The sequence below is a fragment of the Solanum pennellii genome, chromosome 3 (genome assembly GCF_001406875.1).
Source record: "Solanum pennellii chromosome 3, SPENNV200".
Taxonomy (NCBI): Eukaryota; Viridiplantae; Streptophyta; class Magnoliopsida; order Solanales; family Solanaceae; genus Solanum; species Solanum pennellii.
The window spans coordinates 69995806-70066241 of NC_028639.1; the positions used below are offsets into that span (position 1 = coordinate 69995806).

The 70436-nt window shown below is 32.2% G+C and overlaps 12 protein-coding genes and 1 long non-coding RNA gene across 13 annotated transcripts; 5 read left to right on the plus strand and 8 right to left on the minus strand.

The window, feature by feature from the left end:
- The first annotated feature begins 7225 nt into the window (after positions 1-7225).
- On the plus strand, positions 7226-8020 carry LOC107013716. The gene is made up of 3 exons (XR_001456147.2): positions 7226-7387; positions 7495-7565; positions 7653-8020. It is a non-coding gene; the product is annotated as an uncharacterized LOC107013716 (long non-coding RNA).
- Positions 8021-8805: 785 nt separating this feature from the next.
- On the minus strand, positions 8806-10870 carry LOC107013807 (GDSL esterase/lipase At1g74460). The gene is made up of 5 exons (XM_015213682.2): positions 10625-10870; positions 10161-10291; positions 9851-10090; positions 9469-9718; positions 8806-9385 (listed from the first exon to the last, which is right to left on the minus strand). Exons 1-5 carry the CDS (start codon positions 10848-10850, stop codon positions 9132-9134), a joined length of 1101 nt encoding a protein of 366 aa, XP_015069168.1. The 5' UTR covers positions 10851-10870; the 3' UTR covers positions 8806-9131.
- Positions 10871-11481: 611 nt separating this feature from the next.
- On the plus strand, positions 11482-12644 carry LOC107014088. The gene is made up of 5 exons (XM_015213954.2): positions 11482-11625; positions 11714-11751; positions 11812-11923; positions 12006-12058; positions 12149-12644. The coding sequence occupies exons 1-5, from the start codon at positions 11545-11547 to the stop codon at positions 12399-12401; spliced, it is 537 nt and encodes a 178-aa protein (XP_015069440.1). The 5' UTR covers positions 11482-11544; the 3' UTR covers positions 12402-12644.
- Positions 12645-16625: 3981 nt separating this feature from the next.
- On the plus strand, positions 16626-18283 carry LOC107014180 (geranylgeranyl diphosphate reductase, chloroplastic). The gene has a single exon (XM_015214033.2). The coding sequence runs from the start codon at positions 16662-16664 to the stop codon at positions 18054-18056; it is 1395 nt and encodes a 464-aa protein (XP_015069519.1). The 5' UTR covers positions 16626-16661; the 3' UTR covers positions 18057-18283.
- A 1075-nt stretch (positions 18284-19358) lies between these two features.
- On the plus strand, positions 19359-23706 carry LOC107014182 (malate dehydrogenase, chloroplastic-like). Its single transcript, XM_015214035.2, has 2 exons — positions 19359-19514; positions 22148-23706. The coding sequence occupies exon 2, from the start codon at positions 22156-22158 to the stop codon at positions 23392-23394; it is 1239 nt and encodes a 412-aa protein (XP_015069521.1). The 5' UTR covers positions 19359-19514; positions 22148-22155; the 3' UTR covers positions 23395-23706.
- On the minus strand, positions 23597-26457 carry LOC107014181 (pentatricopeptide repeat-containing protein At3g47530). Its single transcript, XM_015214034.2, has one exon. It carries the CDS (start codon positions 26305-26307, stop codon positions 24442-24444), a length of 1866 nt encoding a protein of 621 aa, XP_015069520.1. The 5' UTR covers positions 26308-26457; the 3' UTR covers positions 23597-24441.
- Positions 26458-27743: 1286 nt separating this feature from the next.
- LOC114076522 (protein RKD2-like) lies at positions 27744-28672 on the minus strand. The gene is made up of 2 exons (XM_027915645.1): positions 28298-28672; positions 27744-28079 (listed from the first exon to the last, which is right to left on the minus strand). Exons 1-2 carry the CDS (start codon positions 28670-28672, stop codon positions 27744-27746), a joined length of 711 nt encoding a protein of 236 aa, XP_027771446.1.
- A 2274-nt stretch (positions 28673-30946) lies between these two features.
- LOC107012532 (protein EMBRYO DEFECTIVE 514) lies at positions 30947-32592 on the minus strand. Its single transcript, XM_015212398.2, has 2 exons — positions 32153-32592; positions 30947-31385 (listed from the first exon to the last, which is right to left on the minus strand). Exons 1-2 carry the CDS (start codon positions 32480-32482, stop codon positions 31095-31097), a joined length of 621 nt encoding a protein of 206 aa, XP_015067884.1. The 5' UTR covers positions 32483-32592; the 3' UTR covers positions 30947-31094.
- A 3309-nt stretch (positions 32593-35901) lies between these two features.
- On the plus strand, positions 35902-42205 carry LOC107012365. Its single transcript, XM_015212190.2, has 8 exons — positions 35902-36045; positions 36796-37091; positions 37495-37566; positions 37913-37980; positions 39173-39329; positions 40130-40213; positions 40323-40412; positions 41704-42205. Exons 2-8 carry the CDS (start codon positions 36816-36818, stop codon positions 41890-41892), a joined length of 936 nt encoding a protein of 311 aa, XP_015067676.1. The 5' UTR covers positions 35902-36045; positions 36796-36815; the 3' UTR covers positions 41893-42205.
- A 2197-nt stretch (positions 42206-44402) lies between these two features.
- On the minus strand, positions 44403-48230 carry LOC107012252 (probable arabinosyltransferase ARAD1). The gene is made up of 3 exons (XM_015212042.2): positions 47928-48230; positions 46355-47516; positions 44403-45109 (listed from the first exon to the last, which is right to left on the minus strand). The coding sequence occupies exons 2-3, from the start codon at positions 47318-47320 to the stop codon at positions 44582-44584; spliced, it is 1494 nt and encodes a 497-aa protein (XP_015067528.1). The 5' UTR covers positions 47321-47516; positions 47928-48230; the 3' UTR covers positions 44403-44581.
- Positions 48231-49050: 820 nt separating this feature from the next.
- LOC107013725 (pre-mRNA-splicing factor CWC22 homolog) lies at positions 49051-51423 on the minus strand. Its single transcript, XM_027915647.1, has 4 exons — positions 50876-51423; positions 50529-50736; positions 50275-50394; positions 49051-50082 (listed from the first exon to the last, which is right to left on the minus strand). Exons 1-4 carry the CDS (start codon positions 51374-51376, stop codon positions 49127-49129), a joined length of 1785 nt encoding a protein of 594 aa, XP_027771448.1. The 5' UTR covers positions 51377-51423; the 3' UTR covers positions 49051-49126.
- Positions 51424-52049: 626 nt separating this feature from the next.
- LOC107012662 (gibberellin-regulated protein 6) lies at positions 52050-53702 on the minus strand. Its single transcript, XM_015212566.2, has 3 exons — positions 53518-53702; positions 53321-53354; positions 52050-52493 (listed from the first exon to the last, which is right to left on the minus strand). Exons 1-3 carry the CDS (start codon positions 53614-53616, stop codon positions 52312-52314), a joined length of 315 nt encoding a protein of 104 aa, XP_015068052.1. The 5' UTR covers positions 53617-53702; the 3' UTR covers positions 52050-52311.
- Positions 53703-64558: 10856 nt separating this feature from the next.
- Positions 64559-65069, minus strand: LOC107013980 (mini zinc finger protein 3). Its single transcript, XM_015213855.2, has one exon. It carries the CDS (start codon positions 64976-64978, stop codon positions 64727-64729), a length of 252 nt encoding a protein of 83 aa, XP_015069341.1. The 5' UTR covers positions 64979-65069; the 3' UTR covers positions 64559-64726.
- Positions 65070-70436: the final 5367 nt, after the last annotated feature.

Consider the following 70436-nt stretch of genomic DNA (forward strand, 5'->3'; position numbering starts at 1 on the left):
ACCACATCTATCATCACAATTATCATCGATATTAAACACTATTGTCAAATCGCTATAACATTTATCAATTGTTATTGTGATAATTATATTTACTGCCCCATCGTACCATTGCCATCACCACCGTCATCGTGCGTATCCATTACTATTATATGGTGAATTTCTACTACAGACCACATTCATTATCACGACTAAAAATTTCATCAACTACTATTATCACCATCAACACAACCAAATACTATTTACATTGATCAACTTTAATTCACCATCTCAATCATCACCACCATTGTAGATTGCCACACCATCAGGTCAATCACTATTAATACACCAACTAACCCTCCTATCACAACTATTATGATCATCACCAAAACCACAAAACATTTTCACGTTTCACCATCACCAGCTAACATAAATATTATTTTTATCAGAACAGTATTTTTAATTTTTTTTTCCTTTTCTGATACTTAATTATTGTTTTATTTGAATTGTATGTTTATTATGTATATAAATAAATAAATAGTCCATATTCATGTATATATTGAAAAAAAAAGATCTCAATCATTCAAATAAATGCCTTTATAGTAAATAAAAGAATAACTACCTGAGACAAATTATACGAAATAATCACTAGTATAATTAGATTAAAATGTTCAAATTATTTTACTTCACATGTAGAAGTTGAAACAATATGACATGTTTGATAAAGAACAACATGATAAAAGCCAAGAGCTTATCCAACAAAATGAATTTTATTTTTGCGCAGAAACCTCTCCAACACTCAATTTTTCTGATAATATTATTTATATCACTACAAATCTACAACATTTTACAATGTGAAGGTTTCAAATTTTTATTATTATTACTATCTAATTATTAACTTTTGTTATGAAGTATTATATAAAATGAATTTCAACCGTTTTTACATTGTTTTTGTAATCTGACATGTAAAAAGAAAAAGGTACTAATTTTCTTCAAAAAAGTTATACCAACTGATAAGTCTCAAAAAAGTTATTTTTTCATATGTAATTCTATCAAACGGAATATTAAATTTATAATTTTCTCATCCACCAATATATTAAGACTTATATCTGAAGGAATTTGTTTTCAAAATCTACCAATCAAAATTATTTTAACTTTGGTCACCTTTTTTTTAAGAACACTTTGGTCAATTTTCATTGGTCTGCTATTTCCATCACATCAGCAGATAATTGATACACACGAATGAAATTATTTCATGTTTAATTGGGAAAAAAAAAATCCTCTCAAAACTTGTTTCAGAACTATGGTAATTATTTTATCCTACATTGAAGTTTGAATAATAATCTCGAAAAAATTAATTTTGAGATAATTAATTAGGCGATATCAAATCAAAACGTGCCCTAAAAGTCCAGCATTATTCTCAAGCAAGTTTGCTTATGTTTGGACAAAAGAAAAGGTTGTTAAACACGTTAGTCTCTTAATCCATTTTATTAAGCAATAGTCAAGTGGGCATGACACTTGTTAATCATCCTGTAAACTAAAACTTGACTTTACTAATCACGACATTTTTTATGCTTATCAAATAGGAGTGGAGAAACCAACATCTGTCCTTTTGTCTCTCTCCAAAAAATAAAATAAAAATACCCCAATAAAAAGGGCACTTTCACACATAAAGTTTTTTTTTTTTTTGGTAAACCACACATAAAGATATTAAAGTGGCTGCCATATCTTTTTCTCTTTCGGTGTAAAGCCTTGCTGATTTGTCTTTAAAATAAAACATTTTTCTACTCTTTTTATTCATACATAAATATTTAGATTTGACTTTGATACATCTCATAAAATAAAATAAACAAAATAATAATTTTATCGTACTATGAGTCATTAAATATAAAAAAATATTTAATAATATAACTAAAACAATAAATTATTCTACTAATTATTAAATTAAATATCATATTCACATAAATATTTATTTTTAATAAAATAAATGAATAAAGTATTTAAGTTTGGCTTAGACCCCAAAAGCATGGAATTTAAATTTTGGGGGATGGTTGATATAATGAAGATTTATTGTAATATAAGTCTTCTAGAAAAGGACCTTTTTTTTGAAAAAAAATTAATTACCTTTTCCTTTAATTAAAAAATAAATAGGACGGCCATGTGGGACCTGTACACCTGGGGTTAATAAATTGGTCATTACTTAAAAGTTAAAAGACAAATTGTGATTAAGACATGTTGGGATTAAAATGGAAAAATTAGGAAGTAGTCACTAATCATCTTTCTCTCTCGTGTTTTGCCTTTAACATGGATTTATCAATTATCTTAAATCTGATAATGAATTGAGCCAAATGAATTAGTACTCTTTTATTTGAAAGATGCAATAAATTACAAAATTCATTATAAATGGTAGAGCGGTATTTTAAGTGTTTAAATTAACTAAAAATAACGATTATTTTCTTTCAATTAGTTTATTACAATTTTCTGACGAAAATCAAATACATAACATGAAATGGAAGACTTCTTTTTTGCCTTTTTGGGTGATATTAATGATTAATCAATTAGATAATTTTTAGAAAATTAAGAAATCTTATTTATGTTAATTAAGTAAAAATGCTCAATGATTTATGCATAAGTTATATGAAGTAAATATAAAAAGTTCTCACCGTATGCAAGACATTTTTAACCATTTTTAAAGTATAAATGACAACTTAACAATATTTTTTTAAGCAATTATTGTCACTTTTTTTCTCTTTTTTAAATTGTCAGATTAGTACTTCCCACAAAGATTTAAAGCACAATATTTAATTTTTTTAATCACATTCATCTAATATAATCTTCTAGACTATTTAACTTTTGTAATCATATTCATCTAATATAATCTTCCAGACTAATTAATTATTTTTTAACTTTATTGTATCACAAAATGATGTATACTTCATTAGTTTAAAAATCCTTAATATAAGGTCAATTTAAAGTAAGAATTTGAACCAAACACTTGTTTTCCTATGTATTTCGTGATATGTTAGTGAAATTTTTTAAACTCTCTAGTTTGATTAAGTTATTAATATTGTTGGTGTGGAAGATATGAAGTATGATCTCATTAATTTTATATGAGGATGTAATAATTTTTTTTATTGTTCTTATTAGTTATAACCGGTGAAAGTGGCATCTTCTTCGTGACATTATGATTTTCATAATAATCCAAAGTTCACTTCATCCTAAGTTTGTTTTCGTCGACTTCGTCTCAAATGTCACTTATAATTATTTTTTAAAAATGCATGTTTAGAGTTATATTTAGAGTTAGACATTCTTACAAACTTAAATTTTAATATATGAATATAAATATAGTATATTTAGAGAATTTGAGATTTACGATTTTGGACATTTTGATTTAATTAATCATTTTAGATCTATTATTAAAAAACTATAGGTAAGGATATATTTTTATAAGATATGTTTTGTGAATCAAAGTTGGGGCCCTTTGAAAGAAAGGACCGTAGCCCATGCCTAAGTTCCTTACCGTAGGCTCGATGAACAAAGGGCAAAATTGGCCTAAATTCAAACTCGACTTTTTATTTTATTTTTCTTTGTACTACATTACTCATTAGTCAATGCTATGCTAGTTTAGGATGCAGTTATTATATTTCAAATTGAACCAAACTAATCATAGCTCCAAGTATTATTATAAAGGGAATTGTCTATTGGAAAAAAGGCATCTCTACCACACGAATCTTAATTGTGAAATTAGAATTGAATATGTTGTTGTTGATGCAGAATTCACACAAGCAAATGAAGGTTTGTGAATCAAAGAATATTACTTTGTTTGAGACGTTGAGTTGAACATGGGCCTTTGGATTGTGATAGATCGGGATCCGACAATTCCCCAATTTGGACTCAAAAGTCCATGATAGCCCAAGTTGATTTGACCATGTTCAAAGTTGCTTTAAACACCATGCATGTTAGCCAAAAAATTGCTGATATTTTTACTTTTCGGGAACTTTCACATATAGCCATTCAAAAATATCCTAATTATTTTTTATAGCTATAGTTTGGTAATTATAATTTGTAGCTACATTTTATAGGGGAGAGAGGCGAGCGAGACTGGTAAAGAGAGAGAGGAGAGAGGCAAGAGAGAGGGCAAAAAGTGGGAGAAAGGTGAATTGTGTATGTATATCGATTAGATAATTGTATATTATACATATATATTTGTATATATGGCAAGCGAGATTGGGAGAGGGAGGAGTGAGGCGAGCAAGAGAGGGCAAAGAGGTGAATTGTATATGCATATCGATTAGATAATTGTATATTATACATGTGTATTTATATATTATGGCGAATTATACATATACAAAATGTGTCTAATTATACAAACTCAAAGTGCCCACGTAATTAATATATTTAGCCGTGAGTGATAATTATAGCAAACTATAGCTATAATGAGTAATTAAATAGTATAAGTTTGTTTAACCGCGTAATATTCCATTACCTTTATAAATTAATATTTGGTTTCAAAACCAACTCAATTCGGTTTGGGTTTTGGAAGCCCAATATTAGAGCTTTCCAATCGGACCCAAGTTCAATCTTAACGTGTATAGACTTCAACAGCCCAATTCAGTCTTTCGTTTGAAAGGGGTTAAGTGATAGTGTTAGCATACTTCCCCGTTCCCTATCCACTTTGCAACCACATATGAGAATGGAAAAATGGAATATTTTATTATCGGTGGATGAAGAATCGCAAACATAATAATTTCTAGTTGATCATATTTCCAGAAAAAAGATACTTATAAGAAAGGAGTAGCACGACTGAAGTGGCTATACATACAAATCTATTTACGAGAAAGCGCTCTTAGTGTCAGTAAAATGTTAATCCAGCTGATCAGTTCGAATTTTTGAATCTGCAAACTCAAAAAATGTAAGAATTTAAAGAGGATTTTGGCCCCTCAAATATACGAAAAGACGTAAAGCCATAAAAATCGAGTAACTTAGGGTGTGTTTGGTTCGAAGGAAAATGTTTTCCATGGAAAATGTTTTCCTAGAAAATGTTTTTCTGAATAACAAGTAGATTTTGGACATATTTTCTCATGTTTGGTTGGTGAGTAGAAAATATTTTCCGGAAATGAATTTTAGTGTTTGATTTATGAATAAAAATGTTTTTGAGAACATCTTTTTATTTTTACAAGAGTAAAAAATAATTTATGAAATTGAAAATATTTTTTAAAATCAAAATTATTATTTTGGGGGGGTGGGGTGGGGGGTAGTGGGTTAATTTTTTGGGGAGGGGTTGGGGTTCGGGTGGGGGGTGTGAGGGTCAGGGATCGGATGAAAAAATAAAATATTGAAATTGAATTTTTTTTAAAAAAAAATCGATGTTCCCCTCCCCCCCCCAAAAAAATGTAACTTGAAATTGGAGGAGAGTTTTGGAAAATGTTTTCCTTAATTTTTGAATGGAAGTCATTTTCATTAATTTTGAGGAAAATGAGTTGAGTTGGAAAAACATTTTCCATAACTTTTGTCCCAACCAAACACGGGAAAATTGGAAAATATTTTCCTTCATACCAAACACACTCTTAGTTCCAAGCAAGGACCTCCGACAAAATATGATTATTTTTTCACGTAAACGAAACGTTCACTCGATATATATATATATATATATGATCCAAAACTAAAGTAAATCAGTTCGAATATGCCATGAAGTAATATAATTGAGAATGTTTTGGTTATAAAGCATTATAAGGAATAGTGGATTCTTACCAGAAATATATGAGAACTCAAAGTAGCATATATTTTGTCAATTTATAAGCCTAACATCTGGCTAGTGGAGTTATAACAAATACTGTGTGATTTTATTTTATTCTTAACAATGAATATAATAAGTAAAAATAATGAAACCTGGAAAGTTTTACTTGTTAGATAATGTTCATGCATGTTGCATGGGTTCTGTAGTGGAAGTCCTAGCTATTCATAAACAATATACACAACTAAAAATTGTTTATATTTTTGTTGATTGTGTGAATCTTTTCTTTCTATTATGTATATGTCAAATGGGCCTTATTCAATACTTTGATAATGGTAGAGTACCAATTGGCTTTGTGTGCACCTTGACAAATTTGAAGAGATATCTGTTATTTTTTATCAGTACAAATATCAAATTTAATTTCATAGAATACTTGTTATCTCAGTTATATCTATGAAATTTCGTCATATATTATAAATATGTTCCACTAAGGCCTCACAAAGCACATCATTATTTTGTCACCCTCCACTAGCACAGTGTACTCATATATATTTTGTTCCCCATTTTGACTTTATATAAAATTTTCTTCATCATTATAGTGTCCACTGAAACCCCAAAAAGTCAAGTGCCCTAATTTTTTGGCTTTTTAAGTTTCATATCAACGGTTCACATGCAAAAAGGAAATTGGGAGGAAGATATGGACCAACATCCTAACCGCGTTATGTGTATTATTTTACTAATTATTATGTAATGTTGCATGCCTTACATGAAATTCTTTTTGTCATTTATACTTTTTGACTTTGTGCGACTTGATAAATGCAGATCTAAATTTTCTATGCACCACTAGAAAAAAAGATAAAAATTGTATGGACTGCGTTAGAGTTTCATGTTTAGTTAAAAATGAATTGGTGGTTTGCTTATATGATTTGAGCAGTTCTCCCTTTTTGAGCTAATTTTTGGATTGAATTAGACCCATGTGTTATATCCTTACATGATGCAGAGTCAGTCCTTCATTGTTTGGGCTCTCAATTCATGTTCCAGTTAGACTTGAACGTGAAGGGGATGCTAGAGTAGGTTACATTAGTGGGGGAATGACTCGAAGGCTTGAACGTGAAGGAAATGTTTGAGTGAGTTACATTAGTTGGGGAATGAATCAATGATTTGTTTATGGACTTGGACAATCCTATCCTGATTGTCTAGCTTTTAAAATTGAGTTAGGTTACATGTCATATCTTTACGTAGTGAGAATTGATTCCCCTTCCTTCGATATAACTTAGCGTTCAACCAAATACACCATTCAACCTTTTTTAGATCATGAACACTAGCAAATAATATTAAAATATCTAATTTATCAGAAAGATCATGAATTCACGTGCACCAATAAACTGGCGGATGAGTTGATTGCCTGGACCAAAAGAAGCTCACAGAATTACCTGCTTTTTTCTTTTCCTTTTTTTGCCATAATAATGTGTTAGTGGTCCATATGTCCTTAATAAGCATGTATAAAATGGAGCACTACACACTTCTGTTGCAGCAAATTAAATCTTAGCAAATTATTATAAACATAGTAAGAGTAATTTATAATAGCCATGGCTGCCCCTTTCTTTCGCTTGTTTATTTCTTTTCTTTGCTTTTCTTATACTATCAACAGCTTCATTAATGCCGTCCCAGTCACAAGTAAGTTTATATTTCAGCTCTCTTAGTTAATTTAATTTATTTTTCCTTCTGTTATCGATCGATGATCGATAACTCATAAATATATATACCATGATATATATTGACAGGAAGCAGAAGTTTGGTACTACTAGACATATCTCAAGAACATAATGTACTGTCAGAGAATATAATTCTTATGGTATGTACGTATATACTTCTTCAATCTTTAATTATATTTTTTCGTCCGAATTTGTCTGATGGTAATTTTTGAAACTGTATTTTTTAGGATAAAACAAGAAGAGAAGTACTGGAGGCTGAAGAGATCATAAACGATTATCCAGGTTCGGGAGCGAATAATCGCCATACTCCAAGGCCACAATTAGGGAGAGGCTGTGTTGAATGCTAGATAATATATCTATATATGTTTTTAAGATAATTAACTGCGTTAAGTACCATTTGAATCATAATTGGCTCATATTTTGGATAGCTAATTAAGAAAGTTGATGATCGTGTGGATAATCTCTGTGAGATTTAGCTAGTTAAGAAGTTGATGAATTGGCTGAGGAGTACTTATTAATTAGCAGTATTATGTTCTATATGTAGTGTACTAATTTATGTTATGATTAATATTAATTTTATGAACTTTGTTTGGTATCATAACAAAAATGCAAAGCAGATTAAGGTTTTCAATTTAGAAATTTAAAGATATGATGAAGTTGGAATTTTTTTTTTTCTTTTCCTAAAGTATTCACTACCTCACATGATCCATTCGAGAATCTTACATCTGACCCAATAATTCGAACTCGGATATCATGATAAAAATAAATTATGGGATTAATTCACATCCTAAAATTAGCCGTAAAATAGAGATAAAATGTCCGAATTATATAAGGAGTCTCGACGTTTCTTTCAACCACTACCCCTTTCAAATGCTGGACAACCAGAGATATGGTGATGTTAAAATATGTCAATTAGCTAGGTAAACTAATCTCATGCACTTTTTAAATAATATGTTTAATTTGATCAATTTGGCAAATCAAGAGTACATGCTAGATGGATATGGTGGGTTTTGAGGTGGTAACCATTCACTTTGGTTGCATGGTCCCACGAAAATTTGGTAAAAGATCATATTATCTCTTATTTTATTTTAGAGGCTTGAAGGAAGCATGTCTTATTTAGTTTTAGAAAATAGAATCTTTCTACTACCAATTTTATATTTATATATGTATAATATTATGGGATTGAAATCATGATGAGTGCAGAAACACATATCAACCAGATTGGATAAGAAATATTTGTTTCTTTAAACCTAGTGTCTACTTTGGACACCAATAGTTAAATGTGGCCATATAAATTAGTGATACGGTAAACCATATAAACCTAGTGTTTACTTTTAACAACCATAAATGTTTCTAGTTTTCCAGTAAGATACTGTAATATAACAAGAAAATATAGATTGGAAGTGAGAAAAAGAAGTCATAATACATGAACAACCTATAACTTCGTCTCAGCTGATATCTATATATGTCCTCCAATTCGGTTGTGCATGAGTTAACATACAAACTATCATCATTAAAGTTGAATGAGTAGAAACACATACATCCTACATAGCAAATTTCACGAAATTTTTCATGTAAGTGAATTTTCTTGTTCAACTTTAAGTATAGTTTCATTGTCAAACTGTACACACTCAAAGTCAAAAGACATAGATGTGAACTGTGACCAAGTTAATTGAGACACGTTTGTGTATTATGTCAAAGAAAACCTATTGTCCATCATCATCGGATGAAGGACCCAAAGCTGGTGTAGGAGGAGAAGCATCGGTTTGGTTAGGCTTCAAAAATCCGAGTTTTTTGATAAGCTCTTTAGCAATTAACTGATTAGCACTATCAGAAGGGTGATATTCATCCCAAAACACATATTTGCTTCTATCGCTGCACAATGTCGATGCTGGATTACATGTCAATGCTGGCCTAATTTTTCCAAAGGAGCAGCATGGTGAATCCGAGTTACTAAAACCTGCAATGTTTACTTTGATCAATTTAACTCATGCACGATATTGAAAATATAAATATTTTTCCTAAGATAACAAAAATTTGTACCGTAATTGCCGGGATTAGTAATGACATCGTTGACAACATCATAAGCATCTCCAAATTTGTAGCTAGCATTTGGAAGTGTGTTTGCCAATTCCACGACAAGTTCGTTTGTTGCTTTGTTGAAAGCAAGTGCCAGCTGGTTAGTCTTGTCTTGACACTGACCATCTCTACTTAGAACCCTTTGAAGTGGAATACAACCCATTGGCCCTAATCCAAACACCATCAACTCCCTTGCCCCCAAACTATGCAACAACTGAAAAAAAATAACATACTCCTATCATTAGTTAAATAAATATCGCAACAACAAACTCCACAAGGTTTGGGTAAGGTGGAGGTAGAGATTGTATTTTAATAGATAGATCCTCGGTTCAAACAAATGACTTACAGTAAGCTGTGACCTTTGAGTGTCGACCAAGTACTGGATGAAAGATTTATCATTGTACGTCCATGAATCTCTATAAACTGGCATTAAGTAATTGTTGATGAAATCATTACTTCCTAAAGCTACCACATATCTTGCTTGTTGGAAAAATTTATTAGCTTCTTTGTTTCCAATTTTCTCTCTAATTAAGTCTTGTATGCCTTGAAACAACTCTATTTGCTTGTATAAGGAGAATCTCTGTATCTGTACATACAATTCAATCAATTTAAACTTTTTTTTAAATAATAACGTTGGAAAAAGAATTACTACTTACAAATAAAGTGCCAGTCTCGTTTAGAATGCCACCACCACCAGAGGCAAAATTTACTCCGTTAGATAGTATAACATCCTCTGTTAACGATTGATCAAGATATGCGGGTGGCCTTGGAAGCCCCATTTCATCACCTGCACAATAGGTAAGGTTAATATGATTTATTACAGGCAAAGCTATACACATTTTTGGGAAATTAAACAATATGATTATGTTTGGGCTGACTTACGTTAATTATTACTCCTTCTGTCCCTATTTAGTTGTCCACTTTAGAAATGACACACATATTAAGATAACAATAATTAACATAGTGAAATTATAATATTACGATTTAAAAAATGATGGATTAAAACTTGGAAATTTCAAAGAAGTTTAAACGAGAGTATAATAGGAAAACTTTTTTTGTCCGTAAATAGGGACAACTAAAAGAGAAAATATGGACAAGTAGATAGAGACAAAGGAAAAACCTATTATATCAGCAACAGTACGGCCATTGCAAAATCTACCATTAGGCAATCCACTTGCAAAATCAATGCCATACCATGGCAAATTGGCGCGAGCAAGGCTTTTGGAGAGGAAATTGTTGTTGCCAACATCTGAAAGAGAGTCTCCAAAGATGAATTGCACAATCTTGCAATTGCAACCTCCAATTACAACAGCAAACAAAATTGTTAAAGTCAGAGTGAACTTCATGTTAAAGGTACTCTGTTTTAAAAAGATTTTGTCATAGGATTAATGAATCCTAAATTCTTGACTTATAAAGGTCCACAAAGAAAAGTATATGTGGGGAAGTTGGACTGAAAAAAGAAGGTAGCAAGAGTTTGATAAACCAACTGTCTAAGAAACTCAAACCTACCATATCTACTTTCACTTCTGTTACAACCATTCAACTCCAACAAACATAAGTTGCGTATCCGTATTTAATTTATATTTAATATTCTTAATTTCAATTTTAAACTTTTATATATATATTGACAGTACATAAATACACTACTAACATAACTTGAATATGTCATAGCAGGTAGTTTTGTTTCAGTTACAATATGAGAAAACTAGTGACTTTTGAGAAAGTTATCCGTAGTTGAGTAACCATTGGAGATATTATCGTAATGAGTCTTTTCTCAAACATTGATTTTTCATGCATTAATAAAATGGGGAGTAATTTTTTGAAATAACAATGACATTTGTTGAAATACAGTTGCTCTGTTTGTTATGCAAAACTGAAATACAGCTGTATTTCCTAGTGAGCAAAAGAAAGAAAAAGAAGCAAGAATCGCAACGATATTTTATATATATTAGTAATATTACCTGATCTCATCAGGATTGAAAAATCACATTTCTGAATCTAACATTCTCTTCTCTCAAAATTTTCGATTTGATATTCAGAATGCCGCCTTCTTCTGATTACTGCCATTGCAGATGCGGAACTCGAGTTGCATTCCTCAAAGATTACATTTCAACGAATGATGTATGGATTCTATTTTCATCTTTCTTGAATTTTTGTGAATTTCACTCTGTTATATTTCTCGACTAACCACACAATAACTTATTTGCAGGAGCTAAACTTCGAGAACAAAGGGATCTTTACTGATATGTAAGTCTCATGATTTCACGCTATTTTTAAAATAATCTGCAGTCTGATTTGTGCATGCAGGTTTAATGTTGAAGTACCAGAGAATGATGAGTCATATCATCAAGTAGTAGATGGCAAAACCCTAGTCGATACTTTCTGTTGCAACTGTAGGAACCGGCTCGGGAGGAAATTTGTAAGATACTAATATGAAAGACGATTTGCATTTTCCTTGATGTTGTTGTTGTTGCTTATACATAATTTTTCCTTTCGTCCAGATTGCAGTTCCACAAGGCTGTCGTTTTGAACAAGGACAATTCTTGGTGATATTGTAAGTTTAATTGCAAAATGAGACTATGCATATGCAATATGCTGCGCGTGTTGTAACGTGTTACTAATACAAATGATTGTTTTGTGGCAGGAATAAGCTTAGTTACACTAATGGCCACGACTTAGATCCTTATGAGGAAGATCTTGATCAAGATGGAGAGGTAAATGTTGATCAAGCTGGAGGCCCTAATGATGATAATCAAGATGGAGGCCCTAATGTTGATAATCAAGATGGAGGCCGTAATGATGATAATCAAGACGAAGGCGCTAATGAGGAAAATGCAGCTGATAATCAACTCTTAGTTCCTAATAATGGGCATATTGGTCGAAATGGAAACATTTGAACCAATTACTGATGAAAATGCAGGGATGAATAGCTTGATGATTTACGAAAATATACACTTGCACTGAGTGCAGTCACTAGATCAGTTCATAACTATGTGATATTCAGCTTTCTGTTTTGGTTTTGGGATTACAGTAGTACATATTATTACTACTTCGAAAAGCAATTGAGACTCTTAACATTTTACATATTAGAGCTCAGGTACTTCCATTCTGTATATGCTGCTGCTTAGTTTGTCTTTAATTTCTTGATACAAGTCATTTTTCTTAATAAAATGGCTTTTATCCAATGCTAGTGTGAATCCTAGTTATATATGTGTTTTTTTTTGGATACTTGACTGATAGAAGTAAGAAGAAAACAATCATCTCCGTCTATTTTAAATTTATTTTCACAAAATTACTACTCTATTAAATATTTGTCATGTAAATTCAAAGTTGAATTAAGGATATATAGGAGCAGTCTCACCAATTATAGGAAATAGAAATAAAGTTTGTATTGCTTTATTGGAATAAATCAAATTGAAATTAGAAAGTGAAACAATGAAAAATATAAAGGAAATTGGTATATAGGTGGAATGATGGAATTGAAGAGGAAGTAAATGCATTTAGTTTATTAATTTAATGAGAGAGAAATTTTATCATTATTTACGTACTCTCATGCAATGTTTTAGAAGGCCAGAGTGTGAGATAAAACGTTTGATTCCTCACATTGATTTTTTTTTTTTAAAAATATGATCTAAAATAATATTTTGATGGATGCTTAAATTGACTTATTTTTAGTAATCGTTTTTGGTGGATATTGTGACTAGGTAATTTTAATTAGCTTTGCAGTTTCGATGTATAAAATTCGGAAATGTGGCCCAATTATTCTCAATCGAGTCAAAAAATCAGTAAAGGCAAACCTAACAATCTAGTTAGAATTACTGGTGATCCAAATAATATTAACATTAGGATCAAAATTACCTTTAAACTATTCGAAATAGTTTATATATATCCTTAAACTTTATTTTGGCTCAAAACTACCCTTCCCGTCATACTATTGGGTCAAAAGTACTCTTTCTTATTAATGGAATTTGATAAATGCCACGTGGATGCCACATTGCATGCCAATAGGATTCCACTGCCACGTAGACTAAATAGAAAGGGTCAAAAATACCCTTAAACTATTCGAAATAGCTCATATTTACCCTTAAACTATATTTCGCCTCAAAACTACCCTTCCCGTCAAACTATTGGATCAAAAGTACCCTTCTTATCAATAGAAGTTGTTAAATGCCATGTGGATGCCACATTGCATGCCAATAAGGTTCCGCTGCCACATAGACTAAACCCCTAAATCCTAATTACTTCCCCCCTAATTTCATTGTTTCAGAAATGATATATTCACCCGTTTTTTCATACTTTTCTTTGTGGCTGAGTTTCAAAGTGGATATTCATGGTTGTAGGTTAGTAAATATTTTTCTTATTTTATTGCGTTTATGATTTCAAAGTATGATAGTTAGAATTTCACAACTTTCTCGTCATTTCGCGGCCAAGGTTTCATAACTTTTTTCAGAGTTGAGTTTCAAAGTGGATTTTCGTGGTTGTAAACACAATAAAATAAGAAAAAAGTTTACTAACCTATAACCATGAATATCCACTTTGAAACCCAGCGACGAAGAAAATCGTGAAACCTTAGCCGCGAAATGAGGGAGAAGGGGTGAAATCGTTTCTGAAAAATAATGAAATGAGGGGAAAATGAGTAGTTAAGATTTAGGGATTTAGTCAATGTGACACATGTGGAATTTAACAACTTCCGCTAATAAGAAGGTCACTTTTGACCCAACAGTTTGACGGGAAGGGTAGTTTTGAGCCGAAATATAGTTTAAGGGTTTATATGAGCTATTTCGGATAGTTTAAGGGTACTTTTTTGACCCTTTTTCTTTTAGTCTATGTGGCAGTGGAAATCTATTGGGGTGCCATGTGGCATCCACATGGCATTTAACAATTTCCGTTAACTAGAAGGGCACTTTTGACCCAATAGTTTGACGGGAAGGATAGTTTTGAGCCAAAATATAGTTTAAGAGTATATATGAGCTATTTCAGATAGTTTAAGGGTATTTTGACCCTTTTCCGTTAACATTAAGGTCCAGCTTGCTCAGTGCTTCTTTAAACAAAAATGTTACTTTCTCCGTCTGGTATTGTTTGTCATAGTTTCTATTTTTAGAGTCAAATTATAAAAACTTTGACAAACATTTTAAGATGTATTTTTTCATCATATTAATATGCAAAAAATTATAATTTGTAGTACTTTTCATATAGTTTTAGAATTTTTTTTTGTTTAAAATATCGAATTAATGTGATTCAATTTACCTTCATGACAAATAATTCCGGACGGAAAGAGTAGATACTATGACTTGGGCTAAACAAATTGGTGCCCCACCAACGGTGAGTTAATATAGTTTCAGTTTCATACATTTATTTTCCTGAGAAGCAAATAGCTTATTTATTTGACCCAATTTCAATGAGGCTCTAAAGTGAAACTTAAGAGAGGATCTTAATATGTATATATTTTTATCATATATACATTTATTTAAAATCTATTTTTCTAAGTGTTTCAGATACAAAGTCATTAGTTGTTATTTTAATAATTTCTTTTCAATTGATTATATAGCTAGTTCATCAATCTCTTTTGACTTTTGAGACATTGTTAATCTTAAATAAGAATTAATCAATTTAGTTTCAGAAAACTTCTTTCTGCTAAGTCAACTGTTGCCAGAATTTTAACCAGTATCTATAAGTAATACGTGTATTTAGAAAAGGATCAAGTCTTTTTATTTGATTGAGTACTTTCATATGATATATTATTTCTCTTAATACTTTTAATTCAAAAAATAATTCAAAACTATCATATCAGAATAACTATATTGTGTTAAAATTTTTATAGTTAAGACTATTTTTTTATATTCTCAACATTTCGTGATTTCAATTACCACTAAATAAGAAATCAAAAATATTTTTATATGCTTCCATTAGTTCAAATCTATTTTAAAGTGAAAAAACACGTAAAGTAATCAACTCTAATTTCAAGAAATTTTATGATTTCGTTATCAATATTTTCATCAAATTATTTCTTATGAATACAAAATCTATATTATCTCACATATAAAATTCATAATAGAAATTACAGCACTCATAGTATATATAATTTTTTTTAAAAAAAATAACATTTATAAATAATTTTTTCTGTTTTAAAAAAAATAGGTGACTTGAAAATATGAGCCCAAGCAATGACATAAGGGTTGAGATGACTTTGCTCAAGTTACTGTTGGTTTCATTGAGGACATAAGTTATGCTTTTGAGGATATCCCGAATAAACTTATACTCCCTCTGTTTAACAATAGTTGTCCAATATCGTCTTAGCATATTCTTTAAAAATTATATAATTTTACTATATTATCCTTTAAATATAATAAATATAATATCTTAAAAAATGTAATAGAAAATGATAAGAGTAAATTAGAAATTAAGTGTAAATTATCCATGAATTTTATAAATTGAACAAATATTGTTGGACGGGGGAAGTATACAACGATACAATAGCTAATGTATTACTCCTCTTTCCCTAATTACTTGTCCATTTTTTAATTATTCCCAATTATTTATCCATTTTGATAAATTAAGAAATACCAAATTTTATTAATCTTTATATCCTTAATTAATTACTTTGGAAATGATAGAACTCTTTGAAAATAAGTTCTAATTAATCAACTTTATAATTAACACTAATAAAATAATAAACTAACTATATAAATTATTATTTTTTAATAAATATATTAATTTAAAAATGATCAAATAATTAAAGACGGACCATACTAAGATTAGTCTGCATAAAATTCTCAAAATTATATATGAAACTGTAGCGATTATTTCTCCAAAAAATTTCCTTCAAAGAGATATTTGAGCAAAATTGAGCATAAGAGCACGGTGAGCCACAATCGAAAACTGTAGCTACGTGGCAGAATGTGAGCCACTTGGACATCATGCAAAATTAAAGACCCGATACTATGATAAACCAAAAAATAAATAAAAAAAAACGTAACCAAAAACAAACAACAAATCAAGAATCTACACACCATTATCCAAATCAAATCTTAGCCCTCCATCCCTTTTCATCAACGGCAGTCATCTCCTTAATATCTCTAACCATATCCATCAAAATCATACAAAAATTTCATAAAATCTCCGCACTCACTCTCTCAGTTCTCACACACTACACAACCATGGCTTCAATTGCTCTCAAAACTTTCATCGGCCTCCGTCAATCCTCGCCGGAAAACAACTCTATTAATTTCTCTAAATCCCTCCCTACCAACCAAACCCACCGTAGGCTACGTATCAATGCTTCTAAGTCCAGCCCAAGAGTCACCGGCAGAAACCTTCGCGTTGCGGTGATTGGTGGTGGTCCTGCTGGTGGCGCCGCTGCAGAGACGCTCGCTAAGGGTGGAATTGAGACCTTTTTGATAGAACGCAAGATGGACAACTGCAAACCCTGCGGTGGTGCCATCCCACTCTGCATGGTGGGCGAATTCGATCTACCTCTCGATATCATCGATCGGAAAGTTACCAAGATGAAGATGATTTCCCCATCCAACGTCGCCGTCGATATCGGACAGACTCTGAAGCCTCACGAGTATATCGGTATGGTGCGCCGCGAAGTACTCGATGCCTACCTCCGTGACCGTGCTGCTGAAGCCGGAGCCTCTGTTCTCAACGGCTTGTTTCTCAGAATGGACATGCCAAAAGCCCCAAATTCACCATACGTCCTACACTACACATCTTACGATTCCAAAACTAACGGCGCCGGCGAGAAGTGCACCCTGGAAGTTGACGCCGTTATCGGCGCAGACGGCGCAAATTCCCGTGTCGCAAAATCCATCAACGCTGGGGACTACGAGTACGCCATTGCCTTCCAGGAACGAATTAGAATTTCCGATGATAAAATGAAGTACTACGAGAATTTAGCTGAAATGTACGTCGGCGATGACGTTTCCCCTGATTTTTACGGTTGGGTTTTCCCCAAATGTGACCACGTTGCCGTCGGCACAGGCACCGTTACTCACAAAGCAGACATTAAGAAATTCCAGCTAGCGACAAGACTGAGAGCCGATTCCAAAATCACCGGCGGAAAAATCATCCGAGTTGAGGCTCATCCAATTCCAGAACACCCAAGGCCAAAAAGATTGCAAGACAGAGTCGCATTAGTTGGGGATGCAGCAGGATACGTGACGAAATGTTCAGGCGAAGGGATCTACTTCGCGGCGAAGAGTGGACGTATGTGTGCTGAAGCAATTGTTGAAGGATCAGAAAATGGGAAGAGAATGGTGGACGAGAGTGATTTGAGGAAGTACTTGGAGAAATGGGACAAGACTTACTGGCCAACATACAAGGTGCTTGATATCTTGCAGAAGGTATTTTACAGGTCGAATCCAGCAAGAGAAGCTTTCGTGGAGATGTGCGCTGATGAGTATGTGCAGAAGATGACATTCGACAGCTATTTGTACAAGAAAGTTGCACCAGGAAACCCCATTGAAGACTTGAAGCTTGCTGTGAATACCATTGGAAGTTTGGTGAGGGCTAATGCACTAAGAAGGGAAATGGACAAACTCAGTGTATAAGAAGACGATAAAATTTCACAGTAGCTAATATTTTGTAAACTTGATTTGTAATTGAAGTATTTATGCCTTTCATCGAATTTCATGTTACTTCTTAATTAATAAGCATTCCTGTCAATGTTGTTGAAGCTAGTTTAAACTTCGAATTTGGACTAAAGCTTAGATAAGTGAATAATGAGATTGTACTGATATATGATTTTATACAGGAAACAGTACACTTTTTCTTTTAATGTTCGAAGTTCAAACAAAGGGTTGTGATCGTGACTTGTGAGTAGTCATTTACATTGCCGGAATATTAGTTATGTGGAGACATTAAGTAAGCATTATTTTACATTTTCATTGAAAACCAAAGCAAATGACATTAGCATACTTCAAAGAAAATGACCTCTAGTGTTCATTAAGCAAATGGCCTTTTGTATGCTTCAAAGCAAATGATCTCCAGTATACTGACCTTTTAGTATATTGAAACCAAAAGCTTCACAAAATTATCTTGTTATGATTCAAAGCAAATGACCTTTGGTTTATTGAAAGCAAGGTCACCCTTTATAGCTATGGAACAGTGATTATTTATAGTATAAACAATAATGAAGAGATTGACATACCAACAATATAATAATATATAGGAATTATTGTGCTGGAAATGTTATGTAGAGGCTAGAGCTTACCCTTTTAATGAAAATTTAGTCTTCAATTTAATCTCTCTAACCAAATGGCCCCTTGAGGGCCTTAGGATGGAGTCTATCTAGCCTAGAGTAGAAAACTGAAACCCAATTAAGTGCATATTATTTTTAAAAAGTTAGGTTTGTGGCCCAGCAAGTCTAAACACTAATTGATTAGGCACACCAACTCTAAAATATATAGACTTGACTTTATTTATTTAGTTAAATGAGAATTTATAGCTATTAAGTTTAACTTCAATTGATAAATTTGAGTTTGAATTTCAAAAATCTTAAGCGTTTTTACAATAGTATGAGTATTTATCAGAAGAATAGTAGTCCTTCCGTTTATTTCATATGAACACAATTCTAGAAAGAATCTATGTTTTCGCCTCAAATATATCTATGAATATAAGGCATGTCATTAAAATATTAAATAAAAAAAAACAACATCGGTGTTATGCTAATAAAGAAAAATAAAATAGAAAAGCGTGATTTAAATTGGACGGATGAAAAAGAAGGAGAAAAAGAATCAAGGGAGATTCCATTTTTTCACCGTTGAATTTTCGATGGAGGCGTCATCAGTCGATGTGATCGAAGGGTGCGTTTTGACGGAGAGCCATATTTTGTGCCACTACTTCACCAACTCACCTTGTTTTTATATGAAAACCTACCCCTTTTTAACCCTCTCTGCTCTCTACTCACTCGCATTCTCTTTCAGGCAAAACGTACAAATTTCTCTCTCTCGAATTTCTCTCGACCCCTCCATTTCACTTTCCCAGCTCCGCCGTATTTTTCTTCTGAGGTAATTCCATCTCTGCTCTTTAGATTTACGTATGTAGTTTTGTATTTTCTCTCTGCATCATTTTGGATCTATAGTTTTATCTTTGAACTGCTTCCTTGATTTCATCTAGTTCAGGTTCGGATCAGTTACTGGATTTTGGCATTCTGCTTTATTGGTTCTGTTTGTTGAATTCGATAGAATGCTGTAGCTCTCATGTAAATCAACTTTTTTATGTGTGTGTTTTCGTCTGTTGCAACTCTAGATCTGTTAAACCCTGCTGTTTTTATTTATTCGATATGATTCTGCTATTTTGATTCATTTGATATGATTCTGAGTTTGAAATCAAACTAGGAGTAATCGGATCTCTCCGGCCTGCTTCTCTATATGAAAATATAATAATACTTTGGAATCGATGTTTGATGTAAACTTGTGCAGTGATAGCTAAGGGAGTGATTGTGCTATTTCCGTTTTCTAGTTGTGCTTGTCATATATAATTTCATACTTATAATAAGCCTGTGCGTCCGGTTATTCATTTTAATTAGCTCATCCACTATTGCCAGCCATTTTCCATCTCCCACTGAAATAGAGAGTGAAACAAGGATATGATCTAGTAGTTTGAGGTGCCTCTGATGCATGTGTTATATTCTAGAGATACACTTTTGCAGTCAAATTTAACCTTTCAGTTTCTTCTATTCGAAATATTGTCTATTTTCGCATATTCAACAGTCAGCTTGACCAATTTTCTCACGCCGAAATTCCTTGGTTGAAAGTAATATTGATAGTTTTGGAAGGAAAATATTTTGGTTTTAATTCCTGTGCCATTTTGTGATGGAATGCCCCTGCATCACTGTACTGCGTCGGCCTTCTGTGTCATTTGCAATCTGGGTCCATCTTTCTCTAATATCCATTTCTCTATCACTTATTCGTATTCATTGTTCGCTGAAGAATAGAGCAGAGCCTAGGTGTATGACGTAGATGCGTCTGTCATCTTGTTGGAGCTGCCGAGTCCTCTATTTAAGTGGTAACAAGGTGGCAGCAAAGATATGTGTGCAGTCTTTCTTTTCTGTGTTTTAAACAAATTATGGATGCGAGTTATGAAGACTGAAACAATTTTCTTGAGTGTCTTAGGTGAAGATTTTATCAGTGGTGTGGACCACATACTGCACTCTATTTCTTTTGGGATAAAATGATTGTTATTTGGTCCTCTGTTGCTAGTTTTTTTTTCTATTGTTGGAAGGTTTGTTACAGCAACAGTTGTGGCAGAATAGTTGGTTTGATTCACGTGATTAACTAAGCTGGCAAGCAAATGTGTTTTCTATTCCATTTAAAGCTGGTCAGATGTGTTTTGCTGATGCAGTATTTTCTATGACAAGCACTGTGTTATACATTTACTATTGATACCTTCTTTTGTTTTTTGGTATTAAGAACTAACTTTAGCTGTTGGGAGCACCATAGCAGTGTGGATCAGGATTTGTTTGTCTAATCTCCATAGCAATACCTGCCCTCTCGTTTTTGACAAACCTCGGCTTACTCTCTGGTTTCTTCTGTTAGTAACCCTGTTCCAGATAGATTCAGTTTTTGGCTGTCTATACAATGTCATATCTTTTAAGAGCGAAGAATCAACCCGTTAATATCTGCACTCTTGTTCTAAAACAGTTTGGCTTACTTTCTAGTTTATTCAGTTGATTCCTCTGTGAATAGGTATTGGTTTTTTTTGGCCTACTTCTTAGTTTATTCTGTTGATTCCTCTGTGATTAGGTTTTTAGGATTTTCAGATTGGTTGAATCTATGCAGTTGCAATCTTTGCAAAACAGATACTCCCCCCATTCATCTCTGCATATTATTCTAAGAGCCCATATGGTCATGATTTGATATCAAGTTGACTTGAAGTTGAAATGCAATTTAGATCTCAAAAGGTGTATTTTTTTCTCATAAACATGAAAGGCCCCACAATTTTTTAACTATCAAAACTTCTCCAATTCTTACAAGCTTACCAAATGAGTTTAGTACGTGATGCCTGAGTTAGACAGGAGTCTTGGCTTTTAACTTTGTCAAGGAAAAAAGCCTGGTATTTAATTGGAGACAATTTCAAACTCTGCGCTTCTGGCACTCAGTGATTTCTCAATAATAATAAAAAAGGATTTTCGCCTTCCTACTTTACTTTTTACAGCGCTATCCTTTTTAATGCAATATTGTTTTCTTAAAAGTGCTTATATCTCCCTGCATTACTAAATCTAAAACAGGCAAGTGAATCTCATCTTTCAAAATCTTGCATTATTTTGGTAATGATGTCAATAGTAAGGGTAGAACAATGAAAGTGATACTCTTAAGGTTATAATACAGCTACGAAACAGTAAAATATTAGTACTTGAGTATTATTTTAGAAACTAGAACTAAGATCCCTTAAATGGTAATCTCAAGGGATACTCCTTGAGGAAAGATGCCTATTTCATTTAACTTGATGTGCATTATTTAGATACTAAGTTTGTCTATTATCGGAAACTGAATGAAGCACATTACTGATTCTTCCTTCATGCAATGTCACATGTTTTTATGTAACAAATAGGGAAGATTCTTAATTATACATCAGATGTGGTATGTTGTGTACTAAAAAATTATTGATAGAAAATTAACATCATGTTTCTGCTTTGCAGGGTGTGAAATGGCAGCTACATCAGCAACTACGCTATCAGTTGGCTCAACCACATCTCTTGGTTGCAAAGGGAGCTCAATATCACAATCAAAAGCCTTTGGTGTGAAATTCAACTCCAAAAACAACATTAGGAGTTTCAGTGGTTTGAAGGCTGCGACAACTGTAAGCTGTGAATCAGAATCGTCCTTTCTTGGTGAAGAAAGTCTTGCTGCCCTTAAACAATCTATTACTCCAAAGGCCCAAAAAGGAAACAGGGGATATGTTAGTTGTGTTCAGCCTCAAGCATCTTACAAAGTGGCTATTCTTGGAGCAAGTGGTGGTATTGGCCAACCTTTGGCTCTTTTGGTCAAGATGTCACCACTAGTTTCAGAGCTGAACCTTTATGATATAGCTAATGTCAAAGGAGTTGCAGCTGATCTCAGTCACTGCAACACTCCCTCCCAAGTTTCAGATTTCACTGGAGCATCTGAATTGGCCAACTGCTTGAAAGGTGTAAATGTGGTGGTCATACCTGCTGGTGTTCCAAGAAAGCCAGGTATGACACGTGATGACCTGTTCAACATTAACGCAAACATTGTGAAGACATTGGTCGAGGCTGTTGCTGATAACTGCCCTGATGCATTTATCCACATCATTAGCAATCCAGTCAACTCCACAGTGCCAATTGCAGCAGAGGTATTGAAGCGAAAGGGTGTTTATGATCCGAAAAAACTTTTTGGAGTTACCACCCTAGATGTAGTTAGGGCAAACACATTTGTTGCTCAGAAGAAAAACTTGAGGCTTATAGACGTAGATGTGCCAGTTGTAGGTGGCCATGCTGGTATTACCATTTTGCCTTTGTTATCAAAGACAAAACCATCAACTACTTTCACTGACGAAGAAGTACAGGAGCTAACTGTGAGGATTCAAAATGCTGGCACTGAAGTTGTGGAGGCAAAGGCTGGTGCAGGGTCTGCTACACTTTCCATGGCTTATGCTGCTGCAAGATTTGTTGAGTCCTCTCTCCGTGCACTTGATGGAGATAGTGATGTCTATGAGTGTGCTTTTGTGCAGTCTGACGTATCAGAGCTTCCATTCTTTGCTTCAAGGATTAAAATAGGAAAGAATGGGGTTGAGGCTTTGATTTCATCTGAGCTTCAAGGATTGTCTGAGTATGAACAGAAAGCTCTGGATGCTTTAAAGCCAGAATTGAAGTCTAGCATTGAGAAGGGTACAGGTTTTGTTCAGAAAGAACCTGTAGCTGCTTAGGATAATACAAGCTGAAGAAACGATGACAGGAATAAAGCAATTTAGCAAAATTCACGTTGATCAACATATTCCAGTTTTGCAGTTGAGTTGAAAGGTGCTTCTGTTACGGAGTAACAAACAATAGGATGTAGAATTGTATCTCCTTTCTGGTATCGGTATGTAACTCTCAAGTGACGATGTTGAGGCACTCTTGTCATGTTCCTTTTTTTTTTTTTTTGGGTGAAATCAACTCTTTCTATCTCTCTTGAATCTGAGTGTCATTGTGGGGATTGTGTGATGAAAAATCATGAAGTACTTCGATTTATTCTGAAACTTAGCTATGCTAAAAGTGAGTATTCTAAACCCGTTATTCACTTTGCTTACCCAATTTTGTTCTCAAATATTGCACAAGATGATTCTCCCAGAACTCCAAAAATGTGTCTCCCAACCTGAACAAGATCATATTGCCGCCACGAGATCACAATGTCCAATTAGAATGACAAATTCTATAGAAATCTATCTAGTTGACTAGTATGTGATATTAACCAATTCTTTACTTGGGTCTGATACTAATGGAAGAAATTTAACAAAAGAAAGATGATGGGGAAGGAATTGAACAGTCCTTCGATAAGAACTTTATTATAGATCAGTTTGCCAGTTTGCGTCTGTTCTATGTATACCTCCCTCTGATCAGTCTTCTGCAGTCACTATCTTCCATCTGGAAAATGCAACAATTTTCTCAGCTTAAAACTCCTTCAGTTCAGTCCATAAGCACGGGAAGTTTCGCCTTTATACTGATCACAACGTAGTAATAACAAAATCAACTGCATCTGTAATTTGACATATATTATAGATTCTCTCACTCTGGCTATTAGTCTAGTTAAATGTAGACTCAAAGCTGTATTCAGCGATAATGGAATTTTCTCTATCCTGTATGTGTAGATTCCACTGATGAATGATTAGTTCGACTCCACATTCGATATCAATGTCATCATCCTCTCAAAAGAACAATCTATTTAAGTCCAACTTCCGTTCTGCTCCAGAATTTACTGGCTAAACATCTTACAGTTACCAATAGTCATTGCACGAGCATCGACCTTCTCTGAAATGATGGAAGCGGTTCCGATCTCTAATAACAACTTCTCGACTATAGACTGCTGACAGTATCTTGGCAAAGTTATGGCAGTCAACACAAATCCGGAGGTCTTTTGCAACTCTAATTGACGTGCCAGGTGGAGTTGATAGAACCGCAAAAGCTATAGCCAATTTCTCACTGTGATAAGATAATGCAATCTGCTTCTCTTCTGTACCTACATTGTGCAACTCTGCCACTGTCTCAGCAACGTATCCTGCTATCCTAAGTTGCTGATTGATCTCGTCCAACGTCTCGTAAATTTCTGTCTTTCTTGGGTGCGAAAAGTCATTTGCAACAAATTCATGTATTTTTCCTCTGAACTCAATAGTACTACAAGCAGGGTTGGTTTGGATTCCCCTGTCTTTCATCATTTTTCTCACGTTTACTACCTTACCCCAATCACCAAGCGATGAATAAATATTCAACAGTAGTACATAATCTCCGGCTTCTTGTGCTTTAAGTTCAATCAAACGCTCAATGACTTGTTCTCCTAGCTCAGCTTGGTGATGAATCCTACAAGCTCCTAGTAGAGTCCTCCATATTGTTGCATCTGGTTTGACCTTCATCGAATTTATAAGGTTGTAAGCTTCATCAACCATACCAGCACGACCCATTAGATCAACCACACACCCATAATGATGAATGTTTGGTGAAATCCCGAACTCTTTGCTCATACTATTGAAAAACATCCTACCCTCATCAAGTAGTCCGGAGTGACTACAAGCAGAAAGAACCCCAGTGAAAGTCTGATCATCAGGGGAAACACCTACTCTTTGCATCTCCCGAAATGCCTCAATTGCATCTCTGCCATAACCGTTGCTAGCCAACCCCGATATCATGGCAGTCCAAGACACCACATCTTTTTCGGTCATTCCCTTAAACACCTCAAAAGCCTTTTCGAGGCAACCACACCGAGAGTACATAGTTATAAGTGCATTACAGATATTCATTGCTTTGTCAAAACCATGTTCTTCACAATATCTATGAACTCTCTCACCAAATGCCAACGCATTCAAATTCGCACAAGCCTGAAGTAACATCAAACAAGTAACATCGTCAGACTGGCAATCATACGAGCTCTGCATCATATCAAATAAACCCAAAGCATCCCGAGTTCGTCGGTTACGCATATATACAGAAATCAACACATTCCAAGCTATTGTATCTCTATGAGACATTTCATCGAACACTTTGCAAGCTTCGGTATACTTCTCATTAGATGAATAAAAATCCATCAATGTGGTCAGCAGCCGTCCATCAGATTGATGCCCATCTCTCAAAATTCGAGCATGAATCTGTAGCCCACCAAATAAAGACCCAATCTTTATACAACAATTTGTAACGAATGAAGATGTTAGAGAATTCGGTGACACACCCGACCTTAGCATTTCTTGATACAACATAAAACCATTTCCCGGTGAATCACTCATTCCGTAAGCTCTAATCATGATGTTGTACTGGAAAACATCGGGTTTTCTAAATTTTGAAAATACCTGAGAAGCATAACCCAAATCATGGAATGGAGGAAGAGCAATACCAAATAAGAAAGGTGAGAAATAAATTGGATCTTGAAAGAGAGAGTTGCGGATGAGATGGGCGTGGATTTGTAGCAAATGGGGCTTACTAGAAGTTGACTTGATAAGCGAAATCAAAGGTTCGGTTTTCTCGGTATGCAAGTGACTGGTATGATTTGTGAATCCGGTAAGGCATTGGCGGTGGTTGTCTACACGCACCGCCGCTTGAGAAGACAGCCAACGGAAGGCAGACACAGAAGAACATTGAGGAGAGATTGCTCTCATTCTCTAATTTGTTATGCCTCAAACTGGTAAACAATGTGTTGTAGCAAGTGTGGCGGAATTAAACAAGTCCAACTACTTCACTAGTCACGGTTCGAGTCTGAATACGAAAGAAAATATTATTAAAAGCATCACTCCAATACAGTGTTTAAACTGTTTATTTCGTCCTTTTTCAAATATAAAATATGTTGAATGACTTGATATTATTTTAGTAAAATATACGGATCGAATTTCAGCTCGTATAGGTGACATTATTTTATCAATGGAGCAACCGTTATTGCTAATGTAACATATAATTAATAAAACTCTTGCAATTGAATATCAATTGACCATAACAAAACAAATACAAACGAGAAATAAGAATTTGTAAACCTTGCGGCTGATTTATTGTTCATTTTAGTTATAAAAAGGCAGTCCTTTGTGCGTTCTTTTAAGCAGTGTCATATCCAATTAATCATTAGTCAAATAGTATGAAATGTGATAGTTATGAAACATTCCACATATCAGATAGAAAAAAGGTTTGTAATTATTAGTCGAAAGGTGTGATATATGATTGATACTAGTCATTTCATATATCAATAAGGTTACTGTATTTTGTATTATTAGTCGTAAGGTGTGATATATGATTGATGCGAGTCATTTTATACATCAATAAGGTTACTGTATTTTGTAATTATTAGTCGTAAGGTGTGATATATGATTGATGCGAGTCATTTTATATATCAATAAGGTTACTGTATTTTGTAATTATTAATCGTAACGTGTGATATATGATTAATGCGAGTCATTTTATACATCAATAAGGTTACTGTATTTTGTAATTATTAGTCGTAATGTGTGACATATGATGTGAAATATGAACCATACATACATAAAGGTTACTATATTCTGTAATTATTAGTCGTAAGGTGTGACATATGATGTGAAATATGAACTATATATAAATAAGGTTACTGTATTTTGTAATTATTAGTTGTAAGGTATGTCATATAATGTGAAATATTATTGATGCAAGTGACTCCATATATACATTAAGTTATTATATTTTAAGTTATTTATCGTAAATTTATTAATATACCAAAGCTGATTATGAGAACACGAAAGAATCGCGCGCTCACACACCTAACTACCATTTATGATATGTTATGTCAAAAGAACATCTTTTTATCCATTTTCCTATTAACTAATCTATCATTCCTGAAAAAACTCTAAACTAATTTCCAGCAAAGAAGCATTTCACACATGATTTATATAAAGAAGTATCACATCTCAAATGGATGTGATATAGGCAATTTACATCGGCACAAAACATTAGTAATTGATCTCAAGATCTGATCAATTACACTGCACTGAAATAACTTTACTGTTGCGCCTAACATCCTTCTAACCGCGCTAATAATAACATAGATGCTAACAAAAAAAAAACAGAAAAGAAAAGTCTAGTCATGCAACGTTGGACTATTGTAAGAGAAACAGTCAGCAAGAAGAGACTTAATCTCTTCATCATCTTCTTCATGTTGATCACCAATAGCAACATTATCATCAACAGAAGGAGTAGTAGAGCAATAACTACCAAAAGAAGCATGTAATTCTGGCATACACAAGAGTCTTCTCCTCTTGTAGTTAGCCTTAAAGCAAGCTTGCCTTAATCTCTTCGTCTTCTCCTCAAGTTCCATGTCTGGTATTTCTTCCATCTTATTCTTCTCTTTCTCTAATAGCTTTATCACATCCTTCAACTTTTGTTCCATACCATTTCCTCCCACCTTCTCCAATTCCTGTATATATTGTTTCATCATATATATATATATATATATAATAGAAAAAGATGCACTTTTTGGCCATTTACTATATTGTTTGGACTCTTTCAAAATGTCAACGAATGCATATGAATACATCAAAAGTAGCGCATTTTTAAAATATTTGATAAAGATTACAACATTGAAAGTGAAGAGTACTACGTGCGATATGTGTATATAAAAGAGAGTGAATTCACCTTAACATTCTTGATTAGTGTTTGAAGACTCATCAACTTCCTATGAGGCCATCTTCTAATTCCCAAATCCCTACATCTTTTCTTCAAAAGTGTCAACCCGATATTAAGCTCCTTTGCAGCTCGAGTAATTGGCATATAAAAATACTTTGAAATTGCATCTCGTGATAACATTCTTGAACTATTAATCTCCTCTCTAATATTATCCTTCTCTTTTTCCGTTGCAATAATTTCCTCATTAGCCACTATTTCTTGTTGATTAATGTTATCACAAAACAACACTTGTTGGTTCCTATTTCCCACTAATTCACCACTCATTTCATTCAACATTCTTACTTCATTTCCAATTTCATCATAGCATAACTCTCCTGCACCCATTAAAAAAAAATACTAGTCAATATTTTTTTAAAATAAAATATAATAATACTATAGTACAAAACATGATCATCACCTGGGGTAAGGCTATAAAAAGATGAATAAAATGGATCTTCGAGAGTGCATTCCATTTCCATCAAAGGATTAGTATTAGCAGTATTTTCTTGAATAGACAAATCATACTGATAGTCGATAGCATAGTGTCCTGAAAATTCACTGTTTTTAAACGTAATATGTTAATATATATGACCATACATTAAATAACAACAACATATTCATTTAAATGAATAGAATATACGTAGATTTTATCATTAACTTTTTAACTTGAATTACAGAGACTATTTTCGATATATCAAATAATTTAAACTAGAAAAATTGTTTTCGACACATCAAATAAAAGAAGAAAAAATAATTTCTTAGAAGTAGTTAAAATTATAATGAATTATCACCTGAAATCATCAAGAGAGGGGAGTTGTGGTGGAAGAGATAATAAGTCTTGATGATTATCTTGCTTTGTCATGATGAATTCAAAGTTTGACTGATCACTTCCCATATTTGGCGTAGAGATGAAATTATAATATATATTAGTATAAGAAGATTAATTAAAAATGACTTCTTTAGGTTTATTTTAGTTTAAGGAGAGGGAGAAGAAGATAAGGCATGGATTATAAGTGAAACTAATGTGAAAGTAATTATTAGGATTAATGAGTGCATTGATAACCGTGCGCCGTCATTATGCATGCATGTTTAGCATTAATTAATTACATTCATCAACATTGGTATTGATTGATACGTTTTGTGCCCACGTACACCTGTGATAAAAACTTGTAATTATGATTTCTTTTTGGAATTTGATCCTCAATTTTTAATAAAGGATAAAATTGTTGTTTTACATCTTTATGTCGAAAATCAAATAAAAGCACCTTGAAAATTAAACATTATACAAAGAGTAGTGATCGATGTAACAGAAAGTTTAATAGTTCGTTCGATATTAGAAAAATAACATAAGTATTAGATTCATTGGAACTTCCCATTCCATAGGGACTAGGAAGTCTAATTATCTGTTAATTTCTTTACTCCGAACTTTGAAGGGAGAGTAGGATCGCTGGTTGCTGCTCTTCGATCAGTTTCATATTAGTTATCTATTTTTTTCTATATATTGTTAAGAAATCGGAAATCTAAAATAGAAATAATAATTTTACTAACTTATACCTAAAAACCTTTTTTCGAAACTTTATAAACTTGGTCATTCACTTTTCAAAAAGAATTAATCATAATAAAAAGAATGGGGGAAATTTAAATATTTTTGTAAATTTACGAATGATCTGAGATATTAATATGGACAACTGATAAGGGAGTGCATGCCAGATTTTATTTAGTAGTTGTTACCATGCACTTTTTTGGGTTGGATTGATGGCAAAATATGATATTGAATTTTATATCATATTAATAAATGTTTGATATATTTTATTATCTCATAGTGTTACTATCAGGTTTAGATGACCGAGATGATTGAAATTTGAAGCACATTTCCCCAATATAATTATTAAGAGTTGCTTTTGATTTGTAATTACTCTAGCATTAGCGTGCAGTTATATTTTGCTCCAGCCGCATTAAGCTCAGGTCGAATCTGCCTAAAAAGAAGTATTAAAAAAAGGTTTAGAATTTGCTTTAAAACAAAATCCCCAACCAGGTCATTGTTTTCCTTATCTTTTTCTCTTTCCATTTTATAAATTAGAGAAATTTTAATTTATAGCAATATAAATTATATAATAGAGCTACGGTCATGTGTTCCCTGGGAGTATTTGACTTATGATATAACGTAGCAATCATTCATATTCATAAAAGAAGAGATTTAATGTTTCATCATTCATTTCATTTAGGATCATATTATAACGCTTAGGGAAGTTACGATTAAATTTAATGTCAAATTTATTCCAAATGATACTTCTAATCAGTAGTGGTGGGCTACTGCTACTTATTGTAGCATTAATTAGTTATACTAACTATATCAAAACAGTATTTAAGAGTGGAGGTTACTGATATATGAAAGTAAATATTCCCCTAGCTATTTGCTTCATTTCAGGCCACGCCCAGCCAAAAAGTGTTGAGAGTTCTTTTTTCTTTTGCCCTTCTCATTAGATACTTATATTTTTTTAATTAAGTTCTACTTTATATTCTGAACAAAACGACCATCAATGGTCGCAGAGGGATGATATAGGTTCATCAGATTAACCAAACATCCCAGGGATTTTCAACAAATTAACCAGATTTTGGTGAGATAATGAATGATGCATAGAAAACTCTAACCAGCAAAAACATTATGTCAGCATTACGGATAATAGATTTAAAATGACCAAGATTTGGATTAAACAGCACTTAAAAACACTGATTATAAGAAATTGGAGATCTACTGTCGGCTGTTTCAGTATCTTGACCTCCCTCCTCTTCCACGGCCACGTCCATATCCACCTCCTCTTCCTCCACCATTAGCATGATGTTTTGTTTGCATGTTTGCCGGAAGGGGTTGAATTTGATCAACACACTTCCTAAAGCTAAAATCATCCACAGTATCGTCCTCCCTAACAACAAAGAAGCATCGACTCTTGTATTGTGGATGAAATCGGATTTGGAAAGCACGAACTCCTGAACCAATCTTCCTTTCTGGTTCTGAATGACCCTTCGTAAGTAAGTCAAGCAATATCATATGCTCATACTGCAATATCAAACTAACAAAATGTAAGTGATCAAGATCATCATATCAAACATTCAGATAGTCAGAAAATGGATCAGAGTATCAACATTCCTATGCAGTAATAACTCCTCTACAGTAAGGTTATGACAAATACAAATCATATACTTTTGCTGAGAAAAGATGCTACTAGTTGAACCCGACAAAAGTTCAGATAGTCCAATCGCCAATAAAGCACAATGAATTCAAATATTGGAGCCAAAAAGATAAAAGCTTTGAGGAACATGAATGTAGGATAAGAAGAAAGAGAGATACTGATGATAAATATAAAGGAAAAACATGTATTGATTCCAATCAAAATCAAGCAGAGTACCATCTCTATTGTAACCAAATAAGTACAAATTGAACAACGTATACCAAAAGATTATCCGATTAACACTTGTACTTATTCGTAGATGTTTGTTGTCAAAATACACATATCCAAGAAAGGATATACAATCAAATACATTAAGGTGTTAAGTTTTAAACTTTTGGAAGGCAATCATAAGTATCTAAGTCATGAGTCAATAGCCACTTGAAAATTATTACAGACAGCAATATATAATGCAAGTTGATGCTCCAACGAAATGGACATTCAGAATATTAAATGTGAAAAGTTTTTAAATTGCCAACTAAAAATGCCCCAAATTTCTATAGTCCATTCAGCTATGCCAGAGTATAACAATTAAGCCAGCAGGGTAATAACTAACTCTTGCTTCGCACAGTAATGGAGATATTGAGTGATGTTTTACCTTGTTGAGATTGAGATTGACAGACCAGGAATGAAGGAGTTCGCAAAAGTAGTTAAACATCTCCACGGAGGAAACGAAACTCTTAGACCCAACGCTAACCGGGACAGACACATCTTTCTTTTCCTCTTCCACAGACTGGTCAACTCTCGGTTTCTTCGTATCCTCTCCATTCTCTTCATCCTCCGGTACGTCTCCCTCCTCCCTTGGACGCTTCGAGCCGCCGTTAGCATCACTGGCGGCTGGAACTTCAACGTCCATTTTCTGAGCAGAAGTTTCTTCCTTCTCGGCCATTCCTAGGGCTTCGTTGGTTACAGGTTCAGTTTCCGCCATTACTGAGAACTGCCAACTTCAATTTTCAGAAAAAGAACCCTAATTGTAGCTTGAGAGTTTAAAAAGTGTAATCAGCAGGATTAGGATACTTCGCAAGCTGCGGAAGAATTTGACAAATAGCCACTAATTAAGTGTAGTCTACATTTCAAAACTATTCTGCATTAATCAATGAATAAGTGGGCCTTTGGCCCATTATATTTCTAATTGGGTTAAAACTTAGGGAAAATTACCCAACAAAGCAAATTTATACTATTTAATTACTCATCATAGTTATAGTTTGCTATAATTACCACTCGCGACTAACATTATACATTAATTACGTGGACTAACTTTGAATTTGTATAATTAGCTATGTTTGTATATGAATAATTCGCCAGAATATAAAAATACATATGTATAATATACAATTATTTGACATATATACATATATAATTCACTTCTCTCCCACTCTATGCCTTCTCTCACTCGCCTGTCTCCTCTTTCTCCCAATCTCGCTCGCTCTATGTACAAATGTATGTGTATAATATATAATTATATACATATATAATTTACCTCGCTTCCACCGTTTGTCCTCTCTTGCTCGCCTCTCTCCTCCCTCTCTCGATCTCGCTCGGCTCTCCCCTCCCTCTCCCAGTCTCGCTCATCTCTCTCCTCCCTCTCCCAATCTCTCTTCCCATATATACAAATACATATGTATAATATACAATTATCTAACCAATATACATATACCATTGACCTTTCTCCCACTCTTTTACCCCTCTCTCTCGCCTCTCTCCCAGTCTCGCTCGCTTCTCTCCTCCATACAACATGTAGTTAAAAATTGTAATTATCAAACTATAACTATGTAGAGTAATTAATTATTTTTAAATGACTATATGTGAAAGTTTCCCTAAAACTTAAAAGGGTGAGATATATCAATTTATAACTTATTGTAAACATTCATATTAAAAAAGGGACCCATTTGCAAAAGAATCTATAGATAAATGGCACCAAGTATCGTCTCTGAGATTTAATTAGCGCAAAATCTTAGTTGCTCAATTGATTGACCATTTAAACTTTTATCTTGTCGTCTCATGTCCTCTTCCCCTGGGCCTTCAAAAAAAAAAAGGATATTTCATTGGCATAAAATTATCATATTTTATTTTAGAACAACTTTCACATATGACAAACACAATAATTATGTTGGTATGTTATAATTATAGTTCATATAATTGCGTTCCATAGCAAACATGCTATGCTATTTCGCTAGAGATTTATACAAAAGAAGCTAGGCTATTTCGCTATACATGTATAGAAAAGAAACAATTGTATGATTCGCTGGCTTCCCTTCATATTTGTATAATTTCTCTGGCAGGTCATTTGTACAGATTGTTGTCAGCCTTTCGTTTGTATAAATCATTGGCAGCCTCTCAATTCAATTTTATGTGTTTGTATATTTGTATAAATTTTAAATTTGTATACAACTGAATCGAAATAAAACGTTTGTATATTAAATATCTCTCTCTCCCTCTCTTTCTCTCTCGCTTTATTCAAATAGAAATTAAATATTGTATTTTGTATCATCTATTTTTGTATGAAGTGAGAAAAAGAGAAGAGAATTTTGCAGGAGAATATTTGTATTATATATAATTATAAGTGTATAGGACGAAGATATATGTATTTGATATGTATATACAATTTCCTCTATACAAATAGAAACACATTTTATACATTTCTATTTATATAAAGCGAGAGAGGCGAGAGAGAGAGTGCTAAGTGAGAGAGGGAGAGTATCAAGCGAGAATTTCAGGGAGAGAGACGATTGTCAACAGTTTGCTATGGGGAACAATAAAATCAAATTGTGGTTATAACGTTTAATTTAAATTAATAGTTTGACATTATATATCATTTTTTTTTCTTTATTTTATAACGTTCACGTTGAATAATTATTCCTACTTTTCTTTTTTTTTAATTTTATAAATATTTATTAATGTAAGAATTAATTAGTGTTAAATGACAAACTCTACTACTCCATAAACATGTTCACATGCTCTTTAAGCATTAGGTATTGTTTCTTGTCATATTTCCCTTTTTTCACCACCCCCAACCCCATAATCCTTTCAAGGTGGATTAGGATATATGGGAGAAATTAAAAAGAAAATTTCTTATACTAAGATAATTTCTTATTTTTAACCTACCTATTACCTATAACACCTGTCTTCTAGAAAGGAAGACCATTACCTTTAGCTCTTCTAATTAAAACTCATTTGAATAATGACTTATCTTTTTTATACATCAAAGTCATTATATCACATCATAAGTTAAAATTCTAAAGTACTCACACTTTCTGTATCTTTTTCTTTTCATAATGATGAATATTTTTGTAAAATGACCTTTTCGTACAAACGTGGACAAATAGTGTGGCTTTGCGCGTGAAAATAGTATAGGGAATTTTGTTATTTGTATAGTCGTCGTGTTTAATTTGGTCCAAGAAATTTACAAAGTCTTAAATTTGTTCAAAAGTCATATAATTGACACTGTCCAAGTTTTCTGTGAGTGCTGCTTACGCTGCTTCTTGGAAGGAATAAGTCCTTGTTTAGTAAATATCACATATAATTTAATTATAATTAATTGGTTAAAAAAGTTATATACTACCAAAAAATAGACATATTATATAGATTTTCTCTCCCACTAATGATTTCTTCTCAGATGTTAGTTTAAGTTTTGAGTCAACATTAAGTCATCTTGTTCTCTTTTATGACTTGTCATCAAAAATCAAAGACATACCTGTTATTGATTAATAAATATATAAATAAAACAAAATAAAATAAAATTACATTGCATAAACACTATTAAAAATACTTTGTACTGTTTCATTTTTAATCGAATACGTTTAAAAAATTTAGATAATTAAAAATCTCAAAATACCACAAAAAAGATATACATGTTCTTTTCTGGATATTTGGGGTATAGAATTGTTTCAAAATCATATTTGATATAAGAGCATAAAATTTCAGAATTAAAATTTCAAAATATTTGAATTCACAAAACTTTGAGAGTTTAAGGGGGTAAACTGGAAATATTAGCTTAGTTATTATAAAATATAGTGTAAATACGAAAAAAAAAAAATTAAAATTTTAATTAGGACAATTTTTTTTAAAAAAAAATATAAAAAGATATTTGACTTCTTAGTCGAATATTGTTAAGACTTTCCTAAAGATTTAAACACATAAATCATACTCTTGTCTCGATTCATACGAATAAATTTTTATTATTTTTCAATTTCATTATTTTGATTACTTAATTTGTTTTTTTTTTTCTAATTCTACTTTATAGTAAAGTTGAGTAATTTCTCGTATGCCGGCTTATATTGGGACTTCCATAAACGACGTCGTTATACGCTTTAGCGGTCCCGCAATTCAAGTCGATATAATCTAAAGCGAATACTTGTAAAACATTAGTTGATAATCGAAAGGGCCCAAACCGGAAGACTTCTTACAACTATTTCTTCTCTCAAGAAAAAAAGGAAACTATTCATACAAATTCTGAGAAAACCAAAATCTATCAACAATTTGCATTTTCAGGTACGCCAATTTTTCATCATTCCTCTTATTTTTTTTACCAGATTGTTGTTTTTCTTGTTACGGGTTCAAGATTTTTCGTTGCGGTTTGAGTTTTTGGGTTCTTGTTTCTCTTATGATCAAATTGATTATGCTTTGATCTTCAAAGCTGGTGATTTTCAAGCTTGGTCCTGTTTTAAAATTTTGTTACCTAGTATATTTCGTGTTGGTAAGAGGAAAATGGAGATTCAGGAGTTGGAAGTGTTTCAAATGCATTTTGCTTTAGTTTCCAAATTGGGTATTTCTTGTCTTGTAAAAAGTCAACAAGGGTTTACGGTATCAGTTTATAGCAACAAGCATACACTTTGTGTTGAAGAGTTCAACTTTACAAAAATGGAATAGCTTAAAATGTCAATTTTGACTTTCCTGTATTCATAGCTCGTTACCAAATGCAGAGAAAAAGAAAAGAGAAAATCAAAGAAAAGATTAGTTGCTAATTTAGAGTTGATTGTACTTATGTTTTTGTTGAATGGTTGGGTTTCTCCTAGTTCTTTTTGTTAAGTAAATATGGCATGTGGGTCTTCATCCTAGTGGACAAAAGGCTAAAACCTTGTGAGGAGAAGATTGGAGGGAAGTCAATCGTAGGCATTTTATGAATTGGTTGTCTTGTGTGATAGAAAAGGTCACAACCTAGCACTAGGATATATGAAGTTTTAACAAATTCCTTTCTTATTCTTGTTACTTAAGATGGCTGACCATGTTTGTTTATTTTAGGATACGTGGGTGAATTGCTAATGGGAGAACACTTGGCTCTGTGTGTTGATCGTCTTATCACACCTGAATCTTTGCACTCTATGCAAGGGTCAGAGGATGAAGGATCCTCCGGGGGGGATTCTTGCTCTCACATAGTAGGTCAATCTGCCTATGGCACTGCTAATAAGGAGGATGAAGAACCAGAAGCTGGAGGTGAAGATGAGCCATTACTTCAAACTGTGGAATGCCGAATTTGCCAGGAAGAAGATAGCCCGAAGAATTTGGAGATTCCATGTAGCTGCAATGGCAGCTTAAAGGTAGATTTGTGAAGTTTACTTTTCTCTCTCTTATTCAATTAGCTGCTAAATATTGCTTGTGCATTTAATAAATATGTATCCGTAATGCCATCTTTTTTCCCCCTAGTCTGAATGGTGCGACTATTGAAGTTTCTCTTCTCAAGAAGTTGACAGTTACATGATTTATCATTCATGGCTTTCATCTTAGTGAAGTGTTACAATTTACATCCACTATTTTGATTTGTTTGTGTTGAAGGTGGTCTAGTTTACTGATTTTAGCTGCTAGAAAGCTGAAGAATGATTCTAATTATTATGTCTGTGGTGCAACTGCATGACAGAGGTCTTTTAACTTTTTTGGACTTGTCTTTTGTTCTAATTATTCTCTCTTTTTTTTCTTTTCTTGCGTCTTTGTTACAAAATCCAGTATGCTCATAGGAAATGCGTTCAGCGGTGGTGCAACGAGAAGGGTGATATAATATGCGAGATTTGCCATCAGGTACTTTCTCTATCTGTTGATACCTGTTTGCATTTTGAGTGATGATGCTTCATGATTTGCCTCGCCCCATGACTAAGGCACTTACATCCAAATGAGCTTGAAAAGAGCAACGTAAGGAGGGATAAAGAAATAGCATGGTTTTGCATAGGCACAGAGTTTATTTGATTTGGAGAGAGTGATAACTCACCTTATGCAGTAATTCATTAATGCATTTTTTCCGTTCAGAAACAGAAGTGATTGGGACTTTAAAATGTTAATGAATACATGCTAAAATAATTTCTAGTTAAGGCTCACTTATTTCGTAAAAGAAGTTACATGTTGACTTTGAGAACTCTATAACTTGCAGCCTTATCAACCTGGATATACTGCCCCTCCACCGCCTTCTCTCTCCGAAGATATTGCCATTGACATGAGGTTGGTTGAAATCATGAATATTGTCTTGTGCATACCAAAATTTGATATATTTATTTAAGCATTTCCACAATCTATGGAACAGATATATTAATATTCTGATTTTGGTGTTACTTTTCCAAGTATATTTTTATCTGTATCTTTTCTATATTCCACTGCTCCCGATATCCCAAAAAAGGAAAAGAAAAAGAAATGAAAAGAGAGGAAATAGACGACGGAATGGATGATCTTACCATCTTCACACCTTTCTCTTTGACTTGATTATGTTTCTCTTCTTTATGAATGGCTCCGCTTATTTAGAGGCCTCCAAATAATCTATTTCTTTCTGAACTAGTTTGCAAGTGAACCTGTGTTTTCTTCATGAATGCAAGAATAGGTAAATGTGCTGTGCAACTCAAGAAATCATGAAGAAGCTCAACTGTACTTCATGCTTTCAGCAAAAAAAAAAGAAGAAGGAATTTAATCGTATGCTTGAAAGTGGAGAGTCAAATCCTTATCCATGGTCTATGACCATGACCTCTGCATTACCAATATGTTCAATATCTAGTGATGATTCCAATTCCCAGTTCAGTTTGTTGTTCTTTGATATCAAGTATTTTATTTGATTATCGATGTTTTTTTAATCTCAAAAAAATAAATTGTAGTCATTTTTTTAGGTTTTGTGCAAATCTGAGTACATAGATGATCCTGAGGCAATCATAGATGTGGTAGGCTCTTTTAAGATGAGCAAGGTTTTGTTTGCCTTCTCTTTTTGGTGATCTGATGTAGTCACTTCAATTTGGTTACCAGTACAATTTTGTGTTGATGCCTATATATAAGCAGGATATGTTACCATCTCAATAAAAAAAGGTGAAAATTCAGCAACATTGACATGAAATTATTTTTCTTGGCCAACAAGAACAGTATATGACAAACTAAACTGGCCATAAAGACTTTTTCCCCCTCTTTTGGATGTACTTAAAACATGTTCAACTTATTATATTATGAGGCAGTCAAGTTTTAAGTTTTAACAATATACATAGAGGCCCCTGCTGCCAAATTTTGATTTATAATCTGACGTAACCTATTCTTTGGTGCCAGCTTAGCTGTTAACGTCTTTATTGAAAACAATCCAACATGATCAACCTGTCATCTCACAATCTTAATCTTCTCCTCTCTGTCACTGATGTATTCGTGTACATGGATTGCCTTGCAGTGGGGGCTGGACGGTAGCTGGTACTCAGCTCGACTTACATGATCCTCGGCTTCTTGCAATGGCGGCTGCAGAACGCTATCTCTTGGAGGCTGACTATGATGAATATGCTGATTCAAGTGCTAGTGGAGCTGCATTTTGCCGTTCTGCTGCTTTAATTGTAAGCAACTGCTATTCCTCAATGTTGCTAAAATCATTTTGCTAAATGCAGGCTAGTGGTAATGTGAGGTATGCATTAGTAATTTTTATTATGGAAGATACTGATTACAGCACCAGCAGATTCAACATTCTTTCTGCTTGGGTGGAGGTGGGGTTTAGCCTTACCGTACAGTCCATGAATTTCATCTTTAAGTAGTGACCCAGTGGTGACTAGAGAAGAAACTTGGGAGTTCATATTTTATTGAGAGAAGTTGTGATACAATTTTTTTGGGCACAACTATCTTTGATTTATGACACTCCCTCCCTTCTTTTAAAATGAGAGTCTTCTTTTCTTAGGAGTGCTCAAAATGTAAATCATATCAACCACACAAACAAACCTATCCTACCTTATATTATGTATATTTTCGTGCTTATGCTACAATATTTTTCCCTGCAATTTCTTGAAACTGTATCACTAGTAATAGAGAGGGCTTTTCAAGGTCATGTTTTTTTTTTTTAAGAGAAGGTAGGGTCTCACACTACAGTTCGTGCTTTTATTCTCCTCTTATCTGTTTATATTCCCTTCCTTGTTTGTATTGCCTTTTTGTCCTTTCTGACTGGTTGATTGGATCATAAATGACCTCCACTTTATAGTCTAAATTTGTTAAAAGTTTCCCCAGTAGCAATAATAGAGAAACTGGGGGGAAATATTCCTTTCAATATTTACCTTTTCTTTTTTTGCCCATGCGATCTATTTATGTTATATTTTGACCTTATCTCTGTTTCTAGATAAACAAAGAATAATGCACTGTGTTCCTGCAGTTAATGGCCCTTTTATTATTGAGGCATGCTGTGACCATCGGAAATGGTGATGGGGATGATGATGACGTTTCTGCTTTTTTCTCGGTGAGTGAGTCATACAGTGAAATCATCTTTCAGTTTGTTGCTTGATATGATGAGAATATGATACATGAGATCGTGTGGGATAACTGATCTGGTTGATTCCTTGACACAGCTTTTCTTACTCCGTGCTGCTGGTTTTCTTCTACCTTGCTACATCATGGCTTGGGCTATAAGTATCATGCAGCGTCGAAGGCAAAGACAGGTTAGAGCCTTGTATAGATTTCAATTGTTTTTCATAATAATGTGACTTTGATGATAATTTTGCATTTTAACAAAAATGCAAAAATTAAAATCCTTGTGGTGCAGGTCAGATAATTTTTTGCTTACTCATAATGGTTGATTGATGCTGCATCACTGCACATGTATATAATAAATTGAGTGAATAAGATCATTGCTCTAGTTTATGGGAACTTAGTGTACTCTCTTTCGGAAACATTCAAGACCTTCAATCTTAGTCATAGTTAATACATCAATATAGGGTGTTCTCGCTTAACATGGAGGAGTCATGTCATGTTCACCCTGCATGAATGAAATACCTCATGCAAAGATACTTGTTTTAAGACTCCTGGCTAAAACATCTGGTCACTAAAGAATTCCTCTTGTATGGGATGAAATCATGAAATACCTCATTTGTTCTTTGTGCTTTTTCCAATAAATTTGTTCTCGCTGCTACGCTAACCAACTTCCAAACAATTCCAAGTTTATTTGATTGTCTTATCTCTATTTTCCTGGTCTATCCTTTACATCCCACCTTTTGCTTTCATGTTGATTATGATGCTAGTCACAATATATAATTGGTTTATATGTCCAGTGTGATTGTGCCCACTGTCACTTCCAGTTGTGAGATTTTACGTTCTGCTGACAGATGTCAGCACTTTGTACACACATTAAGTAGATTTGAATTATGTAACATGTTGGAATGTGATTTTATCTTGATAACCAAGTAGGATATTTCAGGGCATGTTGAACTCTTAAAATTATCACTACTTGCTCTAGCTGTGGGAATTAATGGCATGATAATTTTGCTTGCCCATATTAATTTAACTTTTATAAACAAGTGAAGAAAGAAAAAAAGAACCAACTACTATAACTTTTTCATTCCCGTTTTATACCAAATTCGGACTATTTGGGAAATCAAACAGCTATTTCTTTGACTGTTCTTTCAAACATTTTTAAAAAATTGTGATTTTCAATATATTGTGGTCTATTACTTTTTATGTAGTCTCTAGGTATACATAAAAAATTAATCCTTGTCTGAAACCAAGCCGAAAACTATGTACTTCAATTCTACTACTTTGCACTGTACTTCAATCCTACTACTTTGAACTCCATCATTCAGTTTGGCATGCACCGAAAGTTGTTTTTTCATGCATCAAAACAGACTAGATAACTTCGTTCTACACATGGAGTTTACTCATTCGTTTTCTTAAGTATATAATTTATGTTGATTATTATTTTTTGGATGTTTATTGTTCGTCTTCTCTTGAACACAGGAGGCAGCAGCACTAGCGGCAGCAGAAGTTGCTTTCATGCTGCAAGCAGGGCAACATAGGGGCTTGCATGTAACAATAGCACCAGGACCTGCACAGGCAGCAGAACCTTCAGCAGCACCAGCAAACCCAACTACCCATGTTGCAATACCAACTGGCCAGGTCACAGCTCCTCCTCCGGAGCTAGTATAAATGGCTTTGCTCAGCTGGCATGTTAAACGCTGTTGCTGATAATGACATTGTACTTTGTAAGTTGCACAAGCTAAGAGAATAGAGGTTCTTTTTTTACTGTCGATGTATTAGTCGTATCTTAGCCCTGCCAAATTGGGAGTGATACAGAGGCTGAAATTGTTCCCTTTTGTTCAATATTTACATTAATGCTTGAACTTGTAAAACATGTAAAAAACCATAGCAGCTAATTTATCTGCTTTGAAATTGGAGATACCATATCTTCACATCATGTACATTGTTTATTCTTATCGATACAGTTAACTGTTACATCCCACTTCTTATTATTTACATTGCTTGCTATATTCTAAAATGTTTGGCACTTTGCTGGTATCTCTAGTTTGAGATGGATCTCTGTTTGTTTATATACCTGCTGGATAATGTCTATAAATTTTGGTGTTGTATAACTCAGCTACCCTCGCAAGGCATGGGTGAGGCTTTTTACACATCACCCTCTCCGGACCCCAATTGTCGGGGTTACAGCAGTTTTATTTTTGTATATCTTAGTTTTTACAGCTACTTGTTTCTACGCTGATGGAACCAGCTTAAGATTGTTCTTTTGATCACATTTATGTTATGAAATAATTTTCTTGTTTTCTGAAGTTGGAGAGAGAACCTCGTTAATATGCCAGGAACAAATTCTTTCATGGATTAAGACAACACATACCAACGGGCAAGATGAAGAGGAACAAATTCTGAATCTGAGAATAAGAAAAAGGAAAAAGAAAAAGTGAAAAAAAGAAGAGAAGAAGATGGTCCACATGGGTAAGCAACAAAAATAAAGAAGGAAAGAGTAATATGCTTGACAAGGTCCAAGGATTTTGAATGGAGGGAAATTTGCACAATCTAAATTAAAGATGAGAGCAAAGAAAAGCATAAAGGGAAACTCATTAAGCACAAGGAACCAAGACTGCCATTTTTATTTTTGTTTTTTTAGATTGGAATGGTAGAATCTAAAGTAGAATTTGGCATAAAGCAACTCCTTGGATTTATATTTTTCCAAGAGGCTTCTATTCTTCACATTCTCCAATACACCATACTTTATCTGGCTTTCTTGCAACTGTCGCAATCTCAGCTTTGGCCCTCCTCATTTAATTAAACTTCTAACTTAATGAGGGAAGTTGTATTGAAGTGAAAAAAGTTTATTGATCATACACGAAATTAGTCGTTTATTCTCGAAACAGATGTGATATAAAACAAAGCCAGTATTAACTATCTGATGTTAAAAGGGTTAGAGGTTAAAGAATAGATGATTATATAATTAGATGACTTGGCAGCTGAGTTGGAATAAAGTTCGAAGTCTGGTCATTATTTGGTCCAAAAGGGCAAAGAATGAAAGGGATGTAGGGAACAAATGTATAGATTCTTGGCCCAAAGATTGGTGTTCCAACTTCACTTTTATTCAAACCTGTCAGTGTCTTGTACAACAGCCTTATATTGCTTGCAGTATTTGGCAGGCTTATGATTGAAGTGAATCTTAAACTTCTATAGATGGTTTGTCTTGGGACCCTCCCCTGCTTTACTGTTAACTTTATTCTTGCAAATCCCATAAAAGATGAAACATAAGTTTATATGTACAGGCACTTGGTGTTGGATATGCAGAGTGTAGCCACAGACAAATCTTTCATTTTCTCATCATAGTCTTGGCCAAGAAAACACTTTTGCTCCTTCTGTTGGACACCAAGTTCAGAAAAATGTTGTGTCCTTACTGTAGGGTGATGGTCTTAATTCTTTGTATCGGGTTCTTATCACCTCAGCCAGAGAGAGTTTCTGCTCTGAGAAGTATAGATCTTGCTCTCAGATGGGGAGAAGACAACTTATTTCATCTGAGAAGTTCTCGCATTCTAAAGGCTGCTGTCGTGCAAGACCTGCAAACACAGCTCAATATAGCACCTTCACCTTCGATGACCTTTGATCCAAATCAATCAAACAAAAGAAGAGTGAAAAGAGGATCAGATCCAATCCATAATAAATGTTGACAGTGAGTCCCAAGCAAGTGTGCAGGGATGACAGTTTCAAGATTCATGAAGACAGGGAAAAACAGCTGCTTTCTTTTGCACTTCTCTAAGAGAAACTTGAGGATGGTGGGAAATTCTGCGTCCTCAGACGCTTTCATTAGGTTTGTGACACTGATCACTATCATTTGTTTGATAGCAGTCTTTACTGAAAGCAGCAACTTCATGTGTTATGTAAAGCTAGAACCACAGAAAGAGACACTAGGATTTTAATGCTCGTTTTCATACACAAGATTTGTTTTGATATTTTCTGACCATATAGATAGCATGTTATCTTTGAACACCGGTACTTGTTGCATGTACGATGAAATGAAAATTTTCTCGCTGTTGACTGCAATCTTCCCTCTCAATAGTTTTCTTTTACTGTACATGTTAGATGAACAGAGTATCATGCTTTGTCATTTGTGTTATACAATTCCACTAATGTCAGTGATAAATCCTGGTGGTTAAAAAGAATCCTAGTAATAAGGCAGGAGAGTGGTATACACTTGCAATCATAAATGAAAAGAATCTACAAATTGTTTTGAAAATTGGTTACAGCAAAAACATTTTCATACCGTAAGATGGAGAAACCAGCTCAATCTGGCATCTGATATTCTAGAAGTACAGGGTGATTGATTCAAATTTCACATAAATAATCACAAAATCTGGTCTTTGAGGAAAAGCTGTGACCTGTGGTATCTGTTGTTGCGGTTATCCTTCAGCTGTATATGTGACACCTTCCTTGAAACTGCCTGCCAAATCATATCCACTGCATCATTAGTTTGGGATGGATATTGATATTCAAAATGTTTGCTGACCACCTTTAACCTTTCCCACATTTTGGTCCACTGATCTTCCTTCATTCCTCTAAGTAAGTTCAGAAGGTACCCCTTCTTTACAGCATCAGATGAATGGACAAACACACAAAACTCCGAGTAATCAAGAACATCTTCGAATGGAAGCTCGATGTCATCGCTAATTATAACCGGAACACAGTGCCTAGCAATGGCATCAAAGAGGCGATTTGAAGATGGAGTGTCTCCAGCAATATTCAGGCAGAATTTGGACGAGGACATCCCTTTTCCAGCATCCCTAACACCATGCGCTTGGATACTTCCAAATGTGAAGTGTACATCTTTTTCATCTTTGAGAAGGTAGTATAATTCCAGACGAATCTCTCCACCCTGGTGTTAAATGAGCAACAAAGAGATCTATCACTTCAATCTTACTGCATACCAATCAATATTCTCTTTTATAGCTTCAAACGAAATGAACAGGGAATTTTCAGTTTTTTAGTTAACATTTTTACAATCAACAGTAGCCATTAGATCATCCTAGCCATCGTACAATTCGTTAGCTTCAGTTTTCCATTTCTTTTTCGTACATAGTAACAATACCAACCGCACTCAACCTGGGATTCCTCTATTACATTTCTCTTTGGATATCTTAGAAGGAAATGGGATCTTTTATGTCCTTTTGATACCTAAATGAAGAACTTATGAATGCTGGATAAGGTTCACAGTTCCACTAGATAAACCACACTTGAAGAAAATGATGGAGGGACTCGAAAAAATAGTTTCACTTCTACTTCAGAATGTGCACGTAGTATATTCCAATTTTGCAGTTCAGAGAAAAATGAATATATTGAGGTGGCAGGACAGAGAATGTAATAGTACATGCTATAGGTTAAAAGACTTGCTCAGCATACAAAGGGAAAACCCAAGTCGATTAACTGGCACAGGGAACAACAACATGATATTAGATCTAGTCCACCCATAAGGGGAGCTAATTGATTATCAACCCATTACTTAATCCTCCACTTTAACCCTGAAACAATTGCCTATAAATACACCATTACGTGTGTTGGAAAAATATGGCTACGCTTTGTAAGTTCTCTAGCTCTTCTGAGAGGGTAAATAACCGGTGGAAACAAAGGGGCTCTTCCATTTAGTGATAATTCTTACTGACAGTACTTCATATCAGTTGAAAGAAATTCACTCCCACAAGGAGTAACACAAAAGTCTCCTAAACGGTGTTTACAGTGATTCCTTCAAGTACAAAACAGTCACAAAATATGCTACGGTGTGAAAAGAAAAGGCTGAGGCTCAAAATATACTTGTGAGCAAACATTGTTTGAAATTACTTGTGATAACAAACAGCAACTACACTTCAATTCCAAGTTAGTTGAATTCAGTTATATAAATCCTCACTTCTTCCATTTGGACCCATTTCATTACAAAGACATGAGAAAACTTCATCTAGCTCTCATGTTCAAGCTTCACTGCCACTAACTACTTGGGGCCTCACAACCTAGTGCAGGTTAATTTATAGTTAGATTAAAACACAACTTTAATGTCATGGGAAATAGCAATATCATTAAAAACTTAGCTAACTCATCAATTGCAGGTAAAAGCAGTTGTGAAACTTACATCTTTTCTAAAGATTGCCCCTTGGAAGTAAACTAATGTATCGCGTTGTCTGAATGAGGGCGAGCTGTCAGCACCTATTGTCTGGACCATATGTTTGTAAGGAGCAATCACATCCTTTTCAATGTTTGCTATTTCGGCTCCATACCTTCCAAAATCTGCAAGTACAAACATAGCAGAACCAAGCTTCTCTCTTGCATCCAACATACTATTAGGGTGGTGAGCCATGATCAGGTGATCCTTTCCACCCCTTTGCTTCCACTCGTCTCTACCTTTTAAAAATTCCACCAGTTTATCCTGCAGCAATCTATTGAGACTGATTTTCTTCTTCCCTTGAACCTTAGAATGCCTGTTGTAACTCAACGACGAAAAGAAGGGCACAAAGAGTACATCTGCTTCACTCAAATTTGGTACTCTGACAGCAGTGCAAGGTCTATTAATAGTTGGGGTGTTTGAGGATAGAAGGTCAAGAGTAAGCCAATATTCAATGCTGTGCTGCAAATTTAAGCCCCCAGGGTATGAGGGTAAATGGCTCAGGTTACTAACACTAGGCCATGTTTCATCCTTACTTCCTTTCCAACCTAATAGCCCAAAGTGAAATGCAGGAGGTAAGTCATACATATACACTCTAAGAAGAGCTTGTTCTGGACCACAAGATCTCCCAATTCCTAATCCACCGGAATCGTTGCTGAAACTGGAAGTTTCAGAAGCCAAATCTTGGGTTTTCAGTATATGTTCATGTGAAGTTTCAGCAGGCAAGAAAGCATCTTTAGATTCCCCACTACTCGAGGTCAAGTAAACTGAAGTATCATTAACAAGAACTAAACTAAAAACTGATTTGGGCATAAAAGAATTGTCAGCAAATTGAAAAAGGGATAGTGAAGAAACTATCAAAAGGAAAACAGAAATGACTATCAGACAGAACAGAAATCTTGAAGGTAGCATGCTTTTATCAGGTATCGAACACATTGTGGAGACTAATTAATCCACAAACACAGAATAATCCCTTCTCAAGAACCTTCAGATACTTCCAAGGTAGTGCATAACTTGGTAAAACCGCGAATTTCAGCCCCAATTTAGCTATTCAATTCATTGAAGTTTGATTCTTTAACTGCAAATGCCTACCTTCTCTTACACTACAGAGGAAACAAATACTCCTATTTACCTGCAAATATCAAAGATAAAATAGAACAGAAGCAGCTGAGAATTCCAGAAAAAAATAAGGCACATATAAACACAACTATGTCAGCTGAAGAAACAGAATCCAATCTTCATCATGAAGAACACAAAAACAGACTGGAGTATTCAGAATCCAATCTCTCTCATTTTTGGGTCATCAAAAACACCAAGGCAACAAGAAAAACAAAACCCAAAATAGATTGCAGTATCCAAAATCCAATCTTTTTTCATATTTTGGGTCATCAATAACACAAAAGCAAAAAGAAAACAAAAAATAGACAGTAGAATTCAAAATCCAATCTTTTTCATATTTGAGCAATCAAAAGATTAATTAAAGTTGAAAAAGGTGGAAAAAAAGAACAAAGAGTGCTAAAAGTAGAAAGATGAGAATATATACCTGATAAAAGCTCTGAATTAGTGTTTAGACATGTAACATGCTGGTCCTGATGAAACCTAATTCCATAATAATAGTATAACAGTTACTGGACTTGGCTATATTTTAGTATAGGAGTATTCCCTAAGTTTCCTTTAATTCCATCACATTAAATTTAATAGTTTTTCTCTTTAGTCAATGCCCATATATGAAACCTCTACAAATCTGCATATCACTAAACTTTAGCTGGTGGAGAAGACAGTCGGTGGAGAACTTTTCTACGGTCCAATAGGGCAAATTTTATATTTGTTCCCTATAAACCAATAAAACATAACACAAGATTTCGAATAAGTATTTCTTTTTGTAGCAAAAGGACAAGAAATTTAATTTTTTTCGAAAGAAATAAACATGATTTTTTTGTTTTTTCTTGTTAATCGTACTGTGTCGAAAATTAACAGTTCTTTGGGTGTACGTAGCAGTATTTTGTGTTGCTTTACTTTTGTCTGTCCACATATTTCTACGAGATTTGAAAAGATCAATATTAAAAGAAAATTGCATTTAAATTTATCAATAAATTTTATTTAGATAATAAAATATCTAAATATATAATAAAATATTTTTATCCAATATTTTCTATCTATGAAAGATTTTGCCGTCCTCTCATATCGGGCAACGCATAAATATTATGCCCAAAAGAGTAAAGGTAACACTTGTAACACAGTTAAAAAAGTCATTCAACTATGTAGGAGTGATTTTTTATTTAAAATTGGGGGTGACTGGGTGGGGGAAGGGTATAGAGACATTAGGGGAATCGAACTTCGTAAAAAAGAGATGAAATATTCAACTAACTAATCTACTAAGACTATCCGATAATACAACTAACGACCTGTTGATTCAGACAAACTAATACCAGTAGTAGAAGTATCAGGAACAAGAAGAAAAACAAAACAACAATATCAATTAAACTTGAGGCGACAAATTAGAGTAGCAATTTGGTAGAAGAATTAAGTGCTTTTGTTTAAAAGCTAGCTATTTATAAACTATGGATCAATACATGTTTGTTGTACTCATGCTTATTAACAAATAGGAATCCAAGAGCAGCCTAACCTCCAAAACAAAGAGAAAAACAGAAGTCAAACCCAAAAAAGTAAAGATTTTTCCAATTGATTAACAACCTTTTGGTGATATACTCGTATTATAAGAGAATCATTACAATTTAGTACCTAACTTCTCCTCCTCCTCTTACTTTGATGAACATCATCTGATTGACTTGATCTGAAATCACGCTTGTCTTGCTGCAAGATAAGACTTGGCATGTTCTTCAAATAGTCTCGTAGATTTTCAGTTATCCCACCTAAACCAATGGATGTGAAGAAGTTGATAGCAAACCTCGTATTTTTGAGACTATCCTTTGGAAATATCGACTCAAATGCGTCTTGCATAGAGGGTTCACTAAGACGATCATTCAGTTTATTGATGCCAAGGTGCTCTGACAACTCCTGGAATAAGATTTTGATGAATATACGCGAAGAAGATGTTGTATCCTCTTCTGTCAATCTTAAATAAGCCAAAACATGCCAAGGCAATGCATCAGTACCTAGTAAATGAGCAAAAAACTTGGCCACATTACGCAGTTTATTAGTTTCAAGTCGATGGATCATTGAGTATTGCTGCACGAATGAGTTGTCAAAATTCTTCTGGTAAACTTTGTTGCTCATACATAACCGCTGCCCCAAAAGTGCATAGTAATGCAGAAAAGTCTTCTCCTGACTACAACATTCTAATAACATTATGCATAACTCCATCTCCTGACCAGGCTCTAGTCTGATTTTCAACAGCTTATGCCCTGCTTCTTCAAAATCACCACTTGACATAATAGTTAAGTAAATCGTCCTCCGAAGATTGATCAAGTTTGTCTCTGTCTCATCCTCAATTTTCCTCTCGTCCTCGCCCTCATCCTCATTCTCAGATTCTTCGTCTTGATCACCACCACCACCTAGAATCCTCTTCTGTAATTCTACATACTTATTTTCATTCTGGACAAAATTAAGCTCCGGCTTGAAAACATCTAATTCAATTTGCGGGTCTATCTTGTCTCCAAGAGAGATTTCATGTGTTATTTGATCTTCCTCCTCAACAAGGTCAAGTTCCAGAGGAACAGCTGGCGGAANAACGGTCACTTTTTAAATCCAATTAATAAATTAATTAATGACGTGACAATTTTCTATTGGCCAATTTTTTTAAATACCCTAAATTCTATTTTCTATTAATAAGTTATGTTTTCGCAATGCAAAAAGGTCTTCAATTAAGAACTGAACCCTTTTATCTACTTCCCCTTCATGAAGTATTCCTCGAAATCGCTCAAAAACACCGTGCAACCCTAAGGGACACAGATCCTGAAGCATCGAACCACATTCCTTAACGAAATCAACAGCAACATCAACACTATCATCGGTAGGTTTATCGAGTAAAAGTGTAACTAATTCCAAAGCTATAAATTCATCAACAACTTGCTGTTCAGACGTACCACTGTAACTAGAATTTTATTTGGTGATATTATTGGGAATTGATATGAAGAAACAAGCACAACAAACGGATTCAATAATAAGTTCTATATAAACACACTGTTGGGAATTCCTTTGCCTGTGAGTCCCTCTTCACTGGTGGGAAAGAGCAAAGTATATGGAACTTTAACAGGCCCTGACCTGTTCTTCCATTTCTGATTATCACCATTCATCTGAATAATTCGATCCTCGATCTCACCCAACTTCTTTCCGAACCTCTCAAAAGCTGAAAGTGGTACTTGATCCTTTGTCCATTCAGGTGAGTCCCTCTGTCCGAGGTAAAGCGTATTTCTTTAATTTAGGTTATTTAAAAAAACCGNAAAGTGGTACTTGATCCTTTGTCCATTCAGGTGAGTCCCTCTGTCCGAGGTAAAGCGTATTTCATTAATTTAGGTTATTTAAAAAAACCGGCCAATAGGAATTNGGACACAGATCCTGAAGCATCGAACCACATTCCTTAACGAAATCAACAGCAACATCAACACTAGCATCGGTAGGTATATCGAGCAAAAGTGTAACTAATTCCAAAGCTACAAGTTCATCAACAACTTGCTGATTAACAAGATGAGCAATAAACTTTACAGTTGCTAACATCTGAGGTTTATTATTATTTTTATAAGCTCTTTGCAATTGCAGAATCATCCTCTTACACAAAAGTTCACCAATTTGCGGGAATTTCGTGTTAATAACAGCGACCAATGCTGCGAAAACATCGGTGAAAATAGGAGAATTCAATTGTGATTTCATAATCGATCTGCAAAACAAGCCCCTACCACGGATTAAATTCTCCCCAAATAATTCGGGAATGATGTATTTTATGTTGGCTCTATTGATTTTGTTGAGCAGTCCATTGATGCTCTTTTTTAGAGCAATCCAATTCTTCTTTTGGTACTCTACGGTTTCTTCCATTGCACAAAAAGGAGAGAGATTTGCAAAATAAAATTTGTATGAAAAAGTGAGAGGGTACTGGCATTTTATAATGGTGTTATAATTTCTAATTTGAATAGGTTTAGGAAATCCTTTTCCTATTTTGTATGGGATTAGGAAAAAAAAAGGGTCATTTTTTCCCTTTTTTGGCAACATACCATAAAATTAAAATTAAAGATCATTTTCTTTTTTGGCAACATACTATAAAATTAAAATTAAAGGTTATTTTGATATAATTTTAATTAGGACTACAAAGTTTTTATTAATCAATTTTATTTTTTTAAACTCCATATTAAATTAAATTATATATTTTTTAAAAATAAAAGGATTGGGAGTATGTTTTATGAAGTGTTGGTTGTGTCTGTTATCTTCAGAATTTTTATATGACATTTATTCTTCAATTTATTAAGCACTAGCTTCTTTCATTAATAATTATGTCAGATAAATTGAAATGAAATGAGTAATTCATTTTACACTAATGAGTGTCTTTTGATCAAATTTCTTTTTTACCAATATATACTATGTATAGTACCAATGAGTTTGAGATCTTGCTCTGCCGGTACACATTGAACTTGGCGGTTTTCCATTAAAGAAGAAGAAAAAACAGTACTTTGATGATGCTTTTGTAATTAGCAGGAAGTTAAACCAAAAGACGAATCTGAAAAAGATTTTGTTATATTAGAAGAAAAGAGTAACATAACAATAGACCAACAGAAGAATTGGTCAAATAGCTCTCATATCGGGCAGTACAAAAGTATTCTGCCCAAAGGAGCAAATACATACACAAAAGTGAAAAAAGGTCATACAACTAATGACCTCTTAATTCAGACAAAATAATAATAATAATAATAGCAACAAACAACAATATCAATTAAACTTTGGGTTTGATAAATTAGAGTAGCAATGTGGTAAAATAATTAAGGGCATTTTGGTCCTCCTTCTTTGGTCTTCCAGTTGTTGTAGCAAGGGCAAACACCTTTGTTTCCATAGAAACCTGGAGGAACACATAGGCATGTCTTGCAGCACTTCTGGCAAAAGAACATGCATGGCTTGTGGTACTGTGTCTTGCTACATCTTCTTGTACATTGTGGCAGGCATTCTGTTGTGAAACAAATGTTTTTTTATTAGTAACTTGTTATTCCCTTCTCCTAACTTACGTGTTATACTTTCATTTTTAGTATCCGTCAAAAAATTAGTATTACCTTTCCAATAATTTTAATAAAATAATTCGTAACCACACATTAATTAAAAAAAAATCATAAATTTTACGTCAAATCAAACAAAAATTACAATAATAATGTCAAAATTGACCGGTCAAATAAAGTGAAGCAAAGAACCGGTGGTGGTTCTTGAAATTAGTAAAATTTGACAAATTTGTAAAGAAACGGAGCTATTTTCTGGAATTCGAGCCTATTGTGGGGCAAAACTTTAGCAGTTAGGGTAGGTTGCAGCTATAACAAGGTTTGGTAAATATGTAAATAACGATAACTTGGTAAAATTACTTTAGTGAAAAAGATAATAACAGAGTATTAAATTAAGATAAAAATGTAAATAAAGATAATTTTAATAAAATTATTTTTTATCAAAAAAAATCAGAAAAAACATGATAGATAAATTTAAATGAACCGGGTATGAGAAATCAACAGTTCTCCACTTGTAGTACACAGAATATTTAATTGTTAAATACTCGAACATTCACCCAATCGGAGGCTATTAATCACTTAATTAATAACCGTAGTTTAGCATTTGTTAACTGTATTTAGGAGTTGCTGAATTTTTTATTCTGAGAACAAATTTGTAAATATTCCACCCAGACAAAGATTCCTGACACTAATCATCTCAATATTTTAATAATCTTAGGCTCAAATTGAGTTCTTTGTTTATTTAGTTAAAATAAATGTAAATATAAGATAGGAAAAAACTTACGTGTTGGCTTCAAGCTCCCTGGACCATACCTTGACTGAAATAATAAGGAAATTTGTTAGAATAAAAGAAACAGAGTTACACGAAAGTGAATCTCAGTAGCTCAGTTGGTTGATTATTTTAACAAGTGAAAGTTTCGATTCTCCACATTATAATTTTTTTTTTCATTTTCCGAAATAATTGAGAAAAATAGAACTTACACGATCAAGGTGGTATTGAGCATCAGCAGCTAGAGCAGTGGTTGCAACCATGGAAATGGCAATAAGAGCCAAAAGGAAAAAAGAAACAAGCTTGGCCATTGCAGATTTTTTCTTGACAGAAAGCAAAAGAAAAGAGAGGTTTTTCTTTGTTAAGTGTTTATGTTTGAGTGATTGATGAGAAGTGTTGAGGAGTTTGGACTATAAATAGACCCCCTTTTGGGATCAATTTATTATTTTAGTAAAAGATTTGATCTGAATTTAGAGTAGTCTTCCTATTATGCCCCTTAATGGGGACATTTCTCACTTTATGTCAATGTGTTCTGTTTTTGTTTACTATATGGAATTTGAACTCTTTTTAAGCATTCAGCTTCTAACCCCACTTGTAGGTCAATAACTGTCATATACAGAGTAATCGATGGTAAGTAGTTTTTTATTTTTAATAAAAGGTTTTGATTTGAGTTTTCTAGGTATATGACCATTTTTACTAGTTGGCACTTTAATTTAGAAAGTGATATTTTTCGATATGAAATTTGTATCTAATATGTGCCTTGCAATTTGCAAGATTCTATCCCTTCAACAAGTTGTTGATCTGTTACACTAAAAAGTGAGTTCAATGTTTACGTCAATTTAAACGCATACAAATTATCATGTAGGGCATAAGCCATCATGTACCTTAGGAAGCACAAGTAATTATGTGTTTGTTTTATCCATTATCGCCGTAAATATACGGACTTCTGCATTTTGGTTTCATACACAAATTGTTTTTTTCTTTAAAATATTTAATCAATTTTGCTGTTTTTTTTCCTCGGGACTCATCAAGTAACTCTCTATAGATATAAATGAATACTAGAAATGACACACTACATATATTTTCCCTCTGATGAGATCTGACCTCTAATTTTGCTTCATTGATCGACTGACCATAACGCATAGTGTTCTTAATTCCAATAATATATGTTTACATGACTACATCAGTTTTTTTTTTTTAATTAAAAGGGATTATATTACTTATTAGAAGGTAAAGAAAGATGTTAAGAGTAGTATTTATTTTCTCTTTTACGTGTAGGTGTTGATTTGATGCTTTAATTAAGTGTAGAAATTACATATATTTAAGGGGGATTCTTTAAGGAATAGTAATAAATAAATTTGAAAATGCCGGTGCATCAAAATACAGCACTCCCATATGGGATGGTAGTTACAGAATCCAGACAAGCACATGCAAGAGAATAGAGATTTCAAAGAATGGATGAGAATTATTGCCTTTAAATATTACAATTGGAATAAATAAATAAATAATAAAGTATTTCTTCATTTTGACAGTTACATGGAAAAGACGGATCTAGATCAAGTTCAAAATCAAAACATATAATAGATCAATCACATAAATGTTCTTCATGTTAGCTCTTAACTATGTGTTCACTCATTTTATCTTACGAGTTTAACAGAATTCAATATCTTTTTCTCAATTTTTTTATCATTTCACTTATTAAAATATAAATTCTGAATTCACGTTGAGGCTTTGCTTCCGAGAGGAAGGCAGAAAATCACATGGGTTGAAAGGAAGTGGTGTTATCATGAAGATAATGAATTAAAGAAAGCATGGATTGGATTTGGGAAAACAAAGATGTGAAATGAAACAAATAAAGAAAAGAAAAAAGAAGGTGATGTAGTCTAGGTCCATAATTGAATTGAATTGAATGGGATATGTAAGTTGTAGAGAGATAAAAATAAAGGGAAGAGGGGGCATAGCATGTGCAAGCATTTTCGTGATCACATGAGCAAAAGATAAAACAAAGATGAGGCGAGGAAACATTATTTCCGCACTGTGCGCTGTAATCAATTATTTCTACCTCCACATGCATCGCTATTTTCCATTTCGCGTTATATTTAAATATATCGTTTAACTTGGTTTTGATCTATTGTTATTTTATTTTTAATATTATGTAACTATATACAGGTAAAACCTTTATATTTGTATAAAATTAAATATTCTATATGATATAAGACACACAAATGACTAATAGGATGCAAATATAATTATATGTATCCTCGTAGAATTAGAAAAGGAAAATATTAAATTAGACTCAAATTAAATAATACCTTTATTATGCCTTTCCATTCCCCTAACTAGTTGTCCATTGCATTTCCTTTTAAGAAAGAACACTTCTTTTAAGTCACCAGCAAAGTACATTGCTTTTTAACACTCAATTCATTTGCAACAATATGTATATAATAGGCCCTTTATTTTTCAGTTTGTGGGACAATTTTTTCTTTTTATTTTGTTTAAAAAGGAATGATATACTCCACTTTTTAAACTTCAAATTATTTCATCTTACATTTTTCACTACTAAGAACTTTTTATAACCATATAGTAATTATTATGACATGTTTTAGGCAATACATTTCAAAAAACTTTATTTCCTTTTTTATTTAAATTATGTCACATAATGGAGTATATTAGTAGATTCAAATTATATGTAATGATGGTATAAAAATTAGCCTGTGTATCTTAACATGCAACTTAGTTACCAGTTTTATCAGATTAATAATTAGTGTTGTAATAAAAAAAATTGACTGTTATTATCACTCTTAAGTTCTTTAAACTATCAACTTGAACTGTATAAAATATATTTGCTATAAATTGACTATACATATAAGACTCGCCACCTTTAAATTTTAATATATATACACTTGTCCTTGACCACTTTGCTTCTTTTTTTCTTTTTCCTTTTTCTCCTTTTTTTTTAGAATACTGAAATTCCGTTGGAAATGCATCACATTGCAATTTGAATTTTATGTTGTTCCTAGGGATAGGACGAGGTGGGTTGAGCTTAATTCGTAAAAATTTTAATCCGTCCCATCCTACATAGCAACTTTTATCCTTCTCAATTCGTCCTATTCTGTTTTGCATAGATTCTTCTCGCATAATTTTTATAATATTTTCTATTCTAGTTAAGTTTGATACTAAAAATAAAATTTGTACAAAATTAATTCATTTTTTATTTAGCTATATTAATTTAATAGGATAGTGACTTAAAAACTATTTTCATTTACTATCTTGAATATTTTAATAGCTTTAAAGATATTATTTTACTGAATAATGCTCACATATAAAATCATATATATCCACAACTTGCCCCGCTCCGCATCTCATCTATCCTACATAACCTTAAACTTGCACCGCCCCACATAGCCTTAAACCCACCCCGCCCCTGCACCGTCTCATTATCATCCCCAATTATTTTATGAGTTGGTAAGAATAATGAATTATAAAATCGTTAACTATACTCCTTTTTTCCAATCATAAGTGACACATTTCTCTTTTTCGTCAATTTAAAAAAAATGCTAATATTGAAAAACTATATGTCCAATAGAAGTCCTCTAGATAGAACAATGTTTGGAATTGATTTGGGACAGGCAGAATTTTAGCAACTAGTAATATATCTAATCTTAAAAGCTTCATTTAGTTAATGTGAAGTTGGATAAAGACACAAAAGAGAGTCAGCCAGCTTTTGATGCAATTATTCACTACCACCACACTAGAAAGCTGTAGCATATATATAAACACTTAATAATATAGTTTTATAGTCATCCAAAAAAAAATGACATTTTAATACAGTAAAATGTATGTATTTTTTCTTAGAAAATAATGAGCATAGCTAATGTGGTAAAATGATTGATTTATTTGAAAAGGCAGAAAAGTGTGGTCGTAGCACAGACTGATATGAAAACAAAAACATGTGCACTTAACAGATGTACAATTTTATTTACAGCAAATGAAGAGATCACAGACCTCTGACATTAATACTTCTGTTTTCCTTTGTTTTGTTTTTTATTTATGATCTCCCCGCTAGCAAATTCATAGATTTTTTTTTAAAAAAAAAAAATTCATTTCAAAACTATAATGTTCTCTCTAAAAATTACTCTAATTCATCAAATTTAAGATTTTTAGTTTAAAAAAATAGTGATTACTCAATCATAACCTTCCTTGATTATGTTTTTCTTTGAACGGTATCTACAGTACTAGGCGCTGCTTTCATATTCCCTCATGTGCCTTCTTTAATTTTCTGAATTATGGTCCATTGCTTAGTTTTAATCCTATTTTTTTTTGTAAGAAAAAAAAAAGCTTTTGTTTTCTTCTCCATTCAATAGGTAGTACTTAAATAATTTGACTGCCTCTCCTTACATTAAAAAAAATAAAAATTTAGGAATATTTAATTAGCAATTATCACTAAATATGCATTTTTAGCGATAATTAATACTCTTTGTATATGTTATTAAATAATTTAGCAATATTAAATCTAATGATACTTAACTAATGTCGATAAGACTTTACTAATATGTTTATATATTGTGATTAAATTTTATTTTTCTTATAGTGTTCCCTAAGTTGTACGATATTTTTCATAAGTTTGTTTAAAATATATGTATATATAATGAAATATTTACTAGAAGTAATTTCAGTTTTAAATTTCTTATTTTATCATTAATAAGATATATGTATGATCTTACTTATTTTTAAGGCTTATTTTAAATCACAAACTTTTTCTATCCTCCGTACGATATGTAGTATTTAAATAATTTGACTCCCTCACTATATAAAAAATAGCTTTAAAGGTAATTAATTATCAGTTGTCATTAAAGATATACTTTTAGTGATAATTAGATTTAATGATACTTAACAAAAATTGATAAAAATTTTAAAACTCTTTATTGATGTGTCTATTTATTACCGTTAAAAAGTTATTTTTGTTATCATATCTCCTAATTTATACGACATTTTTGCATAAGTTTGTTAAAGAAAATAATATAATTAAATATTTACTAGTAGTGTTGAATTTGTTATATTTTTTAATGTTGGAGTCCATAATTTTGATCTATTTTAGTCCCGCCGTTTTAATTTTTCTTTTGCGGTCCATTTAATAAAATGTTTTTTTCTTTTTTGGGGGATAACCCGTCTTTACTTATACTCTTCTCTTCGAAGGTTTTTCTTATTTATTAATGAAATTTCTTGGTAAAAAATAATAATTTTTAAATTTTAATTTTCTATATGACATATATAAGATGACAAATTAATATAAATTTTTATATATTTATATATCTTTAGTTTAAGATCATCAAATTCAAAAAATTTCTTTATTTTTTTAAGTTTTATGTTAAGTTAAAATCAACCAAATAAATCAAATCAAAAATAATAATTCATACTCCATTTATTCCATATTAGATGAGCACATTTTATTTTTATACACTAATTAAGAAATTATCATTAATAGATTGATCACCTTTACTAATTTTGCTCTTTTTTTTAACTATTTATTCATATTAATTAGCCTCTTAAAAAGAATCTTGAATCTTCAATTTTTTCTTAAACTTTCAAAGGCCATATAACATATATGAGTAGAATAAAATTAACTTTTTATTAATTTTATCCTAATTAAAAAAATAATCAAATAATATAAAACAAATATTTTTAATATATCAGTTCATCTAATATTGAAATTATTGGATATAGAACTTGATAGTTCACCAAAGCAGGGATGGAGCTACATTGCATTAAAGGGTTCATCCGAAGTTCCTTTAACGAAAAATTATATTATTTATACCTAATTAAAATAAATATATATATATATATAGTAGATATCAAAACCCTTTCAATTATCTATTTCTATAGATTATGAACCTCCTTATTAAAAAATCTGGCTCCGCCGCCGTGACACCAGAGTATATGTCATACTTTGACAAAAGAAAGTAAGCTTTTATGTTTTTATATTATGTGGTCGCCAATTTTGGTGCTGTACATATGGCTACTTTTGTGACATTGCGTAAATTAGTTAGGTAATTAAATTTATACGTTTTAATTTGTTATTATAGTTATAATTTGTTATAGTTATCACTCATGATTAATAATAATGGTTAGTTATGTTTGTTGAGTTTGAACTTGTATAATTAATCGTGTTTATAAAATTTCACGTTTTTATAATTTACAATTAACAATTCTTCGTTGATCTTGTATTTGTATGCGACAGTTTATATTTGTATATAACAGTGATTGTCTTTGGTATTTTAGTTTCAGTCTTTGTTTATAACTTTTTAAAGTTTATATGAAAGTATAGTTTTCAGATTTTGTATTATATAATTGATATAACGTGTATAACTGTTGAAAGTTCAGATGTTTATGTTTGTATAAATTCGTTATAACTAGTTTTATCATATTTGTACAATCCGAAATTTGTATCACTCAATTATACAAATACACGCGAATTATACAAACGAGATACGGATAATACAATTTATTGCCCTCTCTGCCTGCCTTAACATCTCTCCTCCTTCTCCCAATCTAGCTCGCCTCTCTCCTCCCTATCCCATTCTCATTCGTCTTGCTCCTCCCCTATCATGTAATTACAAAGGCAAACTATTGCTATATAATCTAGTTAAGTTATTTTGAGTGTTTATATGCGTAAATTCCTCCAGCCCTTTTGCAATATTAGGTCAGTGGTCTGAAGCTTACCAAACGTTTGATTTTGAAAAAGAGACCAACATCCAAATATAAGTCCACAAAACTCAGAACCCAATTGCAAACTTTTATTGGGCTAAGCCCATAAATGGAGGGCTGTAGAGCCATGAGTAAGCCTATGGCGGGAAAAGCCCAGTTTTCCGATGAAGGGATCAGGCTCGATGACAATTATATGACGATGACTTCTGAGATCTACAGCTCATATGTGTCTTTGCTAAATACTTTAGTCAAATACTATAATATATGAAATATTACATAATTATAACTACTACCAAAGTTCAGATGATAAAGATTAATCTTATTGAATTAAAATTCATCCATATGGACGAGTACATTTTGACAAAGTACAATTTAGAAACTAAAAAAAGTTATTATTAGTAAAATTAGTTTTAACTCTGAGAAAATAAATAATACATTGAATGTGAGGAAATTATTGCAAGAAGAATCATAATAGGAACCAAACAATGTGCATATCAAAATTATCTGTTAGTAAATTATGTTCAATTTTGATTGTTTTCTTTTACTTTTATTATGAATGTACCACAGTTTCATATAAATAATTCATAAATATTTTATCATACAAACTTTCCTATATCAATTTTCACTTCGCCTAAAAGATAATTACGTTCTTTCCAAAAAAATTACGTTCTTTCCTTACGTTTTTTCCAAAATGCAAGTTACGTTCTTCTCTTAGTTTTTTCCAAAATGCAAGTTCTTTATCTTCTGAAAGGTCACAAACTCTTATCCATAACTAAAATACCTCTCCATCACCCATATGTGCCTTTCATTATTTTATAATATTATGTTATGAATAAACTGTGATTTTATTATGTCACTTGACTACATTTTAATAAGGTTTAACTTTTGTTTATAGAAATATAAAGTGTATTTACGTGATAATTAAATTTGATTCATTTAAAACAAGCTATATATCAACTATATATAATAGCTATATATGAACAATATATAATTATTAGGATAATCAACATGTCACTGAATCAAAATTAGGAATAGAAAAATTTGTAGAGTTAAACTAGAAATCTTATTCTTTCTTTTTTGGAAAAAAAAAGACGATCTCAAAGTATGACAATTCGGTGAAATTGTACCTATCAAATGCTTGAAAGTGTTTTTCAGTATTATATTCAATTGATTCACACTGATGAAAAAAGAAAGCGTAAAACATACCATTTTTGGAAGATCACCTATCAATTTAATATTTGAAAAAGAATTATGACTAGAAAGGTAACACTTACTATACCTAGCTAGATTGAGATATTATGAAGTTATTTTATGGCATAATGACCTTGTTTACGCCTAAAAGGAGGTACATAGCCACAATAAATTTGCGTCTTCCTAAATATGGAGAGCTAAATATTGCTAATATTGTGATGGCTAAAAGGTTCACTTTTATGTTATGGGAGTACTTCAATAAATATTGTAGTCTTTACCTAAAAAAATAATAACTAATATTGGAGTCGTATAGTGTCATTTTATCTATAAACATATATTTTCTCTACTTTGATCCTCAATAGAAATTTAAGTTTGCTAGTTATGCTTTTCGAGGCATAATATTGAGATTGATGGTGAAAAAGTAAAAAATATAAGGTAAAATTTATAATCGTTGATCAAAAAGTACATTTAAAACACAACAAAAATTGTTTTGGGAGAAATCTGATATTAATCATAAAATAGCACGTTATTTTTTTAAAAATCCAATTACATCTGAATTCAATTTTATTTTGGAGAACTTTCATATGCATTTATATGGAAGTTCTATTCTTTCATGCAAATGTTGAGACAAATTTATTACTAGGGATTGAGTTCGTAGACCAAAAGGTAAATTAATAGTATTATCTTAGATTAATTTGTTTCATTTTCATCAATAAATGATCAACTCAAATAGCTTTTTTTTTTCTTTTTGAATAAGCTATGGTACATGTGTACAACATGTTCCTAAATTCATATTTATATTGGTCAAAATGCATATTTATATTTTATTTTTGGTATTTATTAGGTAGTTTTTGACTAATTTGTAAGATGGCAATCTTATATTCACTAGTAATATTCCAGTAACATAATGCAGGTTAACATACATTTTTGGCCTTATCCTCTTCGTGTTATGACTTTTTCTTAAACCCATTTGCCAGAACTAATTAGGTTAGTTAGAAGATAATTGTTTGTAAATTTATTAAATAGTATCTTTGATTCGTACGTAAATCTAATATCAGCTTATAAAAATGAAAATGTAGATGGTTCTTTTTAATTAAACTTGCCATTTCTTTTATCAAAGATAAGATAGGTGTAATTTACTGTATTATTAGTTGACCATTACAATTGAGTTCAAAGGAACAACTTTTTTAAACCAAATTGATCAAATTGAAACTTTTAGAGGGCAGAAGTGCTGTTTTATTTACACAGGTATGTGGTGTTAACTGTTAATAATTCATAAAGCCAACCAGAAACAGACACATTAGTGGTTTTAATAAAACAAGACACATAAGTGGTCTCATGTCACATCACCCCGGCGTCTATCCAATTGAATATAAGTGGTACGGCATTTATAAGATAATGTTTTTTTCATTTACTTTTTGAATCTGCTTACTACGATTCAAAATAAATTCTCACAACAATATTGAAAATATAATATTAATGAAAAAGAGTTATTTTTGAGTAGTGTTTATTGGTTAAACGCTAACCAAATCATCACTAACTTTTTTAAAAGACAACTTTTCTTTTCGTATCAAATCCCAAGTCCTTTGTGACGAAAGGAATTATATTGTATATGTACTTTCAGTGTAGGACTATAAGAGGACCGCATAAACAAAATTGTGACAATATGTTGGGGACTGAGATAATAATCTGCATCAATTAATCTAAACTAAATCAATAGATTTGCGCATAAACTTTTCATACTTAATCATCATCGTTAATTAACATACAGTCTTACTTAAGTAACTATAGTAAATTTATATAATTTGATGCAAGTAAGAACATCGAGTCATTCTCAACTACATCACCTTTTTTCTTTTATGAAAATAAAAAAAATCGAGTGATTTCCATTCCATTTTCTTGTGCAGTGCCCATTTTCTACGTCTCGACCAGAACCTAAAAGTTAGACATGACACCAAAAAGAAAAGGGAAAAATCCAATTTTTATAATAAAATATAATATAACTAAAAAGTAATCACTTTTAAGTGACAAGGAAAGTCGTAAAGATTTGATTTTTTTATTTTATTTTAATAACCAAGATTTAGATGATTTCAGTGTGGGGAAGTTCTAATGACTCCATTTCTCTTACTCTACCCAACTCATTTGTCAGAGTTCAAATCTTCATAATTCACAGTGCACGTGCACACATGTTAATAGCCTTGACAAATGACAACGACGACATGCTCTTTGCTTCGGCGTGCTATTCAAAATTCGATGAATAATACATTTATCTACCTTTTATATTAACACGCTAAAATTTAAATTTATAATTTTGCGCCTAACTCAATCATTCAATTAATAGTGTGCCCTGACAAATTAATGGAGTCACCAAATAAATTTAGTGACTGGACCGGCCACTATGATTTTATGTAGAATCACTTGACATATTCTACTAATTCTTTAACTTTTGCTTTCTCCTATTTTTGTAATATAAAGTTTGAAGATCATGAGGATCACTTGAGCAACATTATTATTTTATTAGAAGCTATATAGACTTTAGAGTCAGCTTTATAATTAATTACAAGGAAGACTGCATTATAGCAAGACAAGATGAGTAGATATGTGGGCCTAGAAGAGTTAATATAAAATTCTTGCAAAGCTGAGATGATGCAACTTGATTAAAAATTGTGTTCCTCCTATTGTCTGCCAGAGAGTTCAATGGAGAAATAAAATATGACAAAAAGATTGTATTATTCTTTTATATATACTATATATATACTTATCTGTCTATTGGTTCCTTGGTTCCTTGGAGTACAAAAGCTCCAAAAAGAATCAACTCTATAATAATGCCTGGCTTAACTGGAAATTATCTGTTGTTATTTTATAAAGGGGACATATTATCTGTCTTGCACACCATGGAAGTAATACAGATGAAGTTTCTTCAATATTCTTGATCAATAGTCTATTGCACTTATTATGCGTGAGATTTTGATCACATGTTAATAACTTTAATCATAATATCAATTTTCTTGAATTGTCAAGAATTTTCTCTTCCCTAATTAAAAGACTCTAATTTAGTCAAATGTATGTCCAACTTTGGTACGATTAGAAAATATTTGATTGAAGTTGAAAAAACGGATATGTGACGTTAGACCTGATTAATTTCAACACAAGTAGGTCTTTTATTAAATTATTTCACTTTTAAGTATTTCTCAAACAAGACTTTTATCTTGTGCACTTCCAGATTGAACTATTGAAACATTAAAAATGGAGTACTATTTAACAAGCAAAAAAATAAAATACTTAAAAATAAAATCTTCTGATGAGTAATAATTTTTTATATATATATATATCTTGTTTGAGTTACAAGAAAGATTCTTCTTTTTAGCTAGAATTCATCAATTTTGTACATCAAATTATACACAAAAATATCCAAGCACAAACCACAATGAAATTATAAAACTATAATCAACTTTATCTGATACATAAACTTAAAACTCACCTTTAATTTAATTAATATTTTCTTGGACGAACAAATAATATGATCTAAGAGGACTCAGAAACAACTTCGCCGCCATCAACTTCTCTCCGGTGAAAATTCCGGTGACATCCACACGCTGCACAAGTAAGGGCGGCGGTTCCATCATCTCCGGTTGCCATGAATTCACGGCAGCCGTCGACGGCGTAACCTCCGATATTTGCCGCATGGTTCCTTTGACATTCAACGTATCGTACGTTCCTAATCGTCGATGAGCCACTGCTGATCCTTCTCACCACAACTTGTCTCTTTTTCATCATTTTTTTCTAATTATTAAAAACCCCTAAGAAAAAATGAAATTTATTATGGGGAGATGACTTTATTGAAAATTTTGATCGACTCTCTCTTGTATTTTGAAGTTAAACCTAACCCTAGCATGTTATTATATAGCTAGTAGCCTTGCTACTTCTATTCATCTTTCTTCATGTTATACTAAAAGTTAATTATTATTTTTTTAAATATTACTTTCTCCGTCTCCATTTATAATCGATCTAAAAAAAAAGACATACTATACTCTGAAATGCCAACATTTATGATTTATTTATACTATAATTTTTTTTTAAAAAAATATTCATTCTTAATTATTGTATTTAGTTAAATTAAATTATACAAATTAATACAAAAAAAAATATTTAACAAAACTAAATTTTAAAAAATAATGTGCCAAGTCAAATGAAGTCCGAGTTTGAATGATGCATGTGGACTGTGGAGTAGTTTCAAATTTATAATAACATAAAGAATGGAAAAAAATAAAACAATTTGGAGAGTGGGGGTAGGAAGATAGTGGCATTTTTAATTTCAATGATTGTTTCAATACTCTTTTTGGTCCAAAAATTAGGCAAGATTCTCCGATCACACACATACTACAAATTTCACCTCACCAGTTAAAAGTTGCCACATCGTGTAAACTTTTAGACTAAGTTTTTTTTTTTAATTCTTTTTTCTACTCGTATCTCTAAGTTTACTTTTTCGAAATGTGGGACGAGATTGGTTTGTCTTAAAAAGTTAGACATGATGTTGGTGGCTGGGTCAAAGAAGGAGATAGAAGACATTTTAGAAGATAGTATAAATTTAAAAGTAAAAAGTAAAATAATTTAAGGCATAATCTAATTTTACATCTTATATGTGCATCGTACATCATAAATTTAAAGATGTTATAGTTTAAGAAATAAATTTATGAGATTTGTTTGATCAAATCTATTAGGTTTGTTGGACCAAAGTGAAAAGGAGTAAATTTATGAGGCTTATTGAAGCAACACAAACAACATATATCATGTGCTTAGGTCACTATTACTAATTTGATATATATTTTTTTGTATGATTTAATCACAAGCCGTTGAAATTAGCTTGCTTCTTAGTGTTACGTGTGTGAAGAGGAGTTAACTATTTAGCCTCCCAACTATACTTACGCCTCATTTATTTTCATTAAGATTAAGACATCTGAATCTAAATATATATATATGTGAATATTAAAATTTACATTAAGATCTTAGTGTTTTGATCTGAATACACATTTGAATATTAAAATATGGTCTCTAAATCTGAACACTGAATAATTAATGTTGTTTGTTTTCAATATTGAATGTGCAAGTGAAATTGAACATAATATTAATAAAATATTATAAAATTTTCATTTCAACAAAATATATCACTTTTAATAAAAAAAATTAAAAAGTTTTAATAATCATGATTTGGAGTACTATTTTTCATTCAAAAATCTTGATAAACAACGATACACTAAAAATATTATTACAACTAGTGTTCTTGACACACCTTAATACAAGAAAATTATTAATATAAAAACTATTTTTTCATTCAAAAACCTTGATCAACAATATACCAAAAATACTGTTGCAATTTTCTTCACACACGTCAATACAAGAAAATTATTAATATAAAAAATATACTTGAAAGAATTTATGAAAACTGATCAGTTCAAGAGGGAAAAATAGTGTTTGATTGAGAAAAGAGAGAAAGTTTTTAGCCAAAGCAGAGAAGCGATTATTTGTTATTTGATAATTTATTAAGTGAGTCTGAATATTATTAAGAGTCTCCTACAGATCTGATTCTTTCAGACCTCTTCATATCCATTAAGAGATTTTTTAAAAAATAAAAAATGAACCTNAAGTAAGGGCGGCGGTTCCATCATCTCCGGTTGCCATGAATTCACGGCAGCCGTCGACGGCGTAACCTCCGATATTTGCCGCATGGTTCCTTTGACATTCAACGTATCGTACGTTCCTAATCGTCGATGAGCCACTGCTGATCCTTCTCACCACAACTTGTCTCTTTTTCATCATTTTTTTCTAATTATTAAAAACCCCTAAGAAAAAATGAAATTTATTATGGGGAGATGACTTTATTGAAAATTTTGATCGACTCTCTCTTGTATTTTGAAGTTAAACCTAACCCTAGCATGTTATTATATAGCTAGTAGCCTTGCTACTTCTATTCATCTTTCTTCATGTTATACTAAAAGTTAATTATTATTTTTTTAAATATTACTTTCTCCGTCTCCATTTATAATCGATCTAAAAAAAAAGACATACTATACTCTGAAATGCCAACATTTATGATTTATTTATACTATAATTTTTTTTTAAAAAAATATTCATTCTTAATTATTGTATTTAGTTAAATTAAATTATACAAATTAATACAAAAAAAAATATTTAACAAAACTAAATTTTAAAAAATAATGTGCCAAGTCAAATGAAGTCCGAGTTTGAATGATGCATGTGGACTGTGGAGTAGTTTCAAATTTATAATAACATAAAGAATGGAAAAAAATAAAACAATTTGGAGAGTGGGGGTAGGAAGATAGTGGCATTTTTAATTTCAATGATTGTTTCAATACTCTTTTTGGTCCAAAAATTAGGCAAGATTCTCCGATCACACACATACTACAAATTTCACCTCACCAGTTAAAAGTTGCCACATCGTGTAAACTTTTAGACTAAGTTTTTTTTTTTAATTCTTTTTTCTACTCGTATCTCTAAGTTTACTTTTTCGAAATGTGGGACGAGATTGGTTTGTCTTAAAAAGTTAGACATGATGTTGGTGGCTGGGTCAAAGAAGGAGATAGAAGACATTTTAGAAGATAGTATAAATTTAAAAGTAAAAAGTAAAATAATTTAAGGCATAATCTAATTTTACATCTTATATGTGCATCGTACATCATAAATTTAAAGATGTTATAGTTTAAGAAATAAATTTATGAGATTTGTTTGATCAAATCTATTAGGTTTGTTGGACCAAAGTGAAAAGGAGTAAATTTATGAGGCTTATTGAAGCAACACAAACAACATATATCATGTGCTTAGGTCACTATTACTAATTTGATATATATTTTTTTGTATGATTTAATCACAAGCCGTTGAAATTAGCTTGCTTCTTAGTGTTACGTGTGTGAAGAGGAGTTAACTATTTAGCCTCCCAACTATACTTACGCCTCATTTATTTTCATTAAGATTAAGACATCTGAATCTAAATATATATATATGTGAATATTAAAATTTACATTAAGATCTTAGTGTTTTGATCTGAATACACATTTGAATATTAAAATATGGTCTCTAAATCTGAACACTGAATAATTAATGTTGTTTGTTTTCAATATTGAATGTGCAAGTGAAATTGAACATAATATTAATAAAATATTATAAAATTTTCATTTCAACAAAATATATCACTTTTAATAAAAAAAATTAAAAAGTTTTAATAATCATGATTTGGAGTACTATTTTTCATTCAAAAATCTTGATAAACAACGATACACTAAAAATATTATTACAACTAGTGTTCTTGACACACCTTAATACAAGAAAATTATTAATATAAAAACTATTTTTTCATTCAAAAACCTTGATCAACAATATACCAAAAATACTGTTGCAATTTTCTTCACACACGTCAATACAAGAAAATTATTAATATAAAAAATATACTTGAAAGAATTTATGAAAACTGATCAGTTCAAGAGGGAAAAATAGTGTTTGATTGAGAAAAGAGAGAAAGTTTTTAGCCAAAGCAGAGAAGCGATTATTTGTTATTTGATAATTTATTAAGTGAGTCTGAATATTATTAAGAGTCTCCTACAGATCTGATTCTTTCAGACCTCTTCATATCCATTAAGAGATTTTTTAAAAAATAAAAAATGAACCTAATCTGATTCTTTCAGACCTCTTCATATCCATTAAGAGATTTTTTAAAAAATAAAAAATGAACCTAATGGCTGAATTTGAATAATTCAGATTCAGACGTAAAAATTAAACGTATTTAATAGACTGAATCTAAATGATTAAGAGTCAGACCTCTATTAAGTGAAAACAAATGTGGTCTTACAAACTCTTACTTGGACGGCTAACTTGACTAATATCTTGAATGTCTTTAATCTTTCTCTATTTGTTTCATAGTATTAAAATTTAAAGCTAATAAGAAAATTAGGGTGCTAAAAAGGAAGCCAAATCTGCTTTTTTGTTTTTTTTGACCGAGGAAACCTTTTTTGTTATATGCCCAATTACCCACCTAATCTCTTATCAGATTCTAGAGGAACAAACTCAATCCGTCTAATCTACCTAATTTGTCGTGGGTTATTGATTTGGTTATTTATTAGCTCAATTCATTTTAATCTAACTTATTACAATCTATTAAAAATTAAATGATATGTAATCAGTATTGGGTAATGAAATTTTTTATTATAATATCTTTTTTTATTTGAAATATCGTATATAGTCATAATAAAAAAGAAAAAATAAATAATTAGGTGTTAAAAGAGTTTAAAAGAAACAATCAAATAATTAAGTTTAGTAAAAATTGGATTAAATCTTGATCTATTATATAACCTATTACCTAACTTATTTTGACCTATACAGATTTAATTAAACGATTAAATCTTAACCTGATTGTTGTCTTAATCCGTTATAACCTGCCCAAATTTAATTGGAGCCATCCTATTGACACCTAATCATATTCTAAAGCTGTGACGCAAACCTCCGCAAGGATGTTGAGTCCTCAAGGAAATGGAAAATTGAAAAGAACGGGCCAACGAATTTATAGGCTAGCAAGTTTCTACTAAAAAGGTACACATGATATACTAGTCAAAGTTATTTGGTACATGTGCTTTTAGCTTAAGTTTAATGATCACATAGCTAAAGGAAAACTTAAATAGGTGATATTTGTTGGACCAAAATAAATAATAGGTGTCATTAGCTTCATGAATAGTTTTAATTGTTCGAGGAATTACAAGGGCAGCAAGAAGCACATCCATTATAGTATTGCACTATTTTATAACATTTAAATCGTCTTATTTATTTTAGAAAAATTAATCAACAAAGCACTAAGCTTTTTATTAGAATTTCCTTGTGGTAGATGTTAATTAATGATGGAAATCTTTTGAATGAGGGTTTAAATTGATCGTTCAACTGCCTTAATTTGAAGTCTATATAGAAAAGAAAGGCGGTGATTTTCTTGCTAATTTGTTCGTCGTTAAGCTAATGGAAATTATTTGCTTTAGTGGCCAGATGAAAAAAAGTCATTGATTTACGTGCTAATTCCACAATATGTAGGTCCTTTAATGATGTTTAAAAGCCAGGTTACTATTTGCACTATGACAACAACTCTTTTATTTTCTAGTAGCATCCATAATGCCAAATTAATTAAACTCAATTTTAGAATTCTTATGAACAAAAATAAAAGAACTGTTACATTATTTGACGT

Bases quoted from the DNA above. Each gene is read 5' to 3' on its own strand.
- LOC107013807 (XM_015213682.2), bottom strand. From the start codon at position 10,850: ATGAAGTTCACTCTGACTTTAACAATTTTGTTTGCTGTTGTAATTGGA. The intron at 10,292-10,624 runs GTTTTTCCTTTG...CCTATTGTGCAG, and splicing joins TACTGTTGCTGATATAATAG to GTGATGAAATGGGGCTTCCA. The intron at 10,091-10,160 runs GTAAGTAGTAAT...TTGTATGTACAG, and splicing joins ACGAGACTGGCACTTTATTT to ATACAGAGATTCTCCTTATA.
- LOC107014088 (XM_015213954.2), top strand. From the start codon at position 11,545: ATGCCGCCTTCTTCTGATTACTGCCATTGCAGATGCGGAACTCGAGTT. The intron at 11,626-11,713 runs GTATGGATTCTA...ACTTATTTGCAG, and splicing joins ATTACATTTCAACGAATGAT to GAGCTAAACTTCGAGAACAA. The intron at 11,752-11,811 runs GTAAGTCTCATG...TTGTGCATGCAG, and splicing joins AAAGGGATCTTTACTGATAT to GTTTAATGTTGAAGTACCAG.
- LOC107014180 (XM_015214033.2), top strand. From the start codon at position 16,662: ATGGCTTCAATTGCTCTCAAAACTTTCATCGGCCTCCGTCAATCCTCG.
- LOC107014182 (XM_015214035.2), top strand. From the start codon at position 22,156: ATGGCAGCTACATCAGCAACTACGCTATCAGTTGGCTCAACCACATCT.
- LOC107014181 (XM_015214034.2), bottom strand. From the start codon at position 26,307: ATGAGAGCAATCTCTCCTCAATGTTCTTCTGTGTCTGCCTTCCGTTGG.
- LOC114076522 (XM_027915645.1), bottom strand. From the start codon at position 28,672: ATGGGTGCAGGAGAGTTATGCTATGATGAAATTGGAAATGAAGTAAGA. The intron at 28,080-28,297 runs GTGAATTCACTC...CAATATATACAG, and splicing joins CACTAATCAAGAATGTTAAG to GAATTGGAGAAGGTGGGAGG.
- LOC107012532 (XM_015212398.2), bottom strand. From the start codon at position 32,482: ATGGCGGAAACTGAACCTGTAACCAACGAAGCCCTAGGAATGGCCGAG. The intron at 31,386-32,152 runs GTAAAACATCAC...TTGATATTGCAG, and splicing joins TCAATCTCAATCTCAACAAG to TATGAGCATATGATATTGCT.
- LOC107012365 (XM_015212190.2), top strand. From the start codon at position 36,816: ATGGGAGAACACTTGGCTCTGTGTGTTGATCGTCTTATCACACCTGAA. The intron at 37,092-37,494 runs GTAGATTTGTGA...TACAAAATCCAG, and splicing joins GCTGCAATGGCAGCTTAAAG to TATGCTCATAGGAAATGCGT. The intron at 37,981-39,172 runs GTTGGTTGAAAT...ATTGCCTTGCAG, and splicing joins GATATTGCCATTGACATGAG to TGGGGGCTGGACGGTAGCTG.
- LOC107012252 (XM_015212042.2), bottom strand. From the start codon at position 47,320: ATGTGTTCGATACCTGATAAAAGCATGCTACCTTCAAGATTTCTGTTC. The intron at 45,110-46,354 runs GTAAGTTTCACA...ATTTAACACCAG, and splicing joins GGGCAATCTTTAGAAAAGAT to GGTGGAGAGATTCGTCTGGA.
- LOC107012662 (XM_015212566.2), bottom strand. From the start codon at position 53,616: ATGGCCAAGCTTGTTTCTTTTTTCCTTTTGGCTCTTATTGCCATTTCC. The intron at 53,355-53,517 runs GTAAGTTCTATT...TTATTATTTCAG, and splicing joins CTCAATACCACCTTGATCGT to TCAAGGTATGGTCCAGGGAG. The intron at 52,494-53,320 runs GTAAGTTTTTTC...GTTTCACAACAG, and splicing joins AGGGAGCTTGAAGCCAACAC to AATGCCTGCCACAATGTACA.
- LOC107013980 (XM_015213855.2), bottom strand. From the start codon at position 64,978: ATGATGAAAAAGAGACAAGTTGTGGTGAGAAGGATCAGCAGTGGCTCA.